Source organism: Peromyscus eremicus, chromosome 5 (genome assembly GCF_949786415.1).
Source record: "Peromyscus eremicus chromosome 5, PerEre_H2_v1, whole genome shotgun sequence".
Classification (NCBI taxonomy): Eukaryota; Metazoa; Chordata; class Mammalia; order Rodentia; family Cricetidae; genus Peromyscus; species Peromyscus eremicus.
Window position 1 is genome coordinate 8,012,673 of NC_081420.1, and position 72,089 is coordinate 8,084,761.

A 72,089-nucleotide genomic window follows, 5' to 3' on the forward strand; every position below is an offset into this window, starting at 1 on the left:
CAGGAGAGTGCTATGGTCTGTTCCCTTCAAACTGAGCCAATGCCAATCACAACACTAGCATGCTCTTTTGTGGATATTGGCAGACAAATTATATTATCTGAAAATTCAAAGGGTGTGAATAGTCCAAAAGCAAATATAAAGACCAAATAGACATTCCATCTATGTTTACAAGTACATACAATAAGTGTGCTATCCATGTTCACAAGCACAGACAACAGGCATTCCATCCACGTTCACAAGCACACACAATAAATGTTCTACCCATGTTCACAAGCACAGACAATAAGTGTTCTATCCACATTCACAAGCACACACAAGCATTCTATCCATGTTCACAAGTACACACAATAGGCATTCCATCCATGTTCACAAGCACACACAATAAGTGTTCTATCCATGTTCACAAATACACACAATAGGCATTCCATCCATGTTCACAAGCACACACAATAAGTGTTTCATCCATGTTCATAAGCACACACAATAGGCATTCCGGAAATCCATGTTCACAAGCACACACAAGAGGCGTTCTGGAAATCCATGTTCACAAGCACACATAATAGGCATTCCATCCATGTTCCAGTTTTGGGAGATCAAATGGCCTCTTCTGGCCTCTCTAGGCACCAAATGCATGTGATGCACAGATATACATGTAGGCAAAACACCTGTACATAAGGTAAAATAAGAACAAATGTTTAAAAAATGATGAGACTAATATCACTTTGATACCAAAACCAGACAAGGACATCACAGGAAAAGAAAACTACAGGTCAGTCTCTCTGGTAAACATAGATGTGGAAAATTCCCAAAAATACCAGCAAAGCAAACACAGTAACACATTAGAAAGACAGTTCACAACAACCAAATGGAACACAAGCATGCTTACCACACGCAAACCAAGAGATGGGATTCATTCCACTAAAGGAGTGAAACACAAGGAACACTTGGTCATTGCGCTGTGTGCGGAAAAAAGCATCTGACGCTCTTAACAGGCATTTTCTATCATTTAGACACGGAAGGAGATTGCCTCACCGTCATAAAAGCCATTTGTGAAAAAGCCCAAAGCTAATGTCATAGTCAGTGGAGAAGATGGAGCTCTTGAACTCAAAGATTAGGGACAAGGATGCTGCTCAAGTCTGTTCTGTGCAGCGACATAGAGTGCTAGCAAGAGCAATCAGAGAAGAAAAAGAAGTGGAAGGCATCCCAGTGGAGAAGGTCAAACAAAGTTATCACCCTTTGTAGACACCATGACCCCAAAGATGCCACAAGTATGAGATAAATGAATTCAGCAAAGCTCTGTGTTTAAGTTAGTTGCATCCTCTTTCATCATAACCACCTAAAGGAAACCCAGGGGAGCCACCCACTTATGAAAGCATTGAAGCCAAACAAAGTACTTTAATAAACTCAGCCAAGAAGGTAAAAGAGCTACCCGCTGTGAACTGTGCATTTCTGGTCAAAGAAACAGAAGAATACATATATAAAGAAAGATATTCTGTATTTATATATTAGAACATTGTTTTAAATGTCCACACTGCCAAAAGCAATATATAGATTCATAGTGGCACCTACCAAACTTACTTTGAAATTTTTTATAGGAATAGCAACACAAATTCTAAGTTTGTATGGAACCATAAAAGACCCTGAGTAGCCAGAACAATCTTGAGAAACAAAAACAAAGTTGGAGGCACTACATTTTCTGGCTTCAAAATATACTACAGAGATAGCAATCAACACAGCGTGACTGATAGACACAAATGCCAGCACTAGACCCACATAAGAACCCAACCACATGTTTAACTGATCTTTTTGGCACCAAAATTAGTGACACCAAAAAGACACAGTATGGGAAGTCTTTCCTCCTCAATAAAGGGTGGCGGGGAAAGTGGATGCCCACATGTGAAAAAATGAAAGAGGACTCCTGTACACCATAAAAGTCAACCCCAAAGATCAAAGGCCTAAATTAAAAAGGCATTCAACGTCACTAATCATCATGGAAATAAAAAATCAAAACCATGATGAGCTAGCACCTTCTACCTGGTAGAATGGTTCTCACAGATAGATACACAGTAACTAGTGTGGGCATCGGTGTAGAGGAAAAGGAACCCTTATCTACTCTTGGTGAGGACAAACATTGGGCAGTCACTACGAAAAGTACACGAGTGAAATAACCCTCCAATTAAAGCCCCCACAATCCCATGTCCACTGTAGTATTACAGTAACCATGGAATGGAAAAAGCTAAATATCCATCAATAAATGACTGGATAAAGAAGACTACGATGTGTGTGTGTGTGTGTGTGTGTGTGTGTGTGTGTGTGTGTGTGTGTGTGTGTGTGTGAGAGAGAGAGAGAGAGAGAGAGAGAGAGAGAGAGAGAGAGAGAGAGAGAGAGAGAATGAATACTATTCATTCTGAAGAGACTCCAGGGCTAGGAGGATGTCCAGTGCGTAAAGCACTGACTGTATAATCATAATGACCTGAGCTTGGCTGCACCCATGTACAAAGGCCAGATGTGGCAACATGTGCCCATAACACCAGCACTGGAGGTAAAGACAAGAGGATCCTGGGGACTCACAGGCTATCAAGTCTGGTAAATCAACGAGCTCCAGGTCTAGTGAGAGACCCTACCTGAAAACATAAAGGGGAGAGCAGTACAAGACAACACATAATGCCAGTCTTTGAGTTCCACAAGTCTGTGTATGGGAGCGTGTGTCCCTCCAGTGCACACACAAATCTGTCATTTGCCACAACTTGGACAAATTTGGAGAACATTGTAGGAGTTGAAATAAGGTAAGTCACATGCATGACCTTGCTTCCTTTTATGCAAAAAAGACATAATCTCATGTGAAATTTTGATAGTTTTTTGACTTACAATAATCCTTTACTATGAATAAATATATCAAACCATCATGTGGTACACCCTAGGTGTTCTTTACTGCAATAAAAGTGCAACATTCCTAACATATTTAGAGAGCCTCACTACACAGTTTTAAGATTTATTATAAAGCTCTAATAACTAGGATGGTTCAGTACTGACACAGAAATAATCAAATACACCAGCAGGTTAGGATGCATAATCCAGAAACACACTCACAAAGGAAATTTTTGGTAAAAGACCCAAACCAGCTCACTTAGCAGAACAAAGGCTTATTTTAAAGGATACTGTTAGGTTGTTTTTAATAGTGCTGAAATGACTGGGTATTGATATGGGAGAAATGAAATGGAAGGTTCAAAAACAAACTAATCTGTGGTGGCAAAAAGAAAAATCGTTGCTGACTCCACGTGGGTGAGGAAGGAGGCTCCAGGGGCAGTCACGGGCCTGCTTGTGTTTGGTCCTGGGGTTGGTCCTGTGCACGTGTTTTTCTCAAGATTCATCAGGCTACACACTTAAGAGTGTACATATTGGTAAACTTTACCTAAAGCTTGTAAGAGAAACTCTCACACTGACTGCTGAGTAGAGACAAGACCGGAACATGGCTGTGAGAAAACATCCAGAGCTGTGGCTGTGATGCAGGGAAGAATGGACATGATGTGACCACAGTGGAGTCTGGGTCAGGGTTGAAGTAATAGTCCCTTCTAGAACATCTTCTCTTAGGGTGACATTATAAATCTCTGGATGCTTCCAGTGTACACCACTAGCCCCATTACAATAACTGCAGCACAAACATGGTCGGGCACCAGCCCCACACTCGCCCTGTGCTGTACCACCCCATGCCCATCCAGGTTGCTAATCATCTTCTCCTTTCAGAGGTGGTTTTTAATAAGATGGAATCCAGCCTATATTCTAAGCTGCCTTCTTCCATGTATTAGTTATATCTACATATGTATCTGTATCTCCTACATATGTATATGTATCTCCTGAGGGTTTTTTTTTTTTAAGATTTATTTATTTATTATGTATACAGTGTTCTGCCTGTATGTATGCTTGCAGGCCAGAAGAGGGCACCAGATCTCATTACAGATGGTTGTGAGCCACCATGTGGTTGCTGGGAATTGAACTCAGGACCTTTGGAAGAACAAGCAGTGCTCTTAACCTCTGAGCCATCTCTCCAGCCCGAGTTTTTTTTTTTTTAATGAGAATTCCATATGGATGAAATACTGTTTATTCCTAGTTTTAAATAGGATACTACCTGCTATGCTGCAGGTACTAACAAAACACCATCTTCCTTTTGGGTCAAAAATGCCACGAAGCCAAATGCTGTTCATAGAAGTGGTATGTGCAAGTTTGCTCAGCTGTGAAACACCAACAGAGCTCACAAGATTTTAGATAGTATAAGTCTGGCTTCATTAGAACATACAAATGCCAAAGCTTCTAATCAAATTCAGATTTGTGGAGGGTTAGTTCAACTTTGTGTTAAAAAAAAAAGTACTTCTAAATAAAATCTCAGGAAAAGACTTATGCAGGAGAAAGGCTAATAAAAACTGATTTAAACAGTATATCGTGAAGCAAAATTATGATCTATCAAAAGCAGCAGAGGAAGACTGACAGAGTTAGGCTCTGGCCTACTGACAATATATTAGGGTTTTAAATGTAGGGAAAGTGTGCTCAGCAAAGGGAGAAGGTTCTTTGTTCGCCTCAAAGCATGAACCACTGTAGGAGTTCACTAAGAGGTCAGTGTCCTTGTGATGGGCCCTGGGTGAGCTGCCATCTTTAGGTCAAATGGTAGCAGACCACTTGTCCCCAGAAGCCAAGCAGAGCAACAGTATTAAACACACACACACACACACACACACACACACACACACGCACACGCACACACACACGCGCGTGCGCGCGCACACACACACGCGCACACACACACACGCACACACACACACGCACATGCACACACACGGGGCAGAGCATGCTGTGGAACGCCAGGCTGAAGAGAGCAATGGCTCTCAGGGAAGGGGGTATTGGCTTCCAGTTAGAGAGGGAAATGAGCAAACATGGACGAAGCTCCACTCCACCCAAAGACACTGGTCAACCACAGTCCCCAGGGACAGAGAGAATTCAACAAGAATATGAGAAGCTGGACAATCGCTAACAAATGAAGCAGATCTGAAAAACCAAGTCCTAAACCAACAGTAATGAAGGGAGAGGATCAGGGGTCCGCACCTGCAACATCTCTGTGGTGTGCATCTACAAAGAAGAGGGCTGTTTTAGACTCGTGAAGACTGCCGAACTGTCAAACGTCCTTGTCCCCTAAGGCCACCACAACAGCAGGAGACTCAAAGAATAGGTTCTGGAGAATCTGAGGAAGTCTTGGGATCACCAAGTCCAGCAGAAGGTAGAAGAACAGAACAATACAGAAAGACTACGAGAAACAAAACTATTGTCCTGGAATTAACTGTGTCACCTCCCCTCCCCCAAACATATCAAAGCCCTACCCTGGGTAGGATTATATGTGGAGATAGATAGAGCCTTCAAAGGGGTGGTTAAGATGAAAGGATGCTATGAAGGAGGAGCCCTCTGCAATGAGATTTATCTCCTTATAGGAGAAGGTAACCACAGGAGTGGGGGCTCTGTCCACGTGTGCACAGAGCAAGGCCACGGGGGACGCCATGATCATGTGCTCTCTTCAGGGCAGGAAGAGAGGCTTTACCTCGGACCCATTACACTGGTGCTCCATCTTGGACTTCCAGCCACCAGAATGTCAAGATGTAGATGGTCTCAGCCGAGATCGTAGTGGAGAATGATCTCTGAACAGTTGAGTGACAGACCTAGGAAGCACCAGGAAGCCTGAGAAGGTCCTAGGAGGGAGCCTTCAGGAAGACAAAGCCAATAGAACAAAGATTGTAAATAAAAGTTTGAGATGAATTTAATTCCACTGAGAGTTGGGTGTTGAATTAGTGACACACACATAATCTGCGCAGAGTTGCAAAGGTCCAAATCCTGGGAGGAAACGTGGGTCAGGACTGATGTCATTACAGCTCCACTGTGAACAGTGTTTTGAAGATCAATGCAGTGTAATTGTTGGCCTAAGTACTGACCTGAGAGACAGACGCTGTAGCTGTTTAAGAATGAGATGGGAAGTGTGGTGTTGACAGGCAGTGAGGAGCAGCAGCTAATTCCAACTCCATCTTCCCTAGTGAGAAGTCAGCAGACGATGTGAGGATGAAAAGTTTAGATAGATAAATAACACGTGTATGTTATTGACACTGGGCAAAGTATTTAAAAGGCTAAACTAGTAAAGTAGCTGCCTCTGGGAAGCTGGAAAGAGAGAAAGGCAGAAGATGTACAGTGTGTGTGTGTGTGTGTGTGTGTGTGTGTGTGTGTGTGTGTTGTGTGTGTGTGTGTGTTGTGAATATGTGTGTGTTATGAGTGTGTGTGGTACGAAGGTATGTGTCAGCTTATGGTGTGTATGTGTGTAGTATGTGTATGTAAGAGTGTAGGTGTGTGGTGTGTGGGTGTGAGTGCAGGTGTTATGTGAGTATGTGTTTGAGTGTGTATGTGGTATGTATGAGTGTATGCAAGTGTGTATATGTGTGTGTGAGAGAGTGTGTGTGGTGAGCGTGTTTAAGTGTGAGTGTGTATGGTTTGTGGGTATGTCTGAGTATGTGTTTTGTGTGTATGTGCATGTATGTGGTATGTGGTGTGCATATGTGTGGTGGTGGGAGAGAAGAAGGAAAAGAGGGAGAGGACTAATTGAACTATTAGACTCTAGGTATAAAGGTAGCTTATTTTTAAAATAAAATCCAAGATAAAAAACACTAAGAGAAGAAGAGGGAGAAGAGCTGAATGACCCCAGCTTTGAAGCCTCTGAAGTTCTGTTCCCGGAGCCTTCAGGGAGGTCAGTCTGCTGCACGTGCTGCTTGTTCTGAAGGCTCCTGCCTCTAGGACTCCAGCCCTGGCAGGAGGCCCTGTCCCTCTGAAGAGGCAGGGTATGAGGAATAGATTGCGTGTGAAAACTCTCTGGGTACCTCTCACTGAATCTGGAGGCCTGCTCATCTGCTTATAGGGCTTGTTTTAGGCAAACTTACCCCAGGAGAACCTGACCCCTCCCCAGACACGCGCTACTCAGCACTGGAGTAAATTTGGTTCTGCAGGTACACTGTGACCCTCAGCCCTCACCGTGTGGGTCATGCATTATGATTCTACAGGGGAATCAAGAACACAGAGCCAAGTGTCTATTCTTCTAGCTCTTGGATGACAAGGCCCTCTGACTCTCTGGATGGCTCAGACCAAACCTCTTGATTCTACTTCAAGTTAATCAAAGCACAGCAAGGCTCCAGTTACAGCTGGGACCATCTAAAGGCGAGGTTCTGAACCTTCCCAATGCTGGGACCATCTAAAGACATGGTTCTGAACCTTCCCAATGCTGGGACCATCTAAAGACATGGTTCTGAACCTTCCCAATGCTGGGACCATCTAAAGGAGTGGTTCTGAACCTTCCCAATGCTGGGACCATCTAAAGGAGTGGTTCTGAACCTTCCCAATGCTGGGACCATCTAAAGGCATGGTTCTGAACCTTCCCAATGCTGGGACCATCTAAGGGAGTGGTTCTGAAACTTCCCAACGCTGCAACGCCTTAATACAGTTCCTCATGCTGTGGTTATCCCAACTGTAAAATTATTTTTGTTGTTACTTCATAACTGTAACCTTGCTACTGTTATGAATCATAATATAAATATCTGATATACCACCCCCGTGAGGGTTGTGACTCATGGGTTGATATCTGCTTGTCTAAAATAATGTTATTTATTTTATTTATTTTACTTGTTGCTGTGATAAAAAGCAATTTTAAGGGAGGAAGGGCATATATTGACTCACAGTTTGAGGGTAACATTCATCTTGGCAGGGAGGGAGGGTGGGGGCCAAGTCAGGGTGGCTAGAGCCTGATCACATTGCATTCACAATCAGAAAGCAGAAAGCAATGAATGCTTGTGTTCACTCACTTTCTCCTAGATCCCAGCCCAGGGAATTGCACTACCCAGAGTGGGGGGGTCTTCCCACTTCAGTTAGTCTACTCAAGACAACCCCCCCCAGGCAATACCCAGAGGCTCATCTCCCAGGCACTTCTAGATTTTATCATGTTGACACTTGAAATGAATTATCATGATTTGTAAATGAAAAGTCATTTTTTAAAGGTTAAAACTTGCAGATGTTTGTTGGGTATTTAGAAGTAGTCAAGTGGCTGGAAGGAGACCCACATGTCACCGAGACTCAGGCACAATCCAGCTTCAAAGCGGCTTCAATCCAAGATTTACTTCATCACAATGCTCTTTAGTTTTTCCTTTTCCTTCTTAAATTTGAACAACCCATTTCTCAGTTTCCCCACTATTTAAAACCTTGAGGGACTAATCTCACCTTGTGACAGCAAGTTCGACTGTTTTGTCACCTGAGTAGGCCATTGCAGGAGTGCTTTGGTCACATTGGTCACATTGGTCACATTGGTCACTGAGATGGCTCTGCTCCCTCAGTGTAGTTCTTCAGAAACTCGTGCATGGGCTTGGTAGCCACTCTATGGCATTTCCAGCCATATATGTGCCTGAGGGGTTGGTCTGATTCTGGGGGTGCCATCAAAGTCAAAACCCACAGTGAACACGAGGATCCCACATGGTCTGAGCCCATTGCTTTGTGTTATGGCTACTTCAGACTCATGATGTAATGGTGATGTACTCTACAGTGGCTTTGTCATGCCACATGGGTCCTATGGGTGACCACCTACAGGTCAGTGTTGAGGTGCACAAAGGTCATGTAGATGATGTCACCCAAAGCACAAGTCTGCACTGTGCTTTCATCCTGTAGTCTAAAGACTGCTTTTCCCACACCAAGAACAACAGTGGTCCACGCTCTTTGTATGACTGTGCTTGGATTCTGATAAAAATGCATCATTAAATTTAAAAATATTCATCAGCCTGCACAGCAAAACCTGTATCCTCCCATGTTGACAGAAATTTTTTGAAAACATAGATTTGAGCTGTTTCTTGTCTGTTCATTAGCTGCTCATTTTCTTGGAAAAACTTCTTTGAGATACAGACCCAGGCTCATCTGATTTCAGAGTCCCAGAAAGATGTGTGACTGGCAAGTAGGGAATGAAGGACAGGTTGCTCACTCCAAATTGAATGTGTCCTGATGATACTCTGGTAATGCAAACCCACAGCCTAGCAGTCCAGCCCTGAAGGCAGGAGCTAAATGTCCTGTTATGCCATGTCTGCTCTGCTCCTAGTACCTAGGAAGGTCCCTGGCACAAGCAGGTGTTTAATAAATGTGTGAAGGGATGAATGAATGGACGACTGTCTTCCCACTGGCCCGTGAGCATCCAAAGGAGAGGACCACACCTGGCTTCACCTTTCAGAGCCAACTCACGTTACCCAGAGGGAAAAAGCATCAGTGCTGTGTGTTGGGTACAGTGTGCCCCTCCCCAGTCAAATTCTTCCCCACCAGCTTCAGCCCAGTCAAGTGGGAGAAAGTCTATGAACCCTGGGAAATGTTCTGCTCAGTGCTTGGCACATGACCCTGAGGAAAGCCCGCTAAAGACTGGAACTCATTCATCTGCTTCCCAAGACAGCTGTATGCCATATGCACAGTTCATGTCTCCACAGATGATGAAAGGCACAGAGGGGTTAAGAAGCCATTCAAGGACACATTAGCAAAGGTAAGATTTTAACCCATACAGATCACTGGACTCTTATGGCCAGAACACAACCTTTCTGTGTATATGGCTGCAAAGAACCCGTTCCCTCTCAGACCCTACCCTGCCCACAGCTCTCAGAAAGTCCCCCCCAGGGCCTGGTTCTCGGACCTTCTGCTGAACCTGCTTTTGCTCCTGTTCTGTTTGCCACAACAGGGATGGTGTGGCCTTGTTGTTCAGCTACTTGACATAGAGCCGCCTTCCAAGCTCTGTCCCCAGGAATCTATACACACTTCAGGCCCTTCTGCGTGTAGGCGGCACTTCCCTCGGTTCTGTACAGACGTGAGCTCAAACACACTGTCTGTGTGACCTTAGATCAGTTGTTTAACCTTTCTGGCTCTAAGGCAGAGACAATAAGAGGATCTTCCTCACATCCAAAGGATAGGCTGAGAATACATTGTTTTTCCAAACCTATACTTTGGCCAGTAGGCACATATTCCCATGGTGCCTTCTCTGTGGGGACTGTGCTAAGGGAGCCCAGGAGCCTGTCCGTGCAGTTCCTCTGTGCTTGCTCCCATCCATGGCTGCCTCTCCACCTCACTGTAAGCCCACAGGCCTTTACCAGATGAGTGCTAGTTCCCAGCCAAGCCCTAAGTCCAAGGGCAACACAAGTCGGTCCCTGCTCCCATGCCCAGTTGACCGTTGAGAAGGGGAGCCATGAGAGAGAAATTGTGTGAAGGTGCCCCCCCCACATACATACACCCCAGGAACCTTCCCTGCTCTCTGTCCTGCTGGTCCCCAGTGAGCCTCCTCTGTCAGGAGTGACAACAGCAGCTTCCTCGCAGCCACTCTGGGCATCCCTCACCCACTCTCACTCCATCCTCTTTCCAGAGCTCGACCGAGCTCGCTCCTAATTAGCCTGGCAAAGCTCAGTCATCACAGGGAAGTCCTTGAAGTTAGAGGTTTCCACAAAGCTAAACCACTAAATCCCAGGGCCGCCAGCCTGTCTTCACAGCTTCCCCAGTCTGCCAGAAATCCCGCCCACTCCCACACAGAAACCGCAGTCCTGGGGTTCAGTGTCACCCCATCTCAGGCCACCTTATCAAGGCGGGTCCAGCCACCCTTTATCTGCCTGCCTCTCTAAGTGCCTCCATCATCCTGATAGGCCTCATAAAAGCTGGTAAAAGACACAGCTGCCTAGTTTTGACATCACTGACTTCAAAGGCCTCAAATTAGGTGGGGCCGGTCTGGCTGCTGTGGCTGAGTTCAGAGCAATGTTTGGTGCTCCTGGAACAACCCCCTTGGCCTGGGGATCAGTGCAGGAGCCCTCGAGCTTATCAATAAATACACAGGAATGGTTATGAGCATGGGCTCTGGGGCCAAGCACCCCTGCTCATGTCCTAGTCTGCCACTTGATCACAGCTGCCAACTTCCGGCCATCCAGAGGCCATCGGGGTTCAGCCTCCAAACCCCTCTTCTACAGTGGCAGGAGTCTGCCCCAGGGGAGTGGGCGTCTACTATTCAGCAGGCATGGGTTTGCGTTGGGCAGATGAGAGGGGTCTGGAGTTGAAGATCCTGGCTACGGAGTCACACGTATTTTCACACAAATGTGCTTTATATATTTAAAACATTGAAAATGGTAAGTTTACATTAGGAATAATTTATCTCTGTGTTCTTTTGAAGTCAGATTCTACCTCCACCCAGAACAGAATGTCAAGAGTAAGGAAACAAGGCACTCGGGCCCTTCCCAGGCTCTGGCTGAAATGCCAAGCAAACCAAGAGCTGGTCACCTCCTGCCACCAGCCCAATCCAGTCCTGGGACCCAACAGCCCACTATCCAGACGCTGAATACACTGGGTGCGGGCAGTAACACCCCCAAAGGCGTCTGTCACACTCACTGTCCTGTCCCACAGACGCCCTGGAGTCAAGTTGTGCCTGACTCCTGACTACCAGGAGCAGCTCCTCAGGCCCCCCTCCCTCTGCTCTAGCAGCCCCGGACAAAACAGAAGTGCAGAAAGGTGGACAAGGAAGGGACATTAGGTCATCCTTAGCTTTTCTCCTGAGTTTCACAGAGCAGAATTAAGACGCCTTTTGGGCTCACTGCCCAGAGATAAAATAGGGGATGAAAATATTTATTTGTTTCTAAGGCTCTTGCAATCCCAGATGAAAAGCCCACCTTGGTTGTAACTTACTGTGATTCGAGCTGTTCTGAGGCAGGCCCTCCTCCTCACAACCCCACAACCTGCTCAAGTTTTGGGCAAGAGGTTCCACAGTCACCCTGGGGGAAAAAGTGGGACCCCTGTCCCAACAGAAACTGAATACACTAAACGAGAATTATCCCCTATTGGCATCAGGGAGTCATAAATAACCCAGTGGCCCCAGCTGACTCACCAGGGCTAGTACTGTGTCAGCATTTCTATATAAACCAGGGTTTGCTAGAGGATTAGCTCACAGCCATAAAAAATTCTGCTGTAGGCTAAAGCTTGGCCTAAGGGAAATCTCAGCCCAGGAATAGATATGAAAAGCAAGCCCAGGTACCATAGCTCCCAAGCCTCCCAGGACAAGGGTGCCTGTCACCGGGGTCTCTTAAGGAGGGCTCTGCAGTCCTTGACAGAAGTCATTTATGTGATTTAGGACATTGTCTGTAGGTGTCATAATACAAATTTTGTTCTTTAGTTGTTGTTGTTGTTGTTGTTTTAAGCTAAAAGTTATTTGCTGCTTTGAGAATGCGGAAAAGGTCTGAGCTATGATCCAAAGCCTTCCCCCTTCCCTCGTCCCTGAGCTGGAAAAGGCCTGAGCTGAGCATGTATGATCCAAAGCCTCCCCACTTCCCTGATGAACAGCAAGAGAAGGGATGCTGAGCTGGGCAGGGACCAGGGCTCAGGCTGCTGATACCTTGCAGCTGTTGGGACAGTAGTTCTGCCTATCTCACAGGTAACATTCTAAGAGCCAGGGCCAGGAACCTAGTCGTGTGTAACACCAGCAGGCAGCGGAGAAAGGACACCATCTAGTAGATAAAACCAGGCCCTTCTGCACACTGCATAAAATAATTATATGACAATTATATTCTCTTTATAATATAAATATATTTATTGATAATATATAAATATAACCATTTTTACAGTTATACAAAACATTAGGAGAAAATTAAGAGAATGTGTATATAAGCATGGAGAGAGGCTTTCTGAATCATAAAAACTAGAAGTCCTCAAAAGAAAGGGGCTTGAATATTTTAAAATTTAATTGGTCTTAAATTTTTAAGAAGCTATTTTTGTCATGCTCAAAGTTAAACAATGTATGGAAGGCCAGGCGGTGGTGGCACACGCCTTTAATCCCAGCACTCGGGAGGCAGAGGCAGGTGGATTTCTGTGAGTTCGAGGCCAGCCTGGGCTACCAAGTGAGTCCCAGGAGAGGCGCAAAGCTACGCAAAGAAACCCTGTCTCGAAAAACCAAAAAACAAAACAAACAAAAAAAAAACAAATAAACAATATATGGGAGAAAAGTATTTGTCATACATATACATGCCAGAGGTTTTGCATTCTGCTGTGATAAAGGATTTGCGCCATCCCCCTCCCCAAATCACCAAGAAAAAATGGAAGAAATAGACAAGAGCATTGAGGGCAGTTTAAAGATGAGGAAATGGACATTGACAAGAATGAAAACATACAGAACACTACCAGTATCCAGGGGAAGAGGAATCAGAACAACAAAATTGAACCAGCAGACTAACAGTGTTAAAACAGATGAGTCCCCAGCCCCGTTGAGGATGTGGGCGAAAGCGCTCTCCTCTCATCGGTTGTTAAGGAGTGATAAGAATATAGCTAATGGCATCTGTTAAAAGATCAAGTCCTGGAGTGGCTGGGGAGGTGCAGGCTGCTGTGCAGCAGAGCATGCTCCACGGACCATGTGCCGCTATGGATGCCTGAAGTACTTGAACTGCAGGTTGGGAAGACAGGAAATGCTGGGCTGGATTAAGTGCCTCATGAGGATGGTGTTTCAGTTGGAGTCAGCATGCAGTTGGTACCTTGGTCTGGAAAATTATATAGCTCATCTCAAAGTATCATAAGGAAAATTGGTACCAATTTACCTCTGATTCAGTGTTCAAGAGTTCAATTTCAGCTTACCAGCCAGGCAACAGAGTGGAGCCCATCCACCCACCCGGGAGAGGATGTGGTGGCGTCTTTTGCTAATGTTGAGTGGGTAGCCATAGAAGGAGAGTGCTCAATTGACTCAGGGCAGAAGTCATGTCCAAGCCCCCTGCTGCTCAAGGATGGCCTTCCTTGCTTTGAGAAGCCCCAAGCAGGCTCATTTCCTTTCCAAACTTGTCTCAAGACAACCCTGGCCAGTTGAGGAGACCTTTCAGAAGAATGAGCTTGCCGCCCTCAGAGCTCAGATTGACAAGATTATGACCCTATAGAGGCTACAGAGCCCCAGTGCAGGCCACTTAGGTTCTTCCACATCAGCACCACCACCTCTTCCTCCCCCCGCCCCTGCCCGCCACCCCCATTGATGCTCCACTGAAGTATGTCTGTTCCCGCCCGCCACCCCCATTGATGCTCCACTGAAGTATGTCTTCTGTTCTCAATCTGATTAAAGAACAAAGAGAGCAAAAACTCAATGCTGGAAAGACTGACCAAGAGTCACCCAAAGACGCCTGACATGCCATGAACGGTGTGAAGCTATGGTCTGTCAACAGGTCAGAGGAGGATGTGGATATTACTGACCCTGCTGCCCTTGGAGCAGAGGCCTTGAAGAAGTTTGCTTATCAGCATCGACACTACAGCCAAAGTGAAGTGGAAAGAGGAAATCCGAAGCCAGAGTCAGAAGCCGCCTCAGAGCTGGCCCGGTTTGGCCCACATATATTGAAGTCTACAGGGAAAAAGAAGGCTTTCATTGAAAATGTTCCCAACTCCTAATGGACAGTGTGCCCAGCAAGGATGACACCTTCGTTTGTATTTCTACTTTTCTCACTCTAAGTTAGTTGTTTCTTTGGAAACCCCAAACTTACAGAGAAGCCTAGGTAAGAAAGCAAATCTAACCCTAGATTTCACTGCAGAGCAGTTTCTAATGTTAAATTTTCCCTGCAGGCTTTTATTTATATTTAAATATAACCAAGTAAAACTCAATCTAATAAAATTTTCATTATGACAATGAAAAAAAAGGATAAAATCCATGCAGTGTCCCATTTAGTCATATGTTCCATATACAGGAGAAGAGGAAAACACTAAAATCAAATCCTATCCATCAACTGATGTGTAAACTGTATTGTTCTTGTGCCACTGGATATAAATTATGAAGCAGTCAGGAAGGAGGAATGAATGGCAGTTTATACTGGCTAATATAAAAAGCCATGGTGGACTTTCCCCCTTGAGATCACCCCTATATTAGAGTGCATTCTCCTTGAACGTGTCCTGTTAGACATTATCTTTTATATCACAGTACTGCAGCAGCATTGCTACGGTCCTGAGGTTGGAATTCACCCACATCCCTAACCGAGGTTTTCTTTAGAAACTCTTTCTCATTTCATCCTATGATAGTGTTAAAGAATAGTGTCAAGACAGAAGGATGTGCTTGAGAGCAGCATCACAAAAAGAGGGGGTGGGGAGGGAGGTGAGAGGGAGGAGGGGAAGGCAGAGGGAGGGGAAGGGAGGGGGAGGAGAGGGGGAAAGGGAGGGGAGGGGGAGGAGAGGGGAGGGGAAGACAGAGGGGGAGGCAGAGGGGGAGGCAGAGGGGAGGGGGAGGAGAGGGGGAAAGGGAGGGGAGGGGGAGGGAGGAGAGGGGAAGGGAGGAGAGGAGAAGGAAGAGGGGAGAGGGAGGAGAGGGAAGGGGAGGAGGGAGGGGGAGGGAGGGGAGGGGGAGGGGAGGGAAAAGGGCAGGGAGGGGGAGGAGGAGAGGGGGAGGCAGAGGGAAGAGGAGGGGAAAGGGAGGGGAGGGGGAGGGAGGAGAGGGAAGAGGCAGAGGGGAGGGGGAGGGAGGGGAGGGGGAGGGAGGAGAGGGAGAGGTAGAGAGGAGGGGAAGACAGAGGGGAGGGGAAAGAGAGGGGAGGGGAGGGGAAAGGGAGGGGAAGGGGAGGGAGGAGAGGGGTAGGCAGAGGGAAGGGGAAGGGAAGGGGAGGGAGGGGAGGAGAGGGGAGGGAGGGGAACACGGGCAAACACCTGCCCCACCCCCACATACACGTTTTTAAGTTTGTTCCTGAGGAAAGCTATGGGTGACATAGCTTTATGTCGACTGATTCTGGCAGTCTTGGGGTGGGAAAGGAAGTGGATGGAGGATTCACTTACAAGCTATTCCTTCCTTCTTTCCTTCCTGTTTTCTTTCTTAAGACAGGGTCTCAACTGTGTAAGCCTTGGCTGGCCTAGAACTCTTTGTGTAGACCAGCCTGGCCTCCTGCCTCTGCCGCCAAAGTACTGGGATTAAAAGCATGTGCGACCATGCTCAGTGACCTTTTCTTTATAGATTTCTATGCTGCTTGCTTTTTAAAATATAAAACATTATTTTATAAGATTTTATAAGCAGAAAAATCTTTACCCCGAAATATAAAGTTTATTGGAAGAGCAGAAGTGGTTATAGACACTCAGGACGTGCTTAACCACTAAACAGACTAATCAATGACCACTGTGATGTGGTTCAGGAACAGCACAGCCCTTTACCCAGGAGCTTACAGATGAGTGGGGATGAAACAAAATACCCAGCATCCTTAGAGACCAGATAGGAGATCCACACAGGTGTCAGGCAGATAAGATCTGAACATTCGGGGGACTTCCTGGTGAGACCTCCCAGGAGGACTAGGGCAGTGCCGGGGGGACCACAGCATGAACAGGGTGCTCGATGTGAAGACGACACCTGGAAGGAGCCAGGAAGACCAAGAAAGGAGGCGTCGGCAGCAGTTCACGGCAACGCTTCAGCCTGCGGAAGCTTCTGGTCTTCAGAGGGTGTGGAGGCAAAAGGGGAGTTAGCTCGTCTCTTGCTCTCTACTTTGACCCTGGGGCTGAGCAGCAGGCAGACCCCACTGCCAGGTCTTGAGAGGCCAAGTTTGGGATATGGGCATTACCAGACTGATAAACAATGGTTTGCCTTGAGAGTCCAGGAGAATACAGCCCCCCCACAATTCTTCCCAGGCAGTGAACATGTCCATTTCCACAGGGAAGAAAGCAACTGGCTTACAAATTACTGTTACTGGAGGCACAGAAAGCAATCTGCTTCACCTGTGGTTTCTGCAGGACTGAGGACTGTGGGTTTCCCACAGAGCGTCCCTTAGTCAAGGGTGACTGTATGTCTAGAGCTCAGACAAGTCTTGATAAGGCTCACACTCTAGACACATGGGCACAGTAGAGCCAGTTCTGAAAAGAGACACACCCTTGCCTCCAAGTCCCCTCTCCCAGCCCTCAGAATGTTCATTCTTGTTGAGAAAGTGGACAGGCCTGCTTGGTGTGGCTCACAAGAACTCCCATGAGACTCATGTCCCTGCTCCTGCCCACTTTCAGTCCACACCTACAAGGATTCACTTTGTTCTGCTCAGCTAACAGACTGTCCTATAAGGCTGTGTAAAGTCAGACCTCGCAGACATAACAGGGCCCTTACAATCCAACCCTCAATCCAGCTGTACCCCTAACTCAGCCTTCAGCCCTTGAAGCAGGTGTGACTTCTTCCATGGCCTCACAGCTGCCTTCCGACCTTCCTTCTCCCGAGGAACCCACAAATAACCACAGCTTCTTATAGAACAAAGCCCAAAGGGCCCAGCTTTCTTCCTTAGCATCAATATCCTTAGTTTTATGAAATCTTCGCTCTCTGCTCACAAGACACCCCTTTATTTGTCCCACAGACCTTCAGTGAACCCCTTTGTAAGCCAGGGTTGGGGTGCAGCAGCGAGGGAAACAGACACAGCCCGGCCCCGGTGGGATTTAATTTTTAGCATGACAGGCAAAATCAAGTTCATTCATAAATATCTAGTTTAAGTGCTGTAAGACCTAGCAAGGCTGTGGTGGGCCAGGATGGGTAGCTGTGGGGTTGACAGGGTGTTCTGTGAGATTCCTTCCTGTGGGATGGTTATGGCTCTTAAATGTTGGGGACTAGAGTGAAGAGTTAATCTGTAATGGTGTTATTTCTCACCCTGTTCGCTTTTATTACAGTTCAATTCTCTCTGCACATGAGACTCTAACTTCAACAAAAGCATATTTGGGTAATCCGATATAAACTAAATTTAAACTTTGACCTCCAACAATAAAATTGCTACTTTCCCCTCTCTGAAGACCCAAAAGGCAGATGAAGGGCCTGCTAGCTTCAGTTTCTGGGTTTCTGACTTCTAACGTGATTCTAAACATCGCTCAGACCTATCTGGGGACAGGTTGGGCCTGTGGTGGGCAGCTAGCCCAGGGCCCTTCTCATTCTGGAGAGAAATCACACGCTTTGGTTCTCGCAGCCTAGCTTCTGCTGTGTGATACTGCTGCTTAGGGCCAGGTTTCAGCTGAAAACACAAAATCCAACCACTGCCTTCCTTCCACTGTACGAAAATCTGTGCTGACTCCCATTTTGCAAGAACGGCTTTAATCCCCTCTGTGGGTCAAGGTTAAGTGTGGGCTTACTCCGATCTGCCCCACGTCGTGCTCTAATTCCTATAGGTTATCTGACTTGGAAACAAAGGCAGGCAATTGCAGGTCCACGTGGGGCTGTCTGCAACCAAGGCCACTGCCTTCCCCTGCTCCTCCAGCCGCCGCCTCGCCTGCTACTGCTCATCTGCCATTTCCTGGATTCTGAGCACGGCCTTCACGTTGCTCAGGTTTTCTATCTACAAAATTAAAGCCTTGCTTTGACTATTTTTTTTTTTAAGAGAGAAATTAAATGTCACAGTCTGGACCAGAATAAGCAACCAAGCGTTCAGATTCAGGGGTGCCCTGCATTAATAACCGTTCACCGAGGAAGCATTTCCTGTTTATACACGGAGCTAATGAGAATCCATCATGCCTGTCAAATACACTGAACACCAAATTCAAATGTCAAAGCAAATGTAAGAGGTCACACATTTCCTTTGCTAACTAAAAGTGTAATTCATAAATATTATTGCTACCAAACTCTCCATCTACATCATTTGTTTAGAAATATGCACATGTAATATAAATTGTGATTAAGTTAAATGGGTATATTATTTCCTGTTTTAAGGGCTAACAGCAGCATGAATTATGCTTTACTGCAAAGAAGGCTTGAGTCATCAGCAGCTCTGCCTGAGCGCAGACCCACATTTTACACCCCCGGGTTGGGTTTTGCACATCCATTCATAAATACTTTATATTATCCAGCTCTGCTGATAACTTTCACTTCTTCAGCTGCCTTATAAAATAGCTCTTACTGTTGCCGAGGTCAGCTAAATGGACATAAGCTTTGGACCTCACTACATTTAAAAATAAAAGTGAAAACCAAAACAGCTTTACAAAAGCTAGGGTCTTCAATTCCATCTGTAAGCCCAACTCCAGAATCCAAATTAGACTGAAGTTTCACATCTGCGCATGAGTAGTGAGACATGGCAGTCAGAAGCAACCACATGCACACCAGGAAGGAGCCACAGCATTAGGGAGCAGCATTTCATTCCGTTTTGTCTACCAGTAATTCATCTACTGTGCTCAGTTTTTTGTAAGTGTGTACACGTCACTATTCACACTGTTTTAGAATGTAATGCTTTCCAAGGGGGACACAGGAAAGCAGAACAGTGGGTTTTCATCTAAAACCCAAGAGTGACAAGTAGGGCATGCCGGAAAATGGACAGGACATGGAAGAGCAGCATCAAAGCTGACCGTTGCTGGTAATGCTCTGGCAGTTCAAGAAAGGAGTGCAGACTCACTCCCCAGTCAATGAAAATTCCCACCAGTGACCCAAATAAATATAAACACATGGGTAAGCCCTGCTCTCCCAGGCCGAGTCTGATGGAGCTGCTCCTACCGGCAGGCTGGGAGCTCAGCCCCAAGTCTCGGCACAGCAGAGCCAAGCCAGGCCCACAGCCAGGCAAGCTAGAGACTCTTGAGCTGAGCCAGGGGGAAGAGGAGAGAGGGTGGGCAGGAGGGTCCCGAGTAAGTCTGACTCATCATTGGTTCTGATTCCTTGCAAACCTTCCAAAGGGAGCCTGCTGGACACCATCATGGCAGACGATTGCGCAATGCAAGCGACTTTGATGTCACAGATCAGGGAGAAGGCTAAGCTGGGCTTCTGCGAGAGATAACCAAGACAACTCCCAGCTTTTGAAGTCCGGTGATGATCATCTCAGGGACTCCAGCTTCAGAAGAGACAGTTGACAGTCAACAGCGGTGCTTGTGTTTGTGGACATCACTATGGCAGCTGCCGCCAAGCCCAGAGCAGGGGTGGCCCACGTCTCTCTTGCCCAGTGACTTCCCTGAAAGCTTACGCTGAAGGAGCTGATGTCTGCTTGTGAGGGTGCTGCTGCAGCATGAAGCTCCCGTGGAATGTTTTCAGTTTGGTTTCTTTCAATAGATTTTTCATGGCATTTTCCCCCATTGTAAGATAATTTGGGGGATGGAGAGATAGCTCCGCAGTTAAGAGTACTTGTTCTTGCAGAAAACTGGGGTTCAGTTCCCAGCTCCCACATGGCGATTCACAACCATGTGTAACTCCAGTTCCAGGGGACTGGATGCCCTTTCTGGCCTCCACAGGCACTGTGCACACCAGATGCACACATGTACATAGATGTAGGCAAACACTCGTACACATAAAATAAACTTCAGTCATTTTTTAAAAGCTAATGTTCCATCATTGAGTAATCTGAAATAATATACCATCACATTTGTTACCTGTGATTTGAAGGTCAGTGAAAGAAAATGACCTTTACACCACATTTTTTTTTTATTATGAGAATTTACATAAGATGAATGCACTGGTTTTGACTGTGTGCTTGCTTTTGCAGTGTTGGGGACAGGACACATGGCCTTGTATATGCTAGGCAAGGGCTCTGTCACTGGCCTGTGTCTCTGGTCTTCTGCTCAGTTTTAATGAACATATGAAAACACAAGACAACATCCCACACCGGCTTCCCAATCTCCCTAAAAATCAGCCTTGATTTGATTTCTGCCACCACATATTTTCCCGTTTTAGCCTTTCTTAGGTAACTTAACGATGCACTTTTTGAAATTCAGCTTCATTTACTCACATGTTTGGCGTTCATCCATGGCATTGTATATGCCACATATTCTGCCATACACGTTGGCATGCTGCTGCCCGACCGTGCCTTAGCGAGTTTATGTAGTCTTCACTGATGGACACCCGACTTTCGCTTTTTTGTTCTATTGTTGATTTGGGAGGGTTTTTACTTGTTGTGCTGGAGATCAAACCCAAAGCCTTGGCCACATTAGGCAACTGCTCTATCACTGAATTACAACCCCAGCCCCGTGAGTTTTGAAGGTAAGGGTTTGTTTTTGTTTTTGTTTTGTTTTTGTTTTTGTTTTGTTTTGTTTTGTTTTGTGTAGCCCAGGCTAGCCTAGAAGTTACTGTGCAGCCCCAGGTTGGCTTTAAACTCTCAGTTCCTCTTCTTTCTGCCTTCCAAGTGCTAGGATGATAAGCACGTAGCACCATGCTTGACCCACTTTCAGAATGTTGTGAATATTTTTATTCAAGGATTTTTATGGAAACTGACTTTTATTTCTCTGAGGTTAATATCTAGGATTAGAATTTCTGGGTCACAGGATATGTATATTTTTAACTTTTAAGAAAATGCCAGTTTCCCTGGGTTGTCATACCACTTTACACTCCAACCAGTAATGCACTGGCATTCAGTTCTTCCAAACCCTGCCCCGCCTCCAGCATCGTCTCCTCACCTCAGCCAAGGTCATGCCAGTGTCCAGTGGTGACTCACTGTAATTGGACTTCCTGCTTCCTGCTCTAAAGATGTCAAACGCCTTTTCATGTGCTGCTGTGTTTATGCCTGTTCTGAAGGGTCCCTGTGTTGGAAGCCTGGTCTTCAGAGTGGCAGTGTAATACATGGTAGAACCTATAAGAAATAGATCCAAGTGGGACATAGTTAAGTCCCAGGAGCCTTGTCCTCAGGTGGGTTCCGTACTGGCCTCACTGAGTGAGTGGGCTGTGCTCTGGGAGTGAGTTTTTGTAAAGGACCAAGTCTGACCTCCTCTCTGACTTCCTGTCTTCTCTTATGCACTCTCTCACACGTACATTCCGGCCGTGATGATTTTCTCTCGTTATCTGACATCACCAAAGGGGCCCTCGCTAGACACTGCATCAGTGGGACTTCCCATTGTGTCTTCCAGCCTCCCAGACTGTGAGCTGCCAAGGCCTCCCTTCCTCAGGACATGGCTTCAGAAGTGCGCTGACCAGCTGTTTGTATGTCTTCTTTGATGGAGTTTTTATTTGAGTCATTTCACTCACTTTCAATGGAATGTTTGTCATTTATTTAATTTTAAAATCCGTCCTATATTCTAAAGGAAGTCTTTTTGTCAGACATACCTGTTGGCAAGTTTGTGGCTTAGCTATGAACGTTCTTAACAGAGTCCGCTGAGCAGGGATGTCTAATTGTGATCGTTTATCCAGCTGTTTCAGCTGGCTAGAACTTCCCGTAACTTCTACCATCTCAAGGTCAAAATTATCCTGTCTTCCCTAATAATTTTATTATCTTAGGTCAGTGCAATGACTCACACTAAACTGACTTTATATATGGTCAGAAGTGGGAACATATATTAATACCCATGTGTTTAATAGAGATTTAGTTGTATTTATACCATTTATTAAAGTTATTCTTTCACTACTGAATTCACTAGGTACCCTTGTCAAAGTCACATGACCGTATATTTGTGAGTCTATGTGTAAGGTGTTTTATTTCTGTTTATGTGCTCTGTCACCAACACCACACTGTCTTGATGACTGCAGCAGTATAGTCCTTCTGGACAGGTCTTCTGTATTTGTCCTACTGTTTTTAATACCACTTTACTCCAGTTTCTTTACCTTAAGAAAACAATATTTAAAATCATTGTCAAAGAAAATGCCTTGGAGTATCATTTAAGATTGATCAGTTTGGGAGAACTGACATCTGACCTAATTGACTTTCTGTTGCTGTGATAAAACACTGACCAAGCCAGGCGGCAGTGGCACACGCCTTTAATCCCAGCACTTGGGAGGCAGAGCCAGGAGGATCTCTGTGAGTTCCAGGCCAGCCTGGGCTACAGAGTGAGGCCCAGGACAGGCACCAAAACTATACAGAGAAACCCTGTCTCGAAAAAAACAAACAAACATAAACAAAAACACAACAACAAAAAAAAGTGACCAAAACACAACATGGGGAGGAAAGAGTTTACACTTTCAAGTTCAAGTCACAGGTCCATCATTGAGGGGAGCCAAGGCAGAACTAAAACATGGTAGGAGCTGAAGCAGAAACCATGGAGCAACACTGCTTACTGGCTTGCTCCCCACGGTTGCCCAGCCTGCTTTCTTTTTTTTTTTTTTTTTTTTTTTTTTTTGGTTTTTTCGAGACAGGGTTTCTCTGTGTAGCTTTGCGCCTTTCCTGGAACTCACTTGGTAGCCCAGGCTGGCCTCGAACTCACAGAGATCCGCCTGGCTCTGCCTCCCGAGTGCTGGGATTAAAGGCGTGCGCCACCACCGCCCGGCCCCAGCCTGCTTTCTTAAACCACCCAGCACCTGCTGCCCAAGGATAGCTCCTTGCCTAGAGGGCTAGGCCCTCCCACACCAATCATCAATCAAGAAAACAATCCAGGGACGACTTGCTCATAGGACAGCCTGATGGAGACAACTCTTCACCTGGGATCCCTCCCCCCTTCCTAGATGTGTCTAGGTTTATATCAAGGTGACAGAATCCAACAGCTTAATTAAGTTGAGCCTTCCCATTCAAGAACACGGTGCAGCTCTTTCATTTGTCTGGTTTTTTTCTCAGAAATAATTATAGTTACAGTCACACATCTTTTATTAGATTGGTTCCCCAAGTACTTTAAATTTTATATTTTAATAAATGTTATTTTAAACCTCACATTTAATGTTCATTGCTAATATAATGAATTATAGCTGATATGTCATCTTTTAATTATCATTGAATTTAAAGCATTTTCTAATTCCTTCTGTGACTTCTTCTTTGACCCATGATGTTACCTTTGGTGTGTGTTATTGAATTTCCAAACAATAGAATAATTTCCTAGGCATTTCATCACCACTGGTTTCTACCTTAATTCCATTGTGTTCAGAAAATATATTTATGCATTCAGTCTTTAAAATGCTGAGATTTATTTATGGGCTACTCCATGTTTTGTTTTCAGTAACACTGGAAAAACATGTACTGTTTATTGAATGGTGTGGCTTCTAACGGTCAAATAGCTCAAGTTATTGGCAATGTTGTTTAAACATTACCAAGTCAGCATCAGTTTTTACTGCCACAACAAACACCTGAGAAAAACAGTTTAAAATAAGAACAATGTATTTTGGCTCACGGTCTCAGAGACCTCAGTCTGAGACTGACTTGGATCCACTGTTTCCGGTTGGAAGCCAGGAAGAATGTTATGGACATCACAGTATGGTGGCCACAGGAGAGGGAGAAGGGAGGGGAGAGAGGGAGGGGAGAGAGGGAGGGCAGAGAGGAGAGAGGGAGAGGCAAGGGACTAGAAAACCCCTTCAAAGGCACATGCCCATGACCTATTTCCTGCAACTAGGTCCCAACTACCACACTTCCACCACCTCCCAAGCCATTCAAAGATTGAATCCACTGTGGATTAAACCATGATTAAGTCAGAGCCCTTGTGAGCTACAGTCTCTGGAGATGCCCTCGGATGTACCCAGAAGTTTCCTTACTAACCCCCTGGGTGGCTCTCAATCCAATCAGGTTGACAGAGTTAGTCATCACACTTTCATACACTAATTTTTCAGCATGTTAGTTACTGAGAAAGAAGTTCTTCAGCTATGAGTAAAGATGTGCACAGTCCCTTCAGTTCTGCAAATTTTTTACTTTATTTTGGTTCTTAGGTATAGATTTCTTGATTGATTAAACCTTAAATATAATCATAAAATGCTCCCTTTTTATCATTTTGAAGTCTACACTTTATAGTCTACACTATAGCTCTATCCATTTTCTTGTGCACAGTATTTGCTATGTATTTTTTTAAATCTTTTACTTTCTACTCTGTATCTTTATGTTTGAAGTATTATTTCTTATAAAGCATATATAGTTGGGTCTTGCATCTTTAGTCTCTGCTTTTAATTGGGATGGTTAGTCTATTTACTATTGATGAATTTACTTGTATATTTTGTTTTATATATACCAAATTTGAGATCTATCTTTCTATGTTCCTTTTTTTACTGTTTAAGAATTCCATGTATGCAACTGATGAATTCCCTCCCCTCCTCCTCCTCCCCTGTTCTTTATGCTCTTTGATTTCTTGTTCCATACATACTGTATCTTGGAGAAGAATTTTGTTTCATTGCCTATATTAACATTTTAGTTCTACCTCTCTGAAGTATATTTCTAGAAATTTCTCTGGAGACTATATTCTTTATCTTTAATTCATCACAATTTATATAGAAATATATATCAAAATCAAAAGTATTCTATTTCTACACTAGTCATTCAGAAACTTTATGAAAGTAAATATTGTCATATCTATTTATATCACCTAATCACTTTTCTCACCTCTGTTGCCTAACACCTGACAAGAAGCAACTTAAGGAAGGCTAGCTCTTAGTTTGAAAAGATGCAGCCCATCATGGCTGGAAAGGCGTGGTGGAGGCAGCTCCATGTCAGCTGCTTGCTCACAGCTCAGCACACCAAAAAGAGAGAGATGACAGAAAGTGGCACCAGGGTATAAGCCATAAGGCCCATCCCACTGATCCACTTCCCCCAGCTAGACCGCACCAAAGACTCCAGTGCTCACAAACAGCGCCACCTGCTGGGGACCAAGTGTTCAAACACATGTGCCTGTGGGGGACGCTTTATATCCAAACATGACATTAATGGTCCTCATTCCTGGAACTACTTCATAGCAGACCAAGTTTCCCTCTGAAATCACTTCTGGCCTGCTCCTAGAAGTCCTCATATCATGTCCTGATCATTAGAGACATTTCTGTAACTTTGTCTTCTTAAAATGTATTCTATTTTCATTTCTTAGTATCTTCAGTGGATACCAAGTATCAGCTTGCCAGGGTTGTCCATCTGTTTGTCTTTCTTACCGTGCTAAAGGTGGAGTGTCATTGTCTGCTTACTTCTGCTATATCTGATGAGAAGTTACTTTTATTCTTATAATTGTTCACCTCTGATTTTTCTTCCCTTTCTGGCTAATTTAAAGATTTTTTTTTTAATTTAAAGAAAAATAAGGACTTTCTCTCCTCGGTTTTTGTTTTCATCTATTTGGTCATGATCCTGTTAGGGATTCTCTATGCTTCTTGAGCTGAGTGGTTTTTGCTTTTTTCCTTAGTTTTACATTTTTTCCTTGTCACTTATTTCTTCTGCCTTTTTCTCTCACCCTCTTCAAGAACTCTGAATACATGTTTGTTAAGCCAATTGATATTACCTTTCTTGCTTGTGTCCTATTTTGCTTCCTACCGCTATGATAAACACCATGATCCAAAGCAAAAGATTTAGTTTATCTTACAACTCCCTGGTCATAATCCATCACTAGAGGAGTTCAAGACAAGACCTCCAGGCAGGAACCTGGTGGCAAGGACTGAAACAGAGACCATGGAGGAACATTGCTCATTGGCTTGCTCAGATAACTTTTTCATACATCCCAGACCTACATGCCTAGAGAATGTTACCACCCATAGTAGGCTGGACCTTATGTATCAATTAGCAATTAAGAAAATACCCTAAGATATGTCCAAAGGCCAATCTGATGAATCCAATTCCTCAAGTGAGGTTCCCTCTTCCCACAAGTGTCAGATTGACAACCAATATCTGCTATCAAAGTTTGGTTTTACTTTTTGTTTCGGCTTGAATCATTTCCACCAATACTTTCAACCATCAAGTTCCAGTCTCCCAAGTCCACCAACAAAATTTTCATGTTTGTTATTCTGTCTTGTAGTCCCAGTGTTCCTACTTAGCATTTTGTCTAGTTCTCACAACTCTGCTGTTCATATTTGTTACCTGTCTTTTCATTAGGTCCTTAGATAAATGCCAAAAGACCTAATGGACAGGGACTGTGTATGGTCTCATAATGTCTGAGAATTCCAGTATTTAGACCAATTTTCATGTGATTATTTTACATCTTAATGATCATATCATTCTTTGTTTGAGATGCATGTGCTTGGTAAGTTTATACTAAATGTCACATATTACGTTTATAAAATATAGTAGAGAGGAAGCAAAATGCATACTAAAATGGAGAGCTCTATCAGCCTGTTCATGCATGAAGATAAATTATTGTCTGGTTTCTATTGATTGGGATTTGGACTTCGTTGTTTTAGCTCCACTCGGTGGTGATCACAACCTCACATTCACTGTGAAGCCAAGTATGACAGTTTCCCTCCATTTTCCTACACCACTGTGTAGCTTGAATGAGAAATGGCCCCCACAGGCTTTTATGTTTCAACATTTGGTCCCCAGTTGATAGCACTATTGGGGACTGTTATGAAACCTTTGGGAGGTGGAGTCTTGTTGGAGGAAGTATGTCACCAGGCGGTGGGCTTTAAGATTTCATAGTCTAACCTTGCTTCCTTGGCTCTCCTAAGTCCATTACATCAGCAGCTGCTTGCTCTTCAACTCCTCCTCCTCCCTTCCCTCTTCTTCCTCTACCCTTCCTCCTCCCTCCTCCTCCTCCGACTGCTCTACCCAAGATAAAACAACCGTGGTTCTTGGGAGAGCCACCTGTTCAGTTTTAACTAGATTACCTTATATCTTCAAGGCTGCTCTGTGATAGATTGTACATGATTTTGTAAACTGTCTGACTTTTTTATTTTTAGTTATTAGGGTAGGAGCATCATTATCTTACAGATTTTACATTCTCGGTGGAGTTCCTCACTAAGTATGAATATCAATAAGTAATCATTTGTCTTTCAGTTTGTAGTCACAGGTTGTTAACGTTTGTCTTTCACACATTATTTCTTTACTTATGAAACTGAAATGAAATCTTTCCCTTCCCCGAGAGTCTCATAGTGGTTCGCACATGGAGCTGTTCACAGGATGGAAGGAGTTTGTGCACTATCAACAAAGGAACAAGCTCAGAACTGTAACTCCGAAGCAGTAGCCACTGTGGGCTGGACACATGGCAGACAAAGCGAGCGGTGGTTTATACGAGTGTGATTTTCCCACAACTCAGCGAACCACACGCTGGCTATGAGGTGAGGAAATTCACGCTTGGAGAAGTGAAATGGCTTGCCTAAGCCACAGGGCTACTACCTGGGCAATGGAAGACTTGACCCCAAGCAGTCTTGAAACTACACTCAACTTACATGTCTTAGGGAGGTGGGTAAGCGTTTCAATTTCCTTAATCTGAGTTGTTTTCCAGTAATGATCAGACATCCGAATTTGGACTGGCTTATGTGTCTCTCCATGTATCCAAGGCCTGAGCAATGCATGCACCCCCATCCCCACACACCCCATTCCCACCCCCACAGGCCTGAGCAATGCATGCACCCCCATCCCCACACACCCTATTCCCACCCCCAAAGGCCTGAGCAACACATGCACCCCTATCCCCACACACCCCATTCCCACCCCCATATGCTTCTTTCATGAGGAATGTCACCTCCCATATTTTGTGTCCCCAGGTGTCCTGACATTATTTTATACTTAAGAAGAAGCCTTTCCACAGAGTTCCACCAGACTTGGGAACAAGGCTGGATAAGGGTACACAGTGGGGAAGCCATGATATGCCTATAAGAAGGGCCAGGATGAAGGCAAGAAGAAAGGCTGACTTTGCAGAAAAGCTCTACACGTGCCCTGTCTGCAGGAGAGCTGCTATACACTATGGGTCATCAGCTAACCGATCTGAAGAACAAGCCTGTGGTCTTGAGAGAAACGTCACCCTACTCCACTTGGAATTCAGCAGCAGTTCTTCCCAGATGCGTGGCCTCAAATGGAGCTTGGCCTTCTTAAAACAACCCTAATCATTCAAAGCAAGATTCTCCTCAATCATTTGTAAAAAGACAAACATTGCTAGTCGGGGACCAGAGATCAAACGTACCTAAACCTCCGCTATCAGTGGGCAGCTTCTTCCTGAGTCTAGGAATGCGCCTGGTGCTGCTTCCTGGTAGGCCTGGCCATCCCTTCACTGTGTACCTGGGATCCTGGAAGAGAAGAAATGTGTTTTTACTTACACAAGTCTCTATCTCAGGCAGATGTATGGGATGATAACCAACAGTCCAATCAGCTCCTGCTCCGATGGCTGCCACAGGCTATTTCGGAATTCATCCCTGGGATGGCTGCGGTTGCTTTCTTTAAAGAGGGATCAAACATTGAAACACATCCAAGAGCTCTGCTGTGTAACCCGAGAGCAGATGATGTTCATTAATAGGAAAGGCACAAGGTTCTTCCCTTATGTTCTTAAGATTCCCTCAACATTCCTCAGGGAGAAGTGGGCCCCTTGGATGCAAGCACTCCTTTTACAGGACGGTTTGTGCCATAGGCTAGCCCTTCCAGGATTACAAATTTAGGTCACATGAATAGAAGTTCACCTCTAGGAACAAGAAAAAATGAGGCTTTTCTCGCTTCCATTTGGGTAACCTGCAAAGGAACAGTATATTCTGGGCTCTTATGGTTAAGGTGGGCTTGTAACATTTAGAGAAAGGCCATTGTTGAGTGCTGAAGATGAAGGGGTTGGGGTCCAGGACACTTGACATGGCATAGGGCCATGTGTACATACCTGCTTGTGTCCTTATTTTTGCTGCTGCTAACTGGCACTCTTACCCTCATGCTCCCCTCACGGCATTCTCATGTCACATGTTGGTATCTCAGCATACTATTAGTCTCCTGAGGTCAGACTAGAGGTTACCACATAGCACCCAACATGCTCAGGAAATATTTGTTGAATGAATCAATAAATAAGTGGACAATCAAAAGGGCAACCCTGGGAGTGGGGGGGACCCCAGATGCCAGTGTCCGCCCACCCTATCTCCACAGGGTGAAGGGACCATCCCACCCCTTCACTGATGTAAGCAATGAAATTTCAACTCCCAGTGGGATACCAGGGGCTGGAGGAGCAAACACTTTATGGGCCTGCTAGCGAGGCAGGTTCACAAACAGAACTCCTAATAACAAGGCAGAAACAGTGGGCCGTGACCCTGTGGGGCATGGGTGAACCACTCAGCGGCCTCTACCTCTGCTTCCTTTGCCTGCCATATGCCTGTTCTTGCTTCCTGTCTTTTACTGTGATAAAGCACTCTGTCAAAAAGCAACTGGTGGAGGAAAGGATTTATTTGGCTCATTTCAAGCCACAGTTTGTCACTGAGGGGAATCGGGGTGGAAACTCAAGCAGGAGCAAAGTAGAAACCATGGAGGAACAGTGCTTGCTGGCTAGGTCTCTGACTTTCTCACAGGCTTATCCTTGGAAAGCTTTTATATAGTTCCCAGGACCACCTGCCAGGGAATGGTGCTGCCAACAGTGGGCTGAGCCTTCCTATGCCAACTATCCATCAAGACAATCCCCACAGACATGCCCACAGGTCTAGGTTAAGCAGCCTTCCCATTAGGATTCCCTTCTAAGGCGACTCCAGCCTGCGACGTCGTCGACAGTTAACACTAACTGGGACAATGGCTAAGCTAGGACAAGTTCACAGTGTGGCTGGAAACGTCAAATGAGATGCTGTTGTGAAGAGCTCATTACATAGGCCCAGGGCTCTGACAGAGAGGTGGAGGGGCAAACGGCAATGGAAAGAAACTGCATTCTAGATGCTGGGAACACAACAGCCTAAAACACAAGGTATGTGGGCCTAAGGAGCTGGCTAGACCAAGGGGGCTGAAGCTCTCACAATAAGGCAGCCGGCCTGGATCTCTGGGCCAGCACCATGTCCTCAGCCAAGAGACTAGTCCTGGAAATGAGGTTGGGGGAGAGCTGGGGAAGCCTGTGCAGGGTCTGTCCATTGGAACAGCAGGACAAGGCCACTGTCACTACATTACTAATACAGCACCGCTGACACACCTAGCCGCTCGTAACTGCACTTCCTCTTGCTGGCTGCTAGGAGGCTCAGAGTCTGACTACAGCCTTACTCCACCAGGCGTCTGGATTCAGAGCCCTTATTGCACAGGAGGCAGGACGCATGGCGGCCTGACTCTGTCATTCACCACTGTGCCCACAGACCTACTGACGGACACGTGTGGATTACTCCCGTGACAGGCAGCCCCTGACTTTTCCCTTGCCCCAGTGTTTTCTTATTTAATGTCTGTCCTACCATAGTGTGTATAGTTCTAAAAGCACTTCTGATCCTCTTTTGTACAAAACGGGGCACAAATTTAAAGAGAAAGAGGGCACCGCTGAAGAAGGAGTCACTGAAGCAGCATTCCCACGCTTCAGAAGCAGAATCACTCTGCTGACCTTTCCTGCCCCGTGCACCTCCAGGAAGACGCGGGTGGTGAAGTTCAGGTTTGTCCTTAGGAGGCCTTGCTACCAGGCTGCTCCCCAGATTGTGCTACCTCAGGCCCCATGGAGAGGTTGCCTAGCAACACCTACCGCTTCATGCCTCTAAATCCCTCATTTGTGTCTGACATGCAAGCAGTGCACTGTTCCCTGACCCTGGTCAGCAGTCTGCCCTCCCACACCACTCTCCCTAGAACAGGGCTGAGCTTCCCACCTGGGCAGGTGGAGGCAGGGGCCCGGACCTTGCTTTTCTCCCGACCGAGAGTACAGGCTGTTGAGCATGCGCAGAGGCAGATACCTTCAAGCTTCCAGAGCGGCTCGATATGTGCCGGGAGAGACAGTAGAGAAGAAAAGGGAGAAAAGGAAGAGACGGTAGCTGAAGCTTAAAACCCAGACAGCCATTCCAGCACATGCTTCCTTAGAGACTTTAGCTCTTGTCAGGTAATGTTTCATCCAGAGGGGTCAGAAACATGCTAGCAAGTAAATAAACGAAGTTGTACTTAAGATGGTGTCTAAACAGTAGGAAAATAAACATGGTGTTCTAAAACAAGACAGTGTTAGCCTATCTACAGAAGCGAAGAGACTAGATGCTGTGGGAGTGAGGACAGCTTTGTGATAACGCAGATTTCATCTGAACTCCAGGAAGAGCTAGAAGGATGGAGGGGTGGGGAGGGCTGGGGTAAGGGCTGGGGCTGGAGGGGGGCGGAGGGTGGAAGTGGGCTGGGGGTGGAGGGGGCCTGGGGGCAGAGGGGGGCTGAGGTAGAGAGGGGCTGGGTGTGGGAGTGGGGCTGGGTGAGGGAACCCCAATCACGTAGAGCTGTCCCAGGGCTAGACAAGCTCCTGCTCCTTTCTTCTGGTGTAAGAACTTTGCCAGGCTACCACCTTGCTGCTGGGACCCCAGATTCACCCTGCCCCGTCGGGTGCTCTCCAGCTCAACATAGACATCCTCAGAGGCATCAAAAGGACAGTGTCCCTCCTCCTGTCACCTGGAGAGCAGGATGTTCTTTCTTGTGCTGAGCCTAAAGCTAGCCAACGCCATCTGGCCACTGTCTCCAAGCCAAAAGTTCAAACTCCAAACATCACATACATAGAAAGCGAGAGACATTTTAGCTCTTTATGACGAAATCTATTTTCAATAATTAAATGAAGAACAGACCAGGAGAAAAGGTCAAATCAAACTCTGGAGCTTTGCTGTCCAACAGAGCTGCCACTAGTCACTTAGGTCTGATTACATTAAAATTTAATTAATCTTAAGTGGAATTTTAAAATTAAGCCCTTCAGTTCACCAGCTACATAGTGACTATTTCAAAAACTGAAGCGACATACGTGGCTAGTGGTTATCATGCCAGACACTTAAAGTTTCTGCTGGCTGGACAATACAATGCTGAAACATTCCATGAATGGGCTGGGGTCACAGTGTTCTGCTCCCAGATGATAAAGTCTAGTGGCAGGCCCTGTTGGATGCCCATGTGTCCCCAGCCATCATCCTAACCTGGCCAAGTCTCCAGTCTGAGAACAAGTCCACAGCCAAGGCACAAGCTGGACTTGTCCCAGTATTAGTTTCCTCACTCTGAAGTGAGAAGGAACATTATGACCCATCTCTCTGAAGAAAAAATATCCCCATGCTGCTTTGGGGCATAGTGAATGGACTGCCCCATCTCCCCCAACAAAAAGTATACTTACCCAGGGCTTGTGAATGTGAAGTTATTTAGAAACAATTCTTTACAGAAGTAGTTCAGTGAAAGCTGAACTATGAGATCCAGACCATGCTGATGTATACAGTTGTCCCAGGTCTTGAGAGTTAGACCATGCTGATGTATACAGTTGTCCCAGGTCTTGAGAGCTAGACCATGCTGATGTATACAGTTGTCCCAGGTCTTGAGAGCTAGACCATGCTATTATACACAGTTGCCCTTAAGTCCAATGACAAGTGTCTTCATAAGAGGGGAAGACATAGAACAGGATGCTACAACACGGAAGCAGGGCTGGAGCTGTGTAGCTAGGAGCCAAGGATGGCCAGGAGCCACAGTGAGCCTGGGGCAGATGCTTGCCTGGAGCCTCCATAAAGCCTACCCTGCCAACACCTCAATTTTGACTTCTGGCCCCCCAGACAAGGGGAGAAGACATCTTTGTTGTCCTTGTGGCAAATTCTAGAAAACCCCTGTAAGATGTTAATGGTAAAGGGGGACTGAATGAGTTTCCTCTCCCCACACAGATGTGTTCAGCATCTTGCTCATCCCTGGCCCTAGGTTCTACTGAATATGAGCACAGAGAGCAAATGTGTTTTGTGCCCACAGCTACCGTATCTGCGTGTGCCAAGAGGAAGCCCCTGTGAGGAGTGGCAGAGTGGGTAGTTTGGGTACCAGGAGGCTGTCTCTGTGCCCCTCCAGCTCTGCTATAGAGGAGGCTGTAGTAACCCACCCAGGCTCCCCAAAGCCCTTGTCTCCTCATGACTCCCTCCTCTACACCATCCTCACAAGCATATACACACCATCTCTCCTCCCTCTCCTGCTGGCCTCTTTCCAATTCTTACTCCAAGATTTACCTCAAAACCCACCTCCTTCAGGAATCTCCTCAGACCACCCATCCTGTGGGATAGCCTTATGCAGGGCAGTGATCTTGAGTTCTAGACTTGTTCCAACCACGCTGTCACTGTGAGACACCCCCAGAACCTCTCCCTCTCTTAGGCCTCAGTATCCCTACCTGCAGGATGGCAAATGAGGCTGTGATCCAGCCCTTGTGAAGCAAGTTCACTGATCTGCACTGTTCACCCTTTTCTCCCGACATAGTAAGTGATATCATTAATAATAATGACAATAATAAAAACTGGTAATTGCAAAGCTGCTCACTATGTTAACTGCATAACAAGCATGATCACACCAAGCTGATGTGAAAGGAAAGGCAAGAGAGGTTGCCTTCTAGCCAAGCACCAGACCCCTGGAAGCCCATCCTCTTGACCACACCCCTCTCTGACCTTAGCCTGTCTCCACTGCTTGGTAAATATGCAGAAGGAACATCAAAGAACTGGCCAAAGGAGACCATATTTAGCAGGTCTTTAGATTTGAATGGGACCCTCCTAGGCCCAGAACTTTTGAAAGGGATCAGTGTTCCAAATCTAAGGGCCACCAGCCACAAGCAGACCCAGGTACAGATGCTAATCTACCATGCCAGGGCATCTGATTTCCTCTCCTGCTTTCTTGCCTGAGTGCTCTGGAGCCAAGGTATATGGTAAAGCCATGAGCCACAGAACTAACAGGACTAGCCCCAATGTCAACACTGGCTGGGTGTCAGGGAGCCACTGGGTCCCTTGTGAGTCTTCTGGAATGATCACTCCCTTCCACCTTGGTCTGCCTACCTAGGTGGCTGAATTTCATTGTCACCTGATATCTTCAGTAGCCTGAAGAAGGCACATAAGAAGAGCACACCTAGCTGGAGAGGACAGGATGGCTGTGGCTGGCCCTGTCCTTCACACCACGCAAGGAAGGGTCCCTTATTCACACCACCCTACCATTCTGGCGCTGAGGCTCAGCTCTAGAAGGTTCGGTCACTCTGGTCACAGGAAGCCTCTAGAACTTGTTGGATGGAAGGCCTTCACCCCCCTCTTCCTAGACAAGATGGTGAACCTCTGGAGTGCCCAGAGTGGCAAAAGGAAGAAGCTTCACACATTAGCTCAAATAGAAACAATGCCAGGAGACTAAATGTTCTGCATAATTGTTGAACTTGGTGATTTCTGATCACGAGGTTCTGGCAGCCATGGGCAGGAGGTGATCTGCCAGCTAGTGATCCATCTGTCACTCTCGAGAATACACACGACTTTATGAAGCAGCATGATTCACTCTCTTGTCTTCCTCCTTAGCAGCAGCATGACTCAAATCAAGGAAACCCGTGAAAATCATGGCTCAATCATGTCTTCAGGGCCTATAGGAGCTGGAGAACTAACAAGACACCTGGGCAAGGCCAGGGGCTACCGTGAAGCAGAAAGGACATGTCCAGTGAACATTAGAGATTCAGGTGCTGCTGGTGCCAGGCATCTGCACACAAACCAAGGAAGTCACAAGAGGGAGGAAGGGAAGGTCATTCACACCTCAGCACACAGGTCTCTGGCCACGTCTTGCTCCTGGTCTTCTAGAAGTCTGTGAAGTGACTCTTACCTCTGTATTTCTTCCCTGCACGGGAAGTTTGGAGCAACTGATTTACCTAAGTGGGCCTGGGGTTTCCTCTACTCTGAGGCCTACTCCAGGGGCTACTGTAAATGTTAAATGAAAAAGCTGCTAAGTGTGACATCCTCAGGAGAGCCCAGTGCTTTGTAACTGCTCAAAATTTGATTGGTGATGCCCTCCCTGTGAGCCAGGGAGCTTTCCATCAGTCTTCAACCAGACACTGGAATGTGAACATCCCTATGCCAGAAGGCAACTTAATCCCAGGCCTCCATCCTGGGCCTTCCAGCCCCAGCTTCGGGTCTTCTCTCTGGATGTTCCTAGCAATGTCCTTTCTCTAGAGCCGTTCTGCTCAGGGGCTTTGACCTATAGGTCCTGAACATACTTTCTGGCCCTTCTCTCTCTCCAAAGAGCTAAGGATTGGTAGAAATAGCTTCTTTCCAGTGGCCTGTATTGCCCCCCCCCCCCACATCATCTCCAGAGGACGAGGTCTTTGCCTTTAAAGTCCCATGCTAGACTCTAATTCCTTAACAGACTTCCCTCCTGGACTGTCATCCTTCAGAGATGTCACCTGCAGAGTCAAAGCTGAGCAATGCTCCGTGGAGGCAGGAAAAGGTCATATACACTAGAACCTATAGGCCCTCTGGTTGAATTGAGCAATGAGACGGCCTTGTGCCCAAAACATGCATCAGATCTGTATTGTTAGACATTTACTGAAAGCCTGGGCATGCCAGATCATCTTTTTCAATCTATGTCACAATCCTGTTGGGCGAACCCCACCTCCACCTCAGGGCAGACAGAGGTCAAGGTGTAGTAGAGAGAAGGGGCTGAGGGAGGGAATGAGGGCCCCTGCTGAGGCTTGGAAGGAGCTGGATGTGAGGGGCAGAACAGAGCCAGAGGCTGCCCCAGAGCAGGGACTGGACTTCAATCTTCCCTCATTCCAAGCTCCCCTACCCCACTTCCCAGTCTCATCCCTGATGCTGGAAGCCAGCTAATGAATACAAGCCCAAGGGACGAGGGCACCGCTGGACCCCATATGCCAGCATGTGAAAGCAGAGCTCCCTAACTGCAGGGATGTACTTTCCAGGGACTCCAAGCCCAAATAGGGCACTTCCACCTGGAGGAAATGGCACAAACTAGCCGCAGTGGCAGAGTTAGGGCAACTATACGATACATAACTTATTTCCCCCTGTTATCTGCTAAGTGTACTTTAAATTTAAAATGGCACAAGATAGCAAATATCGAAAGTGGGAGAAATTTTTGTTTTGTTTACTTGTTTGTTTGTTTTGATAAAGAGGAGGCAAAAAGGGAAATTAGGTGGTAGAGAAGCTGAGGGCTAGAAGGTGGCTTACCAGGCTATAAGGATGCTCACTTTGCAAAGGGAGCTTCCAGGCCACATCCTCCATGAAAGGGATGGTGACCTTATTGGCCCATAGGGTCTGAAGCACAGGGGGCCTCACTACCATCTAAGCCAGAGATCAGCTTGGGGACAGACCCCTCCAGCAAAAGCTACTACTCAGAGCAAGGAAAGTCTGGCCAAAAATGGACAGCAAGCCACCTGGCCACACTTGAATGTCCCAGACCCCAGCTGGCACGCTGAGCTGAAGCTCTGGGGTCCCCTTTGACAACCCTTGCTTATAGAGTACCTTCTGATAACAGGTGTCCCCCAAATCCTGACCCTCCTCTGAGAACAGAACTGTGACCTGGCCCTACTCAGGGTCACTCTGATTCTGACCTTGACCATCTTTGTAACAGAGTACCCTTTTCAGGTGACAAATCCCATGCCCTTGTCTCATGGACACTAAGAAAAGCTCCTGCCACTCAGTCCCCCTGCCCCTCCATGCCCCCAAGCGTCACATGCTATGACATGGCCCCAGACAGAATCGCAACTACAAAGAGATGGTAGATGACTTTCCACAGCTCCAGTCAGTGATGTCTGCCCAGGCCCTCCCTCTAACGCCAGACCAAGAGGGGCCCAGGAAGTAACAAATGGGTCATGGTGGGGGCCAATTACACATGCTAATAACAAATCCGTGCTGGGCCAGGAGTCACCCAGATGGAAGAGGGGATTTATGGCCCAAACCTGATTTCTCAGAATCCAGGGAACTCAGGGACAGAGAAGCAAAACCTGACAGAATACTCCCCAGGTCTCCTGGGGAACCCGTGTACGTTTGAGGGTTTTGCCTCGCCTGCTTGCCGTACTTTATTGCTGGCAGAGAGATGGGAAATTTATTGCTTTACAAATCATACCATCCGCAGCATAAATGAACTGTCTGGCTGCGGCACGCTCGAACCCAGATGATTTGCAAAATGTCTAATGGTAAGCGGAGTTATGCTATCTGCTTACGGCCTCTGAGACAAAAGCAAACCGTGACGTGGAGTATCTGCGCAGTGTAACTTGAGGTCAGCAAATTGGCTGTGACTCATAAATGTTGGCTCAGCAGCATTACATAACTCAGTACGCTCCATCAGGGACTCAGAGGAACACAAAGCTGGGCCTGACAAGGTTGTGGATGACAAGCAGGGCACCACCAGCAGGTTTGGGGGCCCGAGGTCATGGCCAGGCCGAGTTCCACAGCCTGGTTAGTCCCAGGGTCTGCTAGCCATCAGGAGGCTGGGCATACCCCAAGGACTGACAGGAATAGCCTTTCTGCTCCAAATTCCCCAAACCTAGGGTGGGAGAGAAGGTGTTGAAATTCTTGACAGGAGTTAGTCAGGGGTCACAGCCCATGGGGTGGCAAACCCTTTGCTGGCTGGCCCAGCTGGTGACAGGCTCAGCTCAGTGCCTGGGACTTTGGGTCTCACCAGAAAGGAGGCGAAAGCACATATAGTTTACAAAGGAAACTAAGCAAGTCACTCAGCTTCAGGCTCACAGGACCCAAACCCAGTCTCGCTCTCCTGCATCTATGATACACTAATAGTTAACAGTCACCATGGTCACAAAGCCCTCAGAGCAACCTGGGAGATATGGATGTTCACTCCTATTTTAAAATGAGCAAATTGAAGCGCAGAAGAGTCAAATTCACACAGTAAGAAGCAGCCGAGCCTAGACACAAGCTAGAAGATTTTGTTGGGAGGTCCCCAACTTTTCCCGCTTGGTACCTCCTTAATCCAGGCATTATTTTAGGGCCTGTCACCACCTCTCCCTACACTGTTTGAGGCAGTACCATCAACAACTGTCAGTGAGTGTTCTCTGGATGTTCAGCAATGGGTTAGGAAAAGGCTCCTTAAGAGGAGGTTCTGTGCCTGGTCCCTGGGAGCTCACTGTCAATAATGCCCGAGAAGCATGAGGTGGCACCTCTCCAGGAGGCCAGGAGAGTCTGCAGGGAAGGCAGATAGGCTAGGCTATTCCTTAAGCCAGGCTTTGAAAGACACACTAAGGTCTCAAGGCAAGTTCTGCCAAGGCCCAGACATGTAGCAGAGACCTTGCTTCCAACACACAGTACCCATGGCGGTTCTAGGACTCAGATAACTTTCCCAAGGCAAGAGAGGGAGCCAGCAGAACTGGCCATTTACAGGTGGGCCACAGGACCCAGCCCGATATAAAGTTCAGGCACTGAATATAAAGTATAGCACTGCATTAATTTCTAACCCGGTGAAGTCTTTAGCTAAAAAGCAAAAACAAAGATTTCTGAACATCAATTTTCAACATGGGGAATGATTTAAAGACACTTCAATCTACAAAAGTAACAAAACTGTTTTGATGATATTCACAATAGTGAATATGGACCATGCTGCTGGCATTAGAAATAAAAGCTATTTACTGAATACTCATACACACACAAGTAAATAAACACCAGTCTCCCTTATTTTGTGAACCATACACTTGGTCCTAAATAGCCTTCTCTCCCTCCCTCACCTCAAACATTCATTCACCACCTGCCTGTTCCACAGAGCTTACTGCTCCAATATCAGTTTGGGTCCAACAGAAAAGTCCATGGGATTTTTCAAGCCCATGTGTCAAATGCCAGATGCAGATTAAGCCTCATGATCTCTGGAGAAGCTTAAATTCAGCTAATGGACTTTTTATAGCATGTAAATGTCGCCCCAGTAAGGAAGCCTATTAGACATATAAATAGCACACACATGCCTACATGAAGTGCAGACAGCAGGACAGACGGCACCCGCAGTCAGTACCAGAGCTGCCATACCATCAGGAGACGGCATTCCAACCAGGAGCACTGGTGGGTCCCTATCAAAGCCGTCCAGCCTAGAACTGATATGGCAGCTGCTGCGGATGCACTCACCGACAGCCTGGTCTCTTAAGAGGAATTCTCAAAACCCTAGAAGCTGGCTTTGACCTAAACAGGAACCTACAAACAGAACACTATGGCTGCAAACCCAAGCGGCCTGGAGTCAAGATCTCTAAGCTCCCACCCCTGCAGAGAGCCGAGACACTGGGGAGAGTCTTATCTCCCCAGAGTATGCAGGCACACACTGCAGAGGGCTGTAGACTCCCTGACACAGTGGGGTCTCTTGTGGAATGATGGGAAGAGGAAGGCAAAACACATTTCTAAGTCAGGGTCTGGCACAGCAGATATATAAGGGACTCAACACACACAGGAAACACAGTCCCTGTTCTCACATCTCACACTCCATTCCATGGAGCAACCTTACTAGTCTGTAGTTACAGCAGCCACCACCAGGAACATGACAAGGAAGGACAGGCTCTGAAGAGCTTCCATGTTCCTTTAATGAGTGAAGCAGTCGCATCTGCTCCGCAAGTCTCCCCATGGTTGAGAACACACGAAACTGGTTTAATGGAACAGCTCAGTGAAGGGGCAGTGGGGACTGAGCAGAGGAACGGAACCCTCCCCGTAGAAAGACTCAGAACACACTGCTTCTCACTCAGTGTCAAAGGACCCATAACTATCCAAAGCTTCACAGTTCTGCTATCAAGAACTGGGGTGTAACTCAGGGTTAGAGTACATGCCTAGCATGTGCAAGGCCCGCGGCTTCACAGCATGTCGAGGGTGTGTGTGTGTGTGTGTGTGTGTGTGTGTGTGTGTGTCAGGGCATCTGTCAACAGAATTCCTTAAAAGAAAACAACCGATGCAGCCAGCCATTACCCATCCTCTGTGACACACTAAGAAGGACTTACATCGATGGCCACAGGAAAGTTGGAGACTCCCTCTCCACCCCTTACCACTAGCTAAGACCAGCGTGAGGAGTCTGGCTGCTGTTCTACAAAGCACCCAGGTGACCAGGAGGCTGAGCCAGGACTAGGAGAAGCTACTAGTTTGGGCCATGTACTTCTGCCTCCCAAGAGTCTTCTCCAATGGTGCTTTCTAGAAGTTCTCTATCAGTGTGCAAAACAAAACAAAAAACAACAAAAACCTGTTCTCTCTCTCTCTCTCTCTCTCTCTCTCTCTCTCTCTCTCTCTCTCTCTCTCGTCTTTTGATACATCGTTTAACATTATATCCTTAACTGGCCTAGAACTCACTATGTAGATCACTATATACTATAGAACTCACTATATAGGTCTTGATCTTACAGCAATCAGTCCTCCTGCCTCTGACTCCCTGGTGAGATTACAGGCACCCTTATTCAAGCATTTCTTAGGCAAAGTCATTAAGAAGGGTAGGTTTGGGCCACTGCAGGAGGGAACAAGAGCAGGGTGGAACTCTGCTGAAACTCCTTCTTCCCAAGCTTTTCCCAGGCCTCAACTGCACTGCCAAGCACTGCCCCACTTGCCACAGTTCCTATCAATCCAGGGTGGCTGACACAGCACAGACGTGGAGAAGGCCTACCATGCAAAAGGTTGAAAGCACACTGCAACCTGGGTTCTCCCGACCTCTTGAATTTCTGTAAAAGAGCCCTGAACTCCTCCCTCAACGTCAACCTCAGGTCTGGGAAAAATGAGTTTGTTAATTGAAGCAATTCCCCAGTGGTCAGTAGTTGATACCACATGCTTTGAAACAATGTGGCCCAAGTCAGGGGAGAAGTTGCATGCTTCCTAAGGGAGAGCCAAGGACTATCCGTTAACCTTGACAGGCTCTGCAGCTTCCTTTGCAGGCTAGCCAGACCCCCCTCCCCCCAAGGCTGGGGGAAGGCTCTGGCTCACACACACCCCCAGAGTCAGTGGACAGTAGCTTCCCCAGCACCCCCACATAGAAGGCTAGTGTCTGCCCCCATCCATCTCTGAAGAAACCCTTGTCTCCAGCTGGGAACTGGGGTACACAGGAAGTAGGACATCGTGACCAAGCAGACCCAGGGAAAGCATGCTGAACAGGCTCCCTGCTTACAGGTTAGTCTCGGGCAGGAAGTTGTGGGAAGAATCCTTTTAAGAGAAGATTAATGGCTGTGGGAGGCTTCCACGCCACCTGGTAAATTCCAGTCCTTCACCCTGCTAATATTTATTGGGCATCCATTACCTGCCGGTTTCACCATAATAACCTCACAGCCCTAACCTCACGTATGGCAATGTGTGGAGCAGAGAGAATGTGTGGAGGAAGCTATGGCAATAACAATCACATACGGATGGTCTCTTCCTGGCCTTTCCAGAAGACTCACCCGCCTGAGAAAGGCACAGCTGCCACCCCATCACACAGGTTAGGAAATGAATGTGTTTGTCCAAGCTGCCCAAGTATCACGGGGATTTGGACTCAGGCAATCTGGCTCCAGAGCCTTGACCCTTCGTCACCACCATTTCCGTGTTTATCATTATCATGATAAAGCTTGTGAGCTCCCATTTCTCTGTCCCACATGAGGGTACCAGAGCATGACACCCAGGTCACGGTATTCAGTGTAGAGCCAGGGTCTGTCTGAGTCCAGAATTGAAAGTCTTGGCTGCCCCAGCCCAGTGATCCTCAAACGAGATCTTACAGCACTTCCGGTCTCACTGGGTCTTCTGCTTCCCTTCCTTCCAACTGGCAATAACTGCTGTCACTGGGGTTTGTGTAACACGAAGCCCACAAATTCACCGCTTCATCCAGCAATGGTGTTGAGATACAGGGCCTTTGAGAGATCCTTAGTCACTAGGGATCATGTCTTTATCACGAGAGTGGATCGGTGCTTGAACAAGATGTCCGTCATAAGTCTCAGGCATTTGAATACTTGGTGGCTGTTTAGAGAGGATGGGGAGTTGTGGCCTTGCCTGAGGAACTATATATCACTGAGGACAGGCTTTTAGATTTCAAAGCCTCCAGTCACCCCATGTATTCTTTCTCCTTCCTGTTTAGAGATCAAGATGAGAACTCTTAGCTCCGCTCCAGAGCCATGTCTGCCTGCCTGCTGCCATGCTCCCCGCCATGATGGTGATGGACTCTTATCCCTCTGGAACTGTAAGCCCAAATAAATCCACCCTCCTATAAACTGCCTTGGTCATGGTGTTTCATCACTGCAGTGGAAAAGTAACCAAGATAGGCTCTCTTGTTCTCTCAAGGTGTGATGGCTTTTGTCACATTGGAACACGGCATGAACGTCCTCACCAGATATGGCATCTTGAGCTTGGACTTGCCAGTCTGCAGAACTGTGTCAAATGAATCACTACCCAACAGGAATCACCCAATCTGCGATGACATATACCATCAGAAACAGAGTAAGCCAGTCACCCATAAACACATGAAGTAAGGGACGTTCAAATGCTAAGTGTATTGTCTGCACATAAGAATCAGTTTGGTCACCTGCTCTTTAATAATTATACCTACTCACAGCATTATGACAGGGACAGATTCTATATGAGACTGCAGTGTGTACAAGCCCTGGAGATCATGGCCCATAACAATCACCATCATCATTTCCGTGTGACACCTAAAGAGAGAATCTTTCTTTTGCATCTTGATACACTGTTCAGTGCTGCCCTTCTCTTCTACCTTCCTCCTTTCCCCTGTTTCCAGTGCAGCCCCCAGCTCAGGTCCCAGGGCCCCAGGAATGAGCAACAGACCCTGCCACTACACAAGAGAAGAAAAAAGAAATGTTTCGTCCTTTGGCAAGTTGTTCTCCTATTGATCCTTCCAGTAGGTCGGGCAGATTGCAACGTTCAAGAGATACAAGGCAACTCTGCTCAGGAAAGAGCCCCCGGTAGACACCATCATCAAGTACCACCATGAAAGGTGATCCACTTACACATTCCAAACCTCAGCACCAGTGGCCCAATTGTCCCAGACTCCTTCTGGATCAATTCCTTCCTCTATAGATAGGCACTTCAAGCAGGTCTCCCTGGGTCTTTGGGGCAGCCCAGCAAGAAAATAAGGAGCAGAATGGTGAGCAGAGAGAGGTAAAAGTCATGCTTGGGATAGCTTGTACATAGAACAGAGTGGACCAAGGGTGGTGAAGGCCATAGCAATCCCACACTGCATGTCTCCATAGACTACACTTCTCCCCATACATGGTTAGGCTGCAAAGTCCTCCTAGGCTTGGGAACTGCTGCTATATGGCTTCCCTCCTAGCTGCAGGAGTCTTAGCTCCCTTGAGCCTGAAGTCCATTTTCCATGTGTTGGGGGAAGACGTTAAAGGCTGGCCTAGTTCCCGGATGAGGCCTGTCCAGTGCCCCAGGGAATGGCTATGCTTGGCCCCATCTATGTGACTGTGGTCTTTCTATCAGTCAATGTTATCACCTGCTGAGAGACCAGACAGCCACGGAAAGGCTGAACTCTAAAAGGCCCCCAGCCTCGCCCTTGCTGTGTCCCAGATCTTAAGACCCACAGCTACATCTCTGAATAAACGTTTTAGTCTCAGCTCAGCTACCACCTCTCCCGACCGTTGCAGTGGCCCTGAAGGGCAGTGCCAGGCAAACAGCAGCTGAACACTAAGGGTAATCAGAGGCAGATGGAACCCTGTCCCCTCATTCTAGCATGGGGGTGGGGGACAAGAAGGTTTGATAGCCCCAGGCCACTCTGCCTGTGAGAACTACCTGGTGAACATAGACTGTAGAGATGAGAGATGGATACTGGTTCCACCCCCATCAATCCTTCAGGACGGCCACTGAAGCTTCTTTATGGGCCAGGATTTAAATTCTGAGTGTACAGAACCATTGGCTTAGCTTCCTACATGCATCCATTGCTTCTCCTGTGCCTTTCTTTCTCTTCCCTCGAGGTACAAAACCCACATCCAGTGGTGTACCACCAGGAAGGACATAGGGCCCACAGTCAGGAAAATCAGACCAAGCCACAGGACATCATCTTTAGTGACAGCTCGTATTTCTAGAACACTAAGTCATTTGGCTAAAAGCCCTCACAAGTGCTCCTGAAAGATGCAAGGCTAAAGGTGGGGTCAGAGGGTGAGAAAGGAGGGGACAGAAGAACCCCAGATTCTCAGGGCACAGATGTGAACCTTTAGGTTGTAGTATCGAGGACACTGCTCATCAGGATCAACCTATACATACTAAACACTGGCTGCCTGGGGCTGTGTGCCAGAGCTATGTCCCGATCCACGGTCCATAATGAGCTTCGGGGTCCTTCTGACCTTGAGACTTCTGATAATAGTGACCACAGCAGCTGGCAGGGACTCCCTGATGCATGACCAGCATCTGCCACACACATTTGGTATTCAGTCACAGACAGGGTTTCGTGAAGCCTCCAAATCATAGCTGTAAGTCTCCAGACAGACAACCATCTTCAGGCGACCTAAGGTCCTCCAGCCAAAGCCTCCCCACCTCACCATCTCTGGGGTCCCTAAAGACAGAGTCTCATGTGCTATGTGTAGTCTATTCTGTAGCAGTGGTTTTCAAGGTGTGGCCCTGGACCAGCACCATGGGCATCACCTGGGAACTTCGGGGAGCTTCGTTCTCAGGCCCCACCCACCTCCTGAATCAGAACCCCTGGGAGTGGAGCTGGGTGGAGTACACTTTCATATCCCCATTGATTGTTAAGGTAGTCATGTTGACACCACTTCTCTATAGAGTCTCGTAGGAGAAACAAGACTTTAGGGCAGGGAGGGTCCCATCCAGCTTCTCTGCTACCCCTCAACCCTTGGTCCCGCCTAGTAAGCTTCAGGGACCTTCCCCCCAGGTTGTCTGCTGGCCACTGCTGGGGTCTGCTTTATGCTGCAAGTTCTCCAGTCACAACTGGGTAATCTTGCGATGTGTTGGATACCAAATTTTATTTACCACATAATTTAAATATTAGACCACACACAGAGATCATATCCCTGTCTCAGGCTTCATACTTGCTTGTCTCCAGATGTAGAACTTGTCACCCAAACATGTTTTGCTGCCCTGCATCCTAGGCTCTCTGAGCAAATGTTATCTATCCCTCAGACAGGCCTGCCTGGACCATCCTACTTAAACCAAACTCATAATCCTCTCACCCAGCTACCTGATCTCTCCTCTCTACCAGATTCTGTGCTATAGATTCTTCAAGTGAGTGGGTGAGCATGTGTGAGCACATGTGAGCATGTCACACACACACGTGTGGTATTGTTGCTTTGGTGTGAGTTTAAAGGCTTCAATCCACTTTGTGTATAGATTACAAACTCTACAAAGGATGAAGGTTTTGCGTTGTTTATTTGTGCTGTATTTACCAGTCATATAGCAAGAATTCAATAAAGATACCAGGTGAAGAAATTTGTGAAATATAGAAACAAAAATCAGAGCTATCCTAGTATAGTTCCTTGTATTTATCACCCTGGAACATTTTTTTTTAAAGGGCAAAATTGAAAATTAAATACAAATAAAAACTAAGAACAAAATTAGATGATGTGTTTTGCTAAAGCCAAATTGCCAAGCATGGGTTTAATCATACAAAGATGCCACCTCGGGTCACTTCTCTTTCTGTATTTTAATTTAATTAATACTAACACAGGGAGCAAATGGCTGCAAACAGATGTATGCAAATACACAGTGGTATTAGTAACTTGAAGTCTTTGTTTTCAAGCTCAGGATAACCATCCTTGGTATGAAACCAAAACCCTGCACATAATAACCCCGAGGCACTCATGTTAATGAGGAATTACTTGACAACTGTAAAACTGTCTTGTTCGCCTCACGGTGGTACTAAAATCTGCCTTCCGTAGACAGTCCATTTCTTCCTAACCCTCATGCCAGCAGCCTGTTCCTCTAGCACTCTGTCGTAGGGGGATCCAGGATCCATTTGCTGTATTCACATAACCCAGGCCACCGGGAAACAGTGCCTTGACTCCTGCATTGCACACTCTAATACACTTGTGTCTACCCACCGGGAAACAACTCCTTGACTCCTGCATTGCACACTCTAATACACTTGTGTCTACCCACCGGGAAACAACTCCTTGACTCCTGCATTGCACACTCTAATACACTTGTGTCTACCCACCGGGAAACAACTCCTTGACTCCTGCATTGCACACTCTAATACACTTGGGTCTACCCACCGGGAAACAACGCCTTGACTCCTGCATTGCACACCCTAATACACTTGTGTCTACCCACTGGGAAACAACGCCTTGACTCCTGCATTGCACACTCTAATACACTTGGGTCTACCCACCAGGAAACAACGCCTTGACTCCTGCATTGCACACTCTAATACACTTGGGTCTACCTTTGCTTCTCTATCAGAAATGATGCAACCGAATTGAACCTCCTTTGTTCAGTAGGTTGGGGTCACCTGGGAACAAGCGAGGCAACTGGCTACACAAATACCTTCACGAAGACCTGGAGGGAGTTTGTCTACAATTCAAATTACAGGGTGGTTCCCAGGTCACCCTGCGATTATACAAATTTTCATAGATAGTTATCAAAATGGAAGTGCAAAGCGGGGCCACCAGTCTCCCTGCCTGTCCGGGCCTGGGCACTTGTTACCAAAGCAAAGCAGTGACATGCCAAAAATATTGCATGGACCAGGCACAGCCCTGCCAGCCAAACACAACTGTGAAGCCACCACAGAGTCATTAAAGTGCCAGTTGCCGCCATGCCACATGGGTTTGTGGATCATCTCACTAGTTCACACATTTCAAATGGTCCTGTAATTCTGCCATCTACCCTGGCTTTCCAGGCAGAATGGGTGCCAAAGGTTTAATTAAAAATTTATGGGTGAAAAACTTACACTTAAGAACATTATATCCACTCTCTTCGGTTTGGGGTTTATTTCTTTGCAAATATGGACAAGAGTACCATGATTTCTGTTTTATGGGGAACTTCTAAATCTTGGGCCACTCAGCTGGGTAGCAGCCAGAGGGTAGAGAGCTCTGCAGCTGGGCTGGCCTGGGCATCCTGCCCAGACGCTCATCCTGCAGTGGCCCCATGTTAAGGGTGATGGCAAAATCATCCCCTGGGAGGCAATGCCTCATTTTGATTGGCAAAGGTTTTGGTTGGTCATCTTCTCCAATCACCTACCTACAAGTAGATCTCCAGCAAAACCATGGGGCTTAATGGAATCTCTAAGATCAGTTCCCCAGCCCATGCAGCTGTCCTTACCCGTGTCTCCCTCACCCTTTCCAGCATGCCCCTAGCACAGTGGCAGTTGAGGAGATGAAGAACCCTCCTTGCCTGTTCTACACACTGAGGAGGACATTCCTGTGTGTTAAGGAAGCACTGTCTGTGCTATCTCCATCCAGTGATGTCTCCATCAAGTGCCATCTCCATCCAGTGCCATCTCCATCCAGTGATACCTCCATCCAGTGCTACCTCCATCCAGTGCTACCTCCATCCAGTGCTATATCCATCCAGTGCTATCTCCATCCAGTGCTATCTCCATCCAGTGATACCTCCATCCAGTGCTATCTCCATCCAGTGCTATCTCCATCCAGTGCTATCTCCATCCAGTGATACCTCCATCCAGTGCTACCTCCATCCAGTGCTACCTCCACCCAGTGCTACCTCCATCCAGTGCTACCTCCATCCAGTGCTATCTCCATCCAGTGCTACCTCCACCCAGTGCTACCTCCATCCAGCATGCATGGAAAGGAATCCAGAACAACATATGGACACTTAAGAAAGCTGGGGGCAGCAGACAGGTCAGCCCCGGGTAATGGCCGAAGAGGGAGAAACAGCCTGGGACTAGTTCACCAGCCAGTTGTAGAGCTATCTACTTCCTGAGGGGTGGGAGTAGGTAGAGTGGGCTCCTTTCCATAGACCTCCAGGACGTGGCTCCAGGCATGCATGCAGACACCTTGCCAGAGCCCAAGCAATCTTCTATGTTGCATGTGCCCATTGTCCAGTAGCAGGCCTGGCTTCTAGCTCTAGGATGGGTACAAAAGGAGCCTGGGTCCCAAGGGGAAGAGGAACTTCTCTACAGCCTCCCCAGCCTGGGCCCACACCTGACAGGAGAGAAGCCAGGCCAACATTCATATACATCTTGGTTAATTGCCATATTCTTTTAACATCTCTTTCCTAAAAAGTCTTTTCTCTGAGAAACAGACTAGCAATTACTATCACTAACAAGAAGGAGTTTTAGAAGTAGCAGATGTGAGCAGGCTGATTAGGCTACCTGCCCTGTGCTCCCAGGACCCTAGGCCAGAAGGCTGAGAGAGAAGACATCTGGTCCAGGGGTAGAACCCCTGGTCTCTCAGTTAGCCAGTGACTGAAAACACCAGGCTAGGTCCTGCCTCACCACCTCACCTCACTCAGTTACTGTGTGCACAGTAAGAAGGTAACCCCGAAAGTCACCCCTGACTCCATGGGGTCTTGGAGAGGTGACAGTTGAGGCTTTGGCACAGAGGCTGTAGGGGAAGGTTAGAGATTGGATGTGGGATGGGAGGGTTCACTGGTGAGGGAGCAAGTGGCCTCAATTCTGCATCTGTCATCAAGTACTGCAGTGCCAGCCTTCTTCACTCAGTCCCTCCTCTGACAACACCATCAATTATAAGATACTATTCCCAACTGGCAGATAGGCAGCCATGCGGCTCTGAGGGAGGCCAAGGCACTTGCCTCCACACAGTCCACAGGGCGATCCACATTCCCGAGCCAATCCCTCTGCAGTAAGGAAGGCGCTTCCCTTTAGATCTGAGGGACCAATAAAGGGACACTGGCTAGGCCCGGCTGTCCTTCCTGGGGCCCCTGTCCCAAGCCACCCTCTCCAGGACTTAGAAACCATGTAACCTCACCATACGCAATCGGACCTTGCCCTGCCTCCGCTCTGGCTCTAACTGTGTACGCGTGCTCTGTCCACTCTTTCTCTACCTCCCATGAGTACCTCAGCTAGTGTGGCACACACAACCTCCCCCTGGCCCGGGGCTGCCATCTTGGCCCTCCTTGGCAGCTCTTCCTGCTGAGTCACACTCCGTCATGAAGTGTGGACTCGATGAAGAATAACACTGCACAACCACAGCCACATGGCTCTTGTACAACTTGGCACCAGGGCTGGAGTGGACTCAGGATTTTTCTGTGAGCCCCACCCAGGGCAGGTCTCCATTATGTGCACATGTCTTGTACCTCAAGATTGGTGGCTGTGTGTAGTGGGGTGTCCCTGAAAGGGACATGGGTCTGCCAGTAAGATGGTGTGGCTTGTGTCTGCTGTCCATCTGTCCTATCCACAGTCCTCTGTCTAGCCCATACAAAGTCCTAGGACCTGGACACACTGGCTGGGAGACCAAAGACCTGAATTTCCTCCCTGCCACTGACTCACTGTGACTTGGGCAAGTCCCTGCTCTTCTCTGGCTTTGGTGTCAATACACAAGAGGAAATGGTGACTTCCCAACTTTGTTCTTTCAAACTGGGTTTTTAGATTTTTCTCAGGGACCCTTCATAACCATGTTCCTTAGCAAAAATTTGCCTATGGCCGCTACTCAGGGCTGGAAGTCTATGGGGACTGGGCAAGGGTCCCCTTCCTCAGATAGAATTCAGGCCTCACCCTTTCTTCCCACTCAGGGCCGTCCAGGAAGTTTCAGAACATGAGACCTTGCCCAAATCAGTGAGCCCTCTCCCTGGGCAGGGCAGGGTGAGGCAAACGAGGCCAGACAAGTGTGAAAGCCACCAATCAACCTGTGGGCACTGGCAGAGACTCAGGAGCAGGCCCTACCCCTACAGGGAAGGAATTGTATTATAGGTGATCTTGGGCCTTTAGTCAAGTGCCTGGATGCCACAAATTAGTCCTGCTGGGAGGGGCAGGCAGGGGCTCAGAATCTGTTTTAAAAGTCACCAAAGCCTCAGAGGCTTAGGGCCCAGGCAGACTGAGGCTGAACATAAGGCCAGAAGGCACATGGTTTAGCTTAAGAGAGGGGAGCAGCCTGCCTGTTCCTTGTCCATTCTCAGCCAGGATTCAGGTAGGAAAACAGCCCGGAGCCCGTACCTTGTAAGTTAACATGGTGTGCCAAATGCAAGGTCCAAAGAACTACAAGACAATGACATGCCAAGCCTCAATGGCATTCAAATCCAGTAAAGGAACAGAAGGAGCTAAATTCACCCATAGTGTCCTCAGTGTGGGCCAGCTGAGCCTGTGGAGCCAGACTGACGACAGCTGGGAGTGCAAAGAGGCAAATGGTAACCATTCAGCACTCTCAGACCATCCCTTCACCATGCTTCAGAGGCTGGAAAGCCTTGGGGACTGAGCATGCTGATCTGGGTCACCCCTAACCCATCTCTCAAGCCACTAGCCATGGCCCGCCATGTGGAGCAGGACAGGAAGCCCAGGCTGCTTCCCCGCTGGTCCCAAAGCTGTCCCAGAAGTGCAGACAAACACACTGATACGCTCTGATCTGCTGCTTTGTCCTGAATTACCAATCACATTTCTTTCCAAGAAAAAAAAAATTTCAACTAAATATTCCAAGGTCATTTCTTAGGGGAATATATGTTGTTTTTAATTCTTGGACTGGACACACAAAAGGAAGCCAAGTGCTCCCATCTGAAACCAATCTTGGTCCAGCTTGACCTCATAGGGGAAAGTAGGCCAGGAGCACCAAGGTCTTCACTTCCAGAAGCTTCTCGCTGGGAAATGTACTTTTAGAGATCCCAGACAGAAAGATGTTCATGTTGCTGAGTACACTGTGCCCTGGCCCAAGAGTCAACTGTAGCTTCTCTAATTTTGTCCTCCAGCCTTGTTCCCTAAGATTGGCCATGCCCTAGCAACATTGCCTCCCTCCTGCCACACCTCCCTTCTGTCAGGAATATACCCTGCAGACCAGAGTCTGGGCAGCAAGACCAGGGGCCATCTGAAGGCTGTACCACAGCTCACAACACCTGGCAATCTCACTTCAAGAAGACTTCACGTCAGCCACGGTGTGAATATTACCATCACAGGTGGAAAAGCAAGTGCTTCCAACTGGGGTGTTGCAATGTTTTGCCCTGTTTTGTTTGCTCTCTTGTGGGAGGCCAGCTCCCACCTTTTCAAGTGTTCCTGTGAGGAGGCGAGAGGGATAAGAAAATATTAGATAGAAAGATAGCAAGGAGGAGAAAGACAGAAACACAGGATAGCTTCTGGATCAAAACCCAATGGCCCATAACTTTATTCAAAAGGGCTTTTTATAACAATGCCACACGGCGAGGCAAAAGACCTCCCCCTTGCTAGATACAGCCAAGTGTAGACCCTTCCAAACACCTGGTACCCAGGCCCGTGGTCCAATCATCCTCTTATGCAGTCCTGCTGGGTAAAGCAAGCTCAGATTCTCGGACCCTGAGTGATTTGGGCCTCCACGCCCTCTCCCGTTTTTCTCTGGATGAAGTCTTTGACACACTGGACACGGACTGCCTGCCATCACTCCCAGCCTTCTGCCTTGCCACTTCCTGCTACCCTCCACAGCTATCCACTCCCTTCTCAACTTCTTACCACATGCCCAAGTCCTTCCAGTCTCCTGCCTCATCTCTTCCTTCCCAGGCACCAGGGTGCAAGTGTGTGCCAGTTCTCTGTTTAGATCCAGCTGTGTGACCCTGGCCAGTTACCTACCCTCTCTGTTTCCTCACTATAACCAAGCAGTAGCACTGGTCATCAGGAATACAAAACCTTCTCAGCACAGTGCTCACCCCAAGGCTGACCTCCAATGACACCCTTCCCCTCAGGGGAACCCACCCTACTAAGAGGCAGTCCTGATGACTGGGGCTTGGTAACCTCAGACCAGAGTCCCCGCGTAGGTGTGCCAGACGGGCCCTCCATGTTCTCACTCCCAGGGCAGTGGACCACACCCCTCCTCCTTCCTGCTCCATGAGGCCCTGTCCTGTCTGCCCAGTAGCAACAGGAACAGACTTGCCACATGGGGTAAGTGACGTGCCTCCAACCACTCGCCCCCCTGCTGAACCACATGGCCTCCTAGACTGGAGGCCACCTGCCACTGTCACACAGGAGCAATCCTCACTGAGAAATGAAGTGAGTGCCACACTTACGCATGCCTCCTGCCAGCCTGGAAGTGTAAAGATGGATGGGATTGAGCTGGAAGGAGTGGATGGTCGCAACCATGGCTGAACTGGGCCATACTGACTGCCTGGTAGAACCCAGGGAGATCACGGGGGTAATTAACTCCAGCTCCTGAGACTGCCTCGGCAGGTGCCAGAAATGGGCAGGCGGCATTATTCATCTGTAGCTTGCTGCGTTGCCTAAGTTAACCTCCCAAGGCCTCGGTATCCTCTCTGAGAAATGGGGATAACAATGGGCCTTCACACTTAAAAGTTATGAAAAAAATAAATCAACACTTCAAGCGGTGCCCGGCACACAATAAGCGCCTAGAAAGTGCTAGCTATTATTATTTATTGCCCTCGTTTTACACAGGAAGAATTAATTTTAAAAGGCAAACCAGACAGGCATAATTTGGAGTTTCTACCGCATGTCCTCGAAAGGTCAAACCTCAACAGGGATCTTCCTGGCTAAGCATAACCCCAGGAGCTCCCAAAGGGAACAGGCATCCTCTCCCTCACCCGCCGCAAGGCTAGCACACAACCAACAACCACGAAGACTGGTCTTCCACCAAAGACATCCCTGTGGGGAGGGGCTGTATTGCCTGCTGGGACTCCACTTGTGAAGAGTCCCCTGCAGAATCTCAGGTCCACTCACAGCTTGGCAGAGATCCCCCCAAAGCCTGCAAGGGCAGTCTGTGAACATGTGCAGAAGTGGGGAGCAGAGCACTGGGGGGCCTCACACACACCCACGCACCTGAAAATGGCAGAAGGAAGAGAAAGCAAGGCCGTGTTTGCCCACTTCTCAGCTGAGCCTGCAGCAGGGACGCCATCCAGCCCCTGCCCCACAGAAGAGGGCCTGTTCACGCCGGGGGAACCTGGAGAAGGCAGGCTTGGCAGCGAGATGTGGAAGCCGCTGAGCCACAAACCAACGGGTCCCATACCAGTAGGCTGCAGGAAAGAAGAAAGCCATGGCTGCGGGGAGATCAAAACGTCCAGATAATGAGCCAAATTCTTCTCCCAGAGACAGCAGCTAATGAAGGGAGCGCGGGAGTCCCGTGTCACAGGCCCAAACTGTTTACACAAGTGTTAAAAATGCATTTCAAAAGAAAGCAAGGAAGCCTGAGGAAAACCCTCCATCGTCTTTGGAAAATGCTCTCTAAAAACCACATTAATTTGTTTTCCAAAAAGGTGTTTGAAGTCTTTCAGAGTACCCTTGGGCGACTTTAATTCCACCTCCTAATCCTCTATTAAATGTGATGTTCACTAACACAGCCTGCCTTGGGGATGCTGATTTTTATTCTTAATTATACAGATACATATTTGGGGCCATGTGAGCTTCTATGTAAATTAAAAGGTCACGCTGTCAGCCACACTTCTCCAAGGTGCCCGAAATAGCCTGCGCTTCATTAAGGCGTGAGGGGGATTTGAAATAAAGTTTAAAGGGTCAGAGAGCATAATTTTAAAAATTAATTTCCAACGCCTTCTACCCTTACAGCCTGAGATGAAGGGTTCATGGGAAAGTTGAGAAGCAATCCAAAAAGAGGAGGGCCAAGGGTCACTTTTGCTACACATGGCAGAGGAAGAGACACCCCGCCAGCCAGCCTTACGGTCCTGACCATCACAGGCCAGGGTTCGGCAGAACAGACGAGATGTCGGGGAGTAACTGGCATCACTGGCGTCATTAGCAGCAATTTCTGTTTCTTGAACACCTACTATGTGCTAGCAGTTATATTTAACTCTTTACACTCCTCAACTCATTAAACTCTCTAAGAGAGATGCTGTTCTTAGCCCCATGCGTCACTAGGAGGCAGGAAAGCACTGCTGGCCTGTGGCATCTCAGTGAAGAAATGCTCCAATGCCACAACAGGTGCAAACAGCCCCACCCTCTGTCCTCTGCCCATCTCTGAGCCAAGTGAAGAGATCTTACATTAGTTCATGACAAGGTGACGTTACAATGCCAACGTCCATGAACACTGCTGTCACACCCCGAACCCTCCTGTGCAGCAAGGCAGGTGATGCCATCCTTCTGGTACTGTGGCACTGGGAGGGTGGCTGGGTGTGTATGAAAGCCAGCATTCTGGGTACCACCCCTACACATAGAGCAAGATCTGGACATGGGGATGGTGGACACCGGCCCCATGAGGAGATGTTATCCTAGACCACAAGAGCAAATGTGGCACCAAGCCTTGCCCCAGGGCTCCTTCTGACATGTGGCTAGTAAAGGTCCCTGATGTCATCAGGTGGGCCTAGCCCCAGATGCCATGGGTCTACACACCATAGTCACAACATAGAGCCATACTGATCCCTGAAAACTATGTGAATTCCAGCCACACTGACAAAGATGGTCCACCCAGCCCCTGCCACCAGCTAAGGAGTTAGGGACCAACTCCCATAGACAGGTCCCCTGCAGGTTGATCCTGGGCCACAGGAAAATGCGCGGAGCCCAAAACAGTGTGCAAGGTACACAGAGTTATCGTGACCAGAACAACCTTCCTAGAGCCAACAGCATCACTGCCAGCCCAGCCTGTTCCATGCTGCTTTCCCATCTGCCTGCGTACTTGCTCACACCCCTTCTAGCATTTGGGCAGCCCCAGGAGGAAGGCAGAGTGGGCACTCTGGTTCCTGTTTACAGCTGATGATCCTGAGACCCAGAGACAGGCAGAATTTGCCTATGACCACATGTCACAGTAAGTAGAAGGCATGTGGAAAGCCGGTGCCATGTCTCCCAATGTCATGCTAGCCCAGGCTCCACGACCTTCAAATGAACGCAAAACTCCATCCCACAGCCCTGTAGAGACATAGCTCCTCAGCTCACGGTCCTGTAGGTATCGTCTATGCCCTTGGCCATGAGGCCTCTGGAATCCCCTGAGAGAGAATATGCCTGTCAAATAGCACCATAATCAGACCACCTTTCCTGCTTTATACAGCGCACAGCCACTGATACCTCTCAACTATGGGGTCAATAACTACAACCCAAGGTCCTGAGGAGGGAACATGGGACCCAGAAGTTGCCACATAAAACACACAGATACTAACTCAGGGTTTGCGTCAATCAACATTATCCACTCTTCCTGTCAACAGCATCTAACAGCTCCCCCACTCATCTCTGCAGAGGCCTCCCCAGACCCAAGCTCTCCCTGGGTATGCAGCTTATCCTCTGCCCCACAACGAGGCTCACCTTGATCATTAGTCCAGGGCAAGCCACTGACATACTTCCTTTCACCTTGCAACATCCAACGAGCAAACCCAAAGCTCCAAGCAGAATGCTCGGCTAGTGATCAATGGGCCCACGGCTTAGGACACGAACACTGGGGGCATTTAAGCCTGATGAAACAGAGAGTGGGGTTGGAAGGTCTCAACAGAGAAGGGGTTCCCCAAAGAGGACATGAGCCAACATTGGCGGAGTAGACAGGGCTAGATACTAAGAGTTAATAAGTACTGGGAAGACAGAAGTAACTATCAGAGACCTTGCCAGGCAGGAGAATTTCAAAAGCATCCACAAAACCTCAATCATCATCTACTTCCCATGCCCACATGCAGGTCTCACTGTGGATAGAGGAGAACATTAGACACCGGGCCCACTCTGGCAGTAGGGAGGGGACATGAGAGTGTCAATCTGCTGATATCACTCTTGCAGGGCTTTTGAGAATGGAGACAGTAAAGAAGACCTGCATCATCCTGTGCTGGCTGTCTAGGACATGAGGGGATTTCTTTGCACAGCCCAATAGCAGGAGTGTATACCGTAACAGAACCTTCTAGGGGGAAGACGAACCCCCACAGCACTTGAGCACCCTAAATGTTCAAGCTCCTCCTTATATAGACAGGGAAAGCAAGGCTCAGAGAAGCCAGAAACAGCATGGCCCTGAGAGCCTGGAACAGTCAGACATAGGCCTCGTTTCTCCCCTGGTCCAGAGTAGCCCCTTGTACTATTTTCCCTGAACCTTTCCCAAGGCTGTTGACCTATTATGTGATGGCTGACAAGTGGCCTCAAGTATTGTGCCTGGAGCCCTTTGCTCCATCAACACAGTTGTCTGGCAAAGGGTCTTCACTTGCATAAATATGGTCTCTAGAGTGGATCGCACAGCGCTGAGCACGCACCCCGAAAAAAGACAAGAAAATGGGCATCAAATTACATGACAATGTCGGAGAAACACAGAGAAAAACCACAAGGAACGTTCTCTCCACGTGGAGACCCACTGGGAAAAGGCAAGGCAAGATGACCAAGGCTTGATGGGGCTTTCAAAGCTTTGTTCGGTTGTAATGTTTGCTCTGATTTTAAAACTTTCTCAGTCGCAGATAAAATCGTTCTCTAATTCGGTCATACATTTGGATTTCATTATTTTCAGAATGTATTCCAGACATCTAAAATTAAACAGATGTCATCAACCCCGTTTAGACCTAACAGACTTGTAACCAAACAGTGACTTCAACCCCAATACAAGAGCGACTTGGAACATCGTGCTTCAGTCATTAAAAGTTTTAAAACTCTGCCCCATTTTTCTCATTTCCTATAATGAGATCTGTCCCCCTCCTTAAAATACTCCAGTTCTTCAAGGGTCAATGGAAAGTCAAACCAGAGAGTCAAGCAAATTTAAATATGAAAACTGCAAGAGTGAGATCTGAAATCCTTATCCCCCAGCCCTCTCTGAGATGAAGCCGGGCTTGGCGGCAAGCAGCTTCAGCGGTGAGGGAGATCGCGCAAACCCAGCGAGCAGGAAGGGGATTTGGTTCTAAAGCCTATGCTGGACTGTCTTTCCCTTTCTGACAGGGATTAGATTAGTGAGAATCCTCGGAGCCGAGCGGTGTCCTGGGGACACTTAAGAAGAAAAGGCAGTGGTCTCTCCTCCAGTCTTCACCTCTACACTTGTCCCAAATGAATTTGTTAAGTGGCATAACCAGGGCAGAGGAAAGAGCCTGTTTGAGATGCTGAGAATTCAGTCGGGGCACTTGACCTCTTAGGAAAGGCTTGGGGTGGGGGCCTGGGTTTGGATTTGCTCACACTTGGGGTCTGGTCTGTTTGGCTATACAATGTCTTCATTAAATTGTCTAAGAAAAATGTAAAGAAAAAAGAAAGGGGGTGGGAGAGGCGCAGACACAAAAGGACTATCACTGACCTCATTGGACCTCTGACCATGCAAGGGAGCAGGCCCTGCCCTCAAACCCAGCCCGACTCCACAGAACCTGATGCTTAGGTGGGCGACCTGCAGCACAGCCCACTCAAATCCTCACACCCCTCATGGTGCCCCTTGTACCCTTACTATTCTCTCCTGAGATCTCCAGGGCAGCTGCTACCCCCTCTTCCTTCTGCACACTAAGGAACTCTCTTTACCCAGCCCTCTCCCAAGGCATCTCTCACCTAAAAAAGTGAGAAGCCAGCTCGATTTCGAATATAGTACATGCCAGGCGCCCAGGGCCAAACAGGACCCATCAACTCCAGGATGACTATGGATCCGTGGGAACTAGAAAAATTCCTCAGGAGGGCAGAGGCTTCTATTAAAGGCCCCACCAACTTTGGAGTACACAGGAAAAGACCAAATAGGAATGCTCAATTGTGCTCTGAGTTGGATTTGGTCACTATTGTCCCAAATGTGAGACTCCATCTAAACAACCTGCCTAAAGCATATCAGGCAACGTGTCTACCCATCCCTCAACTGAGGCCAAGTCCAGCTCTCTGGGGCCTGGACCTCTCAGCTCTGCCTGCCTTCCAGATGATTTGTGAGCATCAGCTCTCGCCCCAGGATGCAGGTCTGCACAGATGAGCACTGGCTGGCCAGCTGGGTTCTCTACTGAAAATGATTCTTGGGAGTTTACTTGTGGTGGCTGCCTTAATTGTAGTAAGAGAGAACAGAACCATTTGCCAGCCCACAAGTGACCACAGGTGGGGAGGCTGAGGCCAAGGGAAATAAAGAGAACCAGGTAAGGCACACCTTAGAAAAGGACACCAATGGCTCAGCAGTTAAGAGCCCTGGCTGCTCTTCTAAAGGACCCAGGTTCAAGTCCCAGCACCCACATGGCAGCTCACAGCTGTCTGTAACTCCTGTTCCAAGGGATCTGACGCCCTCATATAGTCATACATGTAGGCAAAACATCAAATGTACATAACAATAAAAATAAATTATTAGAAAAAAAGATAGAAAAGGACGCCAAGCTTTAAATAAAATATCCTACACTGGGAAGCCAGCCATTTGTCAACTGGTCGATTTAGTCCTTGGGGATCTCTGGATTTAAGTCATGATGCACTTTTCAAAGCTCTTGATCTGTACCCTTAGAGCTAGCCCTACCCATGCACACTGGGGGAGAGAGGAAGCAACACTCTAGCTCACACACTAAACCAGCGACTATGCCTGGAGGAGATGGGGGGAGCCGCTCCACTAGACCTCACCTTATCAGTCACAGTAGTATCAATACCCAAGAGGCTAGAGCTGGGGGTACATTGTATGTCAGATGGGAGGGGATGCAGGGGAAAATGAGCGAGCTACCATGCCAGAGAGGGAGCTGGAGACAGTGACGGGGTATTTGTGGGCTCTATCCATGGTGGTTACCTCACTGCTGAGACTCGGAAGGGAAAGCAGTGGACAGTAAGATACCAGCTGCTGAGCCTGCTTCCAGGAAGATTTCCAGCCAGTCAGTGTCACCCTGTTCTCACAGGCAAAGCTCTTTTAGTACCTGCAATCAACTAAGTCACAAAACGGACAAATTAGCTGCTGTTTACGGCAAATTATTTGCTTCACGAAAAGACTATTTGTCTTTACCCCGGAGTCCTTATAAATAGCAGAAGCCCTTCTGGGATCTGGGGATAATCCCATTTACAAAGTCGAGAACACACCCGGCCTCTCAGAGGCAAGAAGCTGCCAGCTGCAGTGGAACCCGGCGGCTCTCCTGGGTAAAGCATCCCTAGATAGAGTAGGATGCTGGTCTGAGTCCTGAGGGAGCCTGGATACGGACCACAGAAATGATGCCTGAGGAAAATGGGCCTAGACTCCAAGATAATCCCGAGAGGAGAAGCTGGGAAAGCTCCTGGGGGCCTTGCTGAACCTCAGACATAAATACTCATTATGCATGCGTGGATGGGGTGCCGACTGCATAGTGGTGGTTGTGCCAGGTACAGAGGTTTTCCTGGAAGTGACCAGTGAGTTGAAGGATAAAGTGTAAGTGACAAACAAGGAAGAGATAGGCAGCAAGTGGTCCAGGGAGAGACTAGAGCATGTGCCAAGGCATTGAATAGGGGGAGGGGGGGAGAGAGGGGGAGCAGAGAGAGGGGGAGAGAGAGAGAGAGAAAAGAGGGAGAGAGAGAGAGAGAGAGAGAGAGAGAGAGAGAGAGAGAGAGAGAGAGAGAGAAGAATGTCTAAGGAACTGGCCTGAGGCCAGGGGCAGGGAGGGGGGTCCAAGTGGCTAAGGAGCAGATAACAAGGGGCAGGTAGACAGGTGAGGAAGGGCTCACTGGTCAAGCCCTGGTGTCAGGGCTTTATGCAGAGGACAAGAGAAAGCCCCTGGGGGTGGGGAAGGGGTAAGTGCATGAGCCATACCAGCCTTGGGTTTAAAGGGTGGTTCTGGGTTTTAAGAAGGGACCACAGGGCCAGGGTGGGGGTGGGCAGCCATCTTGCTATTCAAGTGAGATTCGGAGACAACTGGACCTGGGTAAGAACAGAGAAAGGAGACAGAAGGGGGAGAGGGAAGATCCAGAATGTTCAAGACTGACAAACCTCGGGGCGGGCTGGAAGTGGGACTGAAGTCAGAACACAACCTAGCAGCCAGCTGTGCGAATGGAGGAGGCAGACGAATCAGGGTGGAAGGGTTAGGGTACAGCTTTAGACAGGGCTGAGGGTTCAATTCCAGGAGATAGCCTGCGGGGAGGACACCGAGAGTCCCACAAGAGACCCTGGGGTTCCTCCTTCAAGAGTGGCTCACCAGAAAGTGACATGGCACACTATTCTGGTCTCACTGACATCCTCCTCTGGAATCTGCTTACAAGGTGATTTCACAGGGTGACTGCAGGAGAACCACTGGCCGCAGAGGTCAGCCACCTCTGCACACAGGAAATCCTCACTATCTTTCCCCAAGAGAACAGCAAGGGGAATGTACTCCACATATGCCACCAGATATTAGGCTAGACACTCAGGAGAACTTCCTGCTCTGAGGGTGTAACACCAAATGCATTACTAGTAAACATCAGTTTGTGCTTTCCTTGCCCTGAGCTCTCAGACAGGCTGTCCTTTAGGAATGTCTGGAACACAGTCAGGGCTTCCCACAGGCAAATTGGGCTCCCAAGGCCCAGGTGACTAAGCCCTAGCCACAGGAATTCTAGAACACTAAGAATAACAGTTCCTTTCACCAAGTGCTCCCAGTGCATAGGCAGGACAGGACCACATGCCTTTATCTGATCCTGTTTGGGAGCATTAGCCCTATGAGAAGGTGCAGGCACAGAGGCTGGAAGGAGGGCACAGGTAACTGACCTGAACCCACACACAGAGCAATGCACTACTGGGGGCAGAGTCATCCCAATGCCTGCGCTCTCTCTGCTCCCTTCTCCCCATCCCTTCTCTATGCTGACATTTAATTCAGAGAAGAGGCCGATGTTAACATGTTCTAAATATCATGGACTCCAGGCAGCAGAGAAACAACCTGTAAATTGCCTCTCAGTCCAAATCCCTAACATAAATACAATAAAATTTATAACAAATAAGCTATGCAAGTATCTCCTGCAGCAGGAAAATCTGAATGCTTCTATCCAAAGGAAAAAAGAATGACGGATAAAGTCTATAAGGAAGCAAGCTTTCCAGATACTGACACCAAAATGAAGCTGTGTGTGTGTGTGTGTGTGTGTGTGTGTGTGTGTGTGTGTGTTTTAAAGTGCCTCCTAGAAATATTATGAGCACTTTCACCCAGTGATAGCTGAGGTTCCAACTCTTCCTGACCTCACCACAAAAAATTCACGATGTGTAGTGAGGTATTATGTGTTCTTCATCTATCACGTGACTCAAGTATAACGTCTATCCGTTCTTTATTATTCTTTACAATCTTTTCTAGAAGATCTAATAACCTAGTGTACACAGTTATTTCAATTGACCATCTAGAGAAAGGGTCAAAGGCGACGTCATCTGTGAAGACACCTCTCTGAGGCCGGAGTCTTGACTCCATTCCCGATGGGTGAGGATGCTGCCGTATCTGGTGATTGACACGAGGGTATCCTCTAAGGACAACAGTCCTGCCTCAGGCCCTGGGGCTCACCCAGAGTGGCAGCTGCTAGCTCCTAGCTGCTAGTCATGGGCGACAGTTAAGTCAGAGAGGGTCAGTGGGCAGTGAGTTCCAGTGCCCCAGAGTGCCGCCTGCTCAGGACAAGGCTGGAACAATCTCACCCTGAGGCCTCTCTGCAAACCAAGGCCCAGTCCTCCCTGGAAGCAGGGCTTCCGAAGGCTCCTTTGCCTCTGCAGCTTTCCCACTTCTCTTCCCAGGTTGCCCAGTTATGCAAACAAAGGCATGTCTGGGAGAAGGGTGCTCATATTTAATAACCCTCAAATCTGGCCTCACATATGGCTATTGTTAGGTGTATTTAAACAGCAATTACAGAGGGACCTCCTTCCTCCTCAGCAACAATCGAGGCCTTTAATCCAGCTAAGACCGGGAGAGTTTAAGGCTCAGCTCACGGAGATGAAGATACCAGCTTAGGCAGAGCCTGCCCTGGACTGGGGGCTGGAACACAAGATCTCTCCCCAAATGTGTTCTTCTTGCCAGCAAGTGGCGGGGGGCAGGGGGCTGTCTGCTACAGATGCCATAGTAAATAGGCTTTTCGAGGACTCACATGGGAAGCTTGCAGTGTTGGGGGCTTGTGGTGTTGGGACTGAGAAGTCAGGCACAAAGGCAGTTTGGCCCCATAAGAACCCAAAGCCCAGGTAGAGATGGGAGTGAGGACTGCTCCTTTGAGAAGAACACTTGGCATTCAGGGTTACCCATGACGTGACCTGAGCAGAAAATAAAATTCCTTAGGGGAAGTGTGGTCAGAGGCAGGAGTCAAATGACGTCCTTCAAGCATGCACATCCTCTACACCCCACCTCCCCAGAGTACCCCAACCATCCCCTTGCCTGCCTGTCCCTTCCCTTCCTATCAGGTCCAGTCGGTCCGGACATGCCCCTGGAGCTGGTCTCTGTATGAAATGCTTGTGTGTGGACAGGCCTGCAGGGTTGCAGGGCACAGTCCCCTCTGGGCTCTGGATCTCCCACTAGGTAGGGACCCCCTCTGCTGCCTCCTAGGTTAGCGCTTTAAAAATAAAATCCTTTTCTATTTTTCGTATTTCCAGCTGACACAATAGTACATACTCATAGTATACATACATATATAACGTGTAATGATTCAGGGCTGCTTTCTATGCTTATCATTTCTCTGTGTTGAAAACATTAGAAATCCTCTCTACTAGGCAAGAGGATGTGAAGGGAAAAAGGAAGTTAGAAGGGAGAGACAATGGGGATGAGGATGGGGAGGGAGTCCTTTCTCTTTGTCCCAGTGTCAGAGATTGGATCTGTTAAGGTCCCAAGACCCCTTGCTGGGGACATCACAGGATAACCGAAAGGGCCTCAGACCTAGAACAGCCTGATGAGTCAGCAACTCTTCAGCATCCAGCCTTCAGCCTGGATTTCCTCCTTCAATTCTTCGGAGGGTCATTTGGTTCTGTTTAGCTACAAAAAGTAACAAATAGCATCAACCATAACCTTGGACAAAAGTCCATTCGGATCTAAAAGCCCACAGAGACAGCAGCCGGCAGGTCTCAGGCACCAGTGGGAACCCGCGGTGGAAACAGCTGCCTAGGATGACCAACCTGAATTGGAATTGCTGCCTCACCACCTAATGGCTGACTGTACTACCCTAAGCAAGTGCTCTAGTCCTCAAAGGCTACGATCCTCATCCACAAAGTGATGGGGGCAATACCAGGTCTGTGGAGCAGCATGGTGACCAGATTACGTGAAGTCACACAGCAACTACCGAAGTGGGCACCATGGCCAGCCACATCCTCATCTCTAGGAATTTGTGAGAGAAGAGCATTCTTTCCCTCGACCCACCATGGGGGGCTCTGGGATAGACTCTGGATGGTGTACCCTGTCCCCCTTCCAGCCAGGAACCTCAACAAACCCTGCAAGTATGAAAAATCACTGCCCTGGGGTGGCAGATGTCAAGGAAGAGGGGATAACTGTCCCGCAAGCAGGTCACATGATAGGAACTGCCACCTGACCCTTTCTCTACTCCCTGTTGGGCCCCAAACTCAAAATAGCCAAATCCCTTACCTAACTCCAAAAGCCCCAGTCATGTAACATGAACCCAGAGACACAGCCTTCCCTCTGAGCAGTGTTATCTGCCTTTGCGGTTCAGATCTTAAAGTGTGTACAGACCTTCCCATGAGGCTAAATGGGAGTTCTAATTATCCCATGTAGCCTATTGAGAGGCAAAGAGGCTGGGGACAGCCATTAGTCCTCCAAATACTTAAGGTTTGGCACCTCTGGTGCAGCAAGAGGCTCCTGAGGAGCAAAGGACACCGTGGAGCACACTGTCAGGAGCAACCAAGTGTCTCAGCCCTCACAGGAATCTTTGAATGGTGCCTGCCGATAAAGGCATTGATTCTGCCAAGAACTTCCCCAACATGAGATGCTCAGCTAGTTAAGAAACTCCACTGTGTTCTCTCTGGCCGCAGCTTCTCCATCTGCAGGTGGGCAAGGGGAGGCACACCTGTGATCAAGGGCTTTCCTCCCCTCCCCATCTGCACCAGGGCACGTGTGCGCATGCACACACACAGACACACAGACACACACACACACACACACATACACAGACACACATAGACACACATAGACACACATAGACACACATAGACACACACACACACACACATAGACACACACACACACACATAGACACACACACACACACACACACACATACACAGACACACATAGACACACATAGACACACACACATAGACACACACACACACACACACATACACACACACACACACACATACACAGACACACACACACACACATAGACACACACACACACACACACACACACACTTGCAGCAAGAGCCCAGAAAGCCCTAACCACAGGCTGCCCTGAGCAAAGAACACAGGCATGTGCAGACATTTCACACAAACTCAAAGCCAGTGTGAATATTGTTCCGCCTATGCCTTGTTGTGTCCTCTAAAGCCAAAGTCCTCACGGCGAAGTTGAATCTGTCTCAGCCCTCCTTCTGGCAAGAACCAGCTTCCAAAGAACTAGCTACATAACAAGACACACAATACAGCAAGCTCAGCTTGCTGCAGCCTGACTTAAAACCTGACCACCTACCTCATCAGAGCCATGCCAGGCTGCCCAGAGGCTGCAGCCCTGGTTTGCCTACACTCAGCACATGCCAGCCATGATGATGATTTTAATTGCCCAGGAAAACATGCTCTGTGCGGTGGTTTGGATGAGAATGGCATCTACAGGCTCATAGGTTTGAATATTTGGTCCCTAGTTGGTGGAACTGCTTGGTAAGGATTAGGAGGTGTGGCCTTGTTGGAGGTGGCATGGCACTAGGGGAGGCTTTTGAAAGTCCATACCCTTCCCAGGACAGACCTCACCCTGTCTCGGCCTCATGCTTTAGCCTACTTGCCTGATGTCATGCTCCCCACCTTGCCGGTCCTAGAACCATGAGCCCCAAATTAAAAGCTTTCTGTTATGAGTTGGCTCAGTTGTGGTGTTCTGTCATGGAAAAAAAAAGTAACTAAGATACTCTACCTCAGTTTACCTCAGGGACTTTGCTTATGTTTCCCCTTCAGGCATGTTCTTCTCCTCAGTGAGTTCCTCCTCATTCTAAAGGTCTCAGCTCAAAACCATCTCCTCAGAGAAGCCCTTTCCCCGAGCCACGCCCTTCTGCCCACTCACCTGACAACCCGCTCTATCTTTTGTTTTTACTTATGTTTCATCTAAGAATTCTCCCCACATCCAGTGAAATGTCAGCTCCAAGAGGGAAGGGACCACATCTTTCCTTTCCCTCACTTATTTCCAGTGCCTAGAGCACTCTGTATGTGAGACACGTCCCTCTAGAATGGGCAGCTTGATGGATGGATGAATGTATTGATAAATCAGTGAGGAGTTTTCAGAGGTGGGACAGCAAGTTGGCCATCACCGCCATGCAAAAACCAAAGAAAGTGACAGGATCCCTAGTTGAGGGGAGAGCGGGTACAAACAGGCAGGCTCCAGCCTCCCTTACAGAGACTGGCTAGGGCAGGCAGAGGGTGGCACTGATGAGCTTGCCATCGGATTGATGGAGACGTTCTGTCTGCCTGTCGTCAGTTCTCACGAACCAAGACATCTCCAAGAGCCGGTGGTTGGTGACCGGCTGAGCCTTAAGAGAGATTTCCCCTTCCACATCTACCTGTACCTTGCCAAGGCCTGTTGCAGCTCTGTGGGTGGCGAGCACCCTTCAGGAGCTTCAGAGTGTCAGGACAGACCTCACCCTGATTCCATCTCCAGCTGGTGAGTTCCTGGAGGCAGGAGCCTGCCAGACCCGCAGAGCATTTGCCCTTCATGGGAGCCCATGCTTCCCCTCCCAGGCTTCTATTTGAAACAAGCTGTGATGGATGTTCATGCTAATAGGATGACTAACAGCTGCTCTCCACATATTTAGGCCAAGAGGAACCTCTGCATGCCCGCTTTACACTAAAAGGCGGCCATGGCCATGTACAGGCCTGTACATGTGGCTTTCTGCTAGAACCACCATTTGTCTGTGGGCTTCTCATGCCACCATCTCCTTCAGAGGAGGGGCTGTGGGCGATGGAAGCCTTTCTCGAACTCTGCCCTGCTCCCCTGAGCCTGCCTGAGAATATTTATAGAGCTGCGAGACCAGGAGGCTGAGCTCCATTAGCCGGGTGTAAATAGTGCTTGCTCTTCAAAGGCCAGGGCCAGCCATTCTGTGAGGTCTGAGTCAGTCTGCTGGTTCTCTTGTGTTTCAGGCCTTATTCATCTTCCTGATAACTTCCATAAAGGGCCAAGACCGCCTTTCTGGTATGCAAGGCTTGCCAGCAGCACCCCAGCAAGATTTTCGCAAGAAACTGGCTTCTGCTGCTGATATGATCCTGTCCAAGCTTGGGGGTGGGGGTGGAGAGCAGAAAGCAGAAAATGCAAGCGTGACTCTGGAGGGAACAGAGCACAGGCCAAACCACACACAGACTCGAGCATACAAAGGCAGGGCCATCGGGGATGGCAGTTGAGCCAAGGGCATGTGACCCAGAGGCCAACACAGACTTCTTCCACACCACAGAGCCCTGGAGAAGTAGCTTCAAATGCTCCGGCTGAGCTTTCCTCAGATTTGGGGAGAAGGCCTACATGAGCAGTGTGTGCACAACACACAGCATGGTCACAGGCAGGGTGGATACTCAGGATCTGTCTGGAGAAGGCAAGTGTGGTAAGGAGTGAGGACATGGCCAGTTTCTCGTCTGTCATCGACTGAAGCCTGGTGATGCTGGCACAGATTGCTTTCTGAGCCACAGTCAGAGGAGGAGAGACCTGAGGCCAGTCTCCAGTCATTTCCGGGAGTGGAAAAGTCCACCCCCAAGAGCCGTGGATATGGAAATCCCACAGTGCATTAGCCTTGTGGAATAGACTGCTCCAAAGCCCAGCCTCGGCGTGTCCTTGCTCTGGGGCAGCCGTGTTGCTCAGGAAAACTGAGTGTGAGCATGGCTGTGGGTTAGGACCCAGAGGCCAGTCCCAGGAAGATGGCTTGCTTCCTGCTGAAGGTCCAGTTGTGATAGACACAGGAGAGGGTGGTGGGGTAGGAGAGGGGAAGATCACTTCCTTCTGCTCCGAGAGGGACTAGTGCTGACTGCGTCTAACATAAGATGCACTTTTCCTGACCAAACAACAGAGTACAGGGAGTATCTCCTGTCACAGGGTACACCCCTCCCCCGGCACCCTCACAGCATCCCTGTGGGCAGCAGCAGGTATGTGTTTGCAGAGCAAGTGAGGCTCAGAAAGAGCAAGTGCCTTGTTCATGGTCACACAGCAAAGTGGAGGCAAGGCTGGAACTCCAACCCATGATACTCCTGAGCCCGCCCTCCCTCCTTGCCTTTCCTACCTGGCCGTCTTCCCACCAGTGCAGCCTGCCAAAACTGAGGCTGTTTAGACAGATGAGTGTATATATGACACACATAAAAGTCTCCAACAAAGCACAGGTCTCCCCGAGAGCAGAAATGCACATGGAAAGAGCTCCCCAAGAGAAGGTGGAGGTGTCAGGACAGAGGCCACTCAAGTTCTTCTTGAGAGAGCAGTTGTGGGGGACAGAGGGAGCCCTGAGTGAACATGTGAGGAGAGAATGAAGGCCTGAGTGGGTATGACAGGCAAGGACTGATGCCTCGGAAACCATGGGAACCGGCAAAGCCTCTCCCCGGGCAAGGCTCAGAGTATGGCAAAGCCTCTCTCTGGTTCAAGTCCAGTTGTTTATGAACAATTGGCCAATGAACACATTTGAACAACGACCAGGGTGTGGAAAAGCTAGCAACTGCAGCTTCCTCTTGCCAACCTGAGACTGCTCAGTGTGGAGACCTCCTACCTAGACTAGCTGAGCCCCCTGCTCATGCTGTCTATAACACAAACTCACTCAGGTTCCACACTGTCACATAGCTGGTGCCACTCTGCCGGAGTGCATGTGGCCACCTGATCCCAGCTTTTCCGTATGTGTGTCCATCTGTCTGGACATTCTTCATTCCCTTGTCACCCCAGTCAGGTTTCCAGGACCAAGCCACAGGGGACACATTGAACAGTCAAAGAAATTATCGCGTGCCACACTGGTGACACCCCAGCTACAAGAGAGCAAAGTTGTTTTGTGCCAGCATAAGCGGAGCCACAGGGTACCCACGAGTGGAAAGTACAATTAGGCCAGCAGGTGGTATGAACCAGAGAGGCTAAAAAGCCACCAATACGGAGACCTGTTCTCCACCAGCCATCCCAGCCCTGCCCTCTGGTCCTCTCTCCAGGGCTCACAAGAGTGAAAGCTGCATTGGGTCATGTTCCTGCCTCCTAGCTGCCAGGAGTGCCAGCAGGTCAAAGTCAAGGGAACTGAGGTTGGAGTGTTAGCTGTTCCCTACTATGGGGGTCTGGAGTGGACACCTCCTTACTCTGCCTCAGGGCCCAGCTCCCTCCTGCACCAACCCTGCAGCTCACTGTGCTTACCTGATGGCCCTGCCCCTGGCCTTCCACGCTGTCTATACAGTCAAACTACTAATTCTCCTAGGGGAGGGTCTTCTATCTCTAAGACAAACGTGAACTGAGAATAGAGAGTAACGGGGCGGGAGTGCGACAGTGAGAGAAGCTTAGACATCGGTACTCAGTCGCTTTGGTCTAGAATTCTGTGCTTTTTACTTTGCAATGTGCAAAATTTCAAACACATACTAAAATAGAGATGCAAGAATAAGAAGTGAGCTTCAGCCCCCTTCAGCCCAGGGCCCAGCTCACTGCTCCCCACCCCAAGATCATTTTACAGCACCCCGAGACAGTGTGTGTGTGTGTGTGTGTGTGTGTGTGTGTGTGTGTGTGTGTGTGTATGAGAGAGAGAGAGAGAGACAGAGAGAGAGAGAGAGAGAGAGAGACAGACAGACAGACAGAGAGAGAGAGAGAGAGACTCTCACTAAGTATCCAAGACTGGCCTTCAGCTGCCTTAGCTTCCTGGATACTTGAATTATAGGCATGTGCCTCCACACTTGGCTCATGTTTTAAGCTTACAAAGAAACTGTATTTTTATATTGTCCAAGTAATTAAAATTTAACACAAAGCCAAGGAACTGTCCCCTCTGTCTAGTTTAGACCAGTTCATAGCTTTTCTCTGACCCTGACCTGTGGCCAAGAGGCTGATCAGGTAGCTTAGGCTATCCTGTAGTAGACCAGGTTTCTACCAGGCTGTCTGAACAGAATGGATCTTGTTACTAATGCAACAGTCACAGACATAACTTACATCACATGTGGTTTGCTCAGCCTATGACAGACCTCCCTTGAGTTTGGATTTGACTTATTTACTGACTCATTTATTTAATGTTGGGAAGGGTGTATGTGTGTGCATATTGTGGTGTGGGGGGGGGTAGGTGTTAGCATGTATGCATCAGTGTGTATGTGTATGTGTGTGTGCATGTGTATGTGTACGTGTTAGCATGTATGCATGTATATGTGGGTGGGTATCGGTGTTAGCATGTGTGCATGTGGGGGGGTATTAGTGTGTGTGCATGTGTGTATGTGGGTGTGGGTGTTAGCGTGTGTGCATGTGTACACACAGGTGGATGTACATGCAGCACCTAGAAATCAGTATTAGGTGTCTTCCTCGATTGTCCTCTACCTAACCTTTATTTTAAAATGTGTATGTGTTTCATCCACATGTATGTCTGTGCACCACCTGTGTGCCTGGTGCCTGGAGAGGCCAGAGAGGGCATCAAATCCCCTGGTACTGGAGTTGTGAATGTTTGTGAGTTGCTATGAGGATGCTGAGAATCAACCCAGGTCTCTCTGGAAGACCAGCCAGTGTTCTTGACCACCAAGCCACCTCTCCAACCACTACCCCCAAGTTTGAGGACAAGGTACTTTACTAAACCTGAAATGGGCTGATTCAGCTGGTCTGGTTGGCCAGCAAGCTCCAGCAATAAGCATATGTCTGCCTCCTTAGCGCTGGGATTATAGGCACACGATGCTGCCCCTGTATTATGAATCCAAACTCAGATCAGCATGTCTATTCAAAAATACTTTTTGACTAAGACACCTCCCTAAACCCTGGTTTATTTGGGTTTCTGAGATACCTTTTAGCTCACTAGCAAGTCCAGACTGACAGTTCTCTCTCCTCTCTCTCTCTCTCTCTCTCTCTCTCTCTCTCTCGTGTGTGTGTGTGTGTGTGTGTGTGTGTGTGTGTGTGTGTGTGTGTGTGTGTGTGTATAAAACAATAATGAGGAAGAGGTCAATAATTTGTGAAGGGGCCATTCAAAGAGTTGCAGGGGAGAAGAAATGGCAATAATATAATACAGTCTCATGTATGAATTTTTTAAAAAATTAAGAGAAAACAAAAAAAGAAATCTGTCTTTGTCTCTGATTTTTAAACCTTCATTTAATATAAAAGTATTTATTAGAAATGGAGTAAGAATATCCCAAGGAAACCACTGGTGGGACAGCAACACTAAGAAATAGTGGCTGTGTGACAGCATGTGAGCAAGGCCATCTCCTGCCGTCCATGACACCCTCGTCAGTACCACTTCTGAGAACCAAGGCTGTCCATCCGTCCACATGGTGAGAGCAGAAGGTGGCTCCACCCGAGGCCATTTCCATCAAGAGAAACCTCAAACAGCTCAGAGAATTCTTTTCAACTTAAAAAAAATTACCAAATACTTAACAAGATGTCAGCAACTGAACCTTAAAGTCATGCAGCAAAAGGCCACATCTACAAGGACAGGCTTTGGGAGCTGGAGGAGCAGAGCCTTCTCTCCCAGGGGTCTGTGTGCTTCCCAGCCTGCAGGGGAAGTTTTCTAAATGCCCCAGCAGGGGGCCTGTGGGCCACTGAGAATAATGCATGCAATGATTAACACACTGGTCTCATTAGCACCGAATACATTATTCTAAGTAATTTTCAAAGTATTTGTTGAAATGACAAACTTCCCTTTGAAAGCCAACGTTTGCACTGTTTAAACAGCAGTAAGCCTAAAAGGTCATGGTGGCCTCCTAAATCCAAACCTCTCCTTGCATCTTCAAAGTAAAACAGAACTGAGATCAACAAGAACAAAACCAAAACTGCACATGACTCATGCCTTCAGCATTAGTAGGATTCATATATGACTAGAAATTTCAAGTACATGTAAGAATTAAGTACCAAGTCCCAACAAAGCACCAGCACTACTACATGCCTTTGACCATGGAGAACAGGGGTTCCTAAGAAAGTTCCAGGAAAGCCAGGTATGGTGACACCTTCTGTAATCCCAGCACTCAGGAGGCTAGGGCAAGGATTAGGAGATCAAGCACCCTCTGGGCTACTTAGCAAGCCCTTGCCTCAAAGAACAAACTGAGTCTATTGGGGCGGGGGGGGGGGGAGGGGGTTGGAGCAACAGATTAAAAACAGAATTGTCCAGAAAAGAAAAATCCAATGCTAAATAAAATAGTGAACTTAAGTCTGAACTTGGTGTTTCAGTTTTGACTTCAGGGAAGGTTTTTAAACAACAGCAGGGCTGGACCTGGCAACAGGAGAGCATCATTACTTTGGAGAGAAGAAAATGAACTGGGAAAAGGTATTTCCCCTCAGCTTAGGGATGTTGCTGTAAAGCATGGGGGCGGGGGGGGGGCACAAAAAGTCCCCTGCTCCGCTCCACTAGCCAATGAACAAATTGCACTTCACTGCACTGACAAAAGGGGGCAGTCTTGGAACAGCCTGCAAACCACCTATGAATGTGGGGAAATCTTGAGACTAACTTTATCAGAAGCTATGATAAGAAAGACAGATACAGTATCAGGCTAACATTTCGCCCAGAAGTCAAGGAAAGATGAAGTAAAATGTAACATGATATTCTAAATTGAGTTAAATATTATAAAACACAGATTTGTATTTAGAAAAAGGAACAAGATCTACTTATGGGCCTTTCAGCCAAGATCCAGTGCAGTTCCATGCTCTCAGTGGGTCCTCCACGCTTTTGGCAGGTACTCCACA

At 47.9% G+C, this 72,089-nt stretch overlaps 1 pseudogene; it reads left to right on the forward strand.

Annotated features, from left to right (window-relative positions):
• The first annotated feature begins 13,511 nt into the window (after positions 1 to 13,511).
• On the forward strand, positions 13,512 to 14,469 carry LOC131910904 (mitochondrial fission regulator 1-like; annotated as a pseudogene).
• Positions 14,470 to 72,089: the final 57,620 nt, after the last annotated feature.